This window comes from Saccostrea cucullata, unplaced genomic scaffold (assembly GCF_032062105.1).
Source record: "Saccostrea cucullata isolate Sc308-1 unplaced genomic scaffold, CSIRO_AGI_Scuc_v1 ctg183, whole genome shotgun sequence".
Classification (NCBI taxonomy): Eukaryota; Metazoa; Mollusca; class Bivalvia; order Ostreida; family Ostreidae; genus Saccostrea; species Saccostrea cuccullata.
In genome coordinates, this window is record NW_026929981.1 from 123,367 (window position 1) to 190,575 (window position 67,209).

Genomic DNA, 67,209 nt, shown 5'->3' on the forward strand with positions numbered 1-67,209 from the left:
TATATCATTTTATATTTTATATACTGTTCTCAAATCCATTTCTTGTGAATTTTTTTAAGACTGATCGCTGTTCGTTATCCTTATCTTTTTCATATAAAAAATATGTTTCCAAATTTTTGTTTTAAATGCAGTTTTTCTTTTATCTTTTTCTTTTCTTTCATTACTATCTTTAAGAATATACAAGGTTACAATCTAAGCTTATCAATGTCACTGAACTTGTTTCAGAGTAAGCATTTCATGTTATGTCATAACCCACCTAGATTACACATAAAAAATATATGTTGCTTTTTCGAATTTTCACGGTTTCATTCATTTCTTTCTGTATATTTTCCCCAAGAAAACTTGGAGTGCAATACCGCAGTATTACATCTCTGCTGCAGTAAAATGATATACAAGTGCATTAAAATTGCAGCCGCTGTATGTTTTGATAATTAGATAACGAACTGTGATTAATTAACTGTATGTTGTTTTACATCCCTTTTGAGAGTGTTTTACTCATAAAGAGATATCACCATATTCCGTTGGAGAGCTATTTTCGGCACGCAGGTCCGTTGGGCAGCGATTCTTTTTTATCGTACGAAGTACGAAGGACTACCGTCGCATGGGAGCTCGGTTTCCAGAGGCCTGTTCAGTAGAGCGAACGTTCGCGAGTGCTCGCCAAAATTACTATTGGAGGTAGAAGGAATTTTGGCGAGAGCTCGCGAACGGTCGCTCTGCTGAACAGGCCTCAGGTCTCATCCGAACGATCCTTAACTTTCACTTCTTCTGCCGTGTGCTTTGCAAAAGAACAATCATTACCCTTTCTGAATAGTCGTAGGTATGACATGGTGCAGCGAACGATCATCAAATACAGATAACCCGAGTAAGAAGCAAACATCATAAAACCCCCTACCATTAGGCTACCGCGACCGATGGGTGTGATCTTAAAATAATATTAAAAATATATTTTTTTTTTTAAAAAGGGAGAAAATCAGATTCAAATTTTATTTACATGAAGATGATTTGTAAGATTTTCGTCCATTAACTTTCTGGAAATATTTTGTCAGTCAAAACACTTTTCCCTGCTAAGTTTTAGAGCTTCTAACAAAATTATTGATAGTACCGAAAGTGGGACTTTCGGCTGAAGAGAAGCTCTGATTGTTAAACCATAATTCCTTTAGATCATAAGTGTAAAGACAAGCCTAAGGCAAGATTTATTAATATTACAAGTTCTTTCTAAATTGAATAGTTAAGTAAATTCGATGATTCTATTTAAGATGTTCCAATTTTTTTTTTTTTGAAAGCTTTGAATGAGAAAAAAAAAAGATTATTGAGATTTTTAGGTTAAAATTTTTTCTCCTTTTATCTATTGTTTTGTATTTTAGTTTTATTTTCTCTTCATACATGTAGAATGTTTTTGAAACCTAACTTGTATTTATGTACTTATATGAAAAGTTGAAGGAATTTTGCATGAATTTTTTTTATATGGTTTCGCTGCGCAACGTTGTGCAATGTGATGACTCTCTTGATTGATGAATAGTTAGAAATCTTTATTATCCCGGTTTGGAATTCTTTTGTTTAAAAACAAAGTTAGTCAGCGTTTTTTTCCTTCCTTTTTACTAATTGATTGTGGTTGTTTGAGAGATGGCGAAAATAATTGTGAGGAAATGTAATCACGTGAAACTCTTTACTTTTACATATACATTTCTTTTAGTTTTTTGATGAACTTTATTTTACATCGTTGATTATATATATAGTACTCCAAAATTAAGAGCGACAGTTGTCGGTCAGCCAAGGGTTCTGAACAATTCATTATGTAATACAAGCATTACTATTTTTAAAAATGCTTAAATAAGACGTATACTGTACAAAGCCGATACGAAAATGTTATGATGTGTAAATAGAAATTATTTTTTAAAAATGGTTCAATTTTTCATATTTTGGTTTTGTAGAATGACAAGAAGTTTTAACCATATCAATGACATATTACATGATTGATAAAGATGAATACTCATGCACTTAAAACAAGCAAGTGAAGTTTTTTAAAATTTAGATTAATTAAACTATTTTATGCAATGATATTTAGCACTGTTTGAGCAAAGACTTTTACATGAAAAGAGGGTTTCTTCCTGTGGCCTAAAACTCGACATTAAGATATATCTACGACGTTTTATCAATTAACAGTATTCATTTTCTTCAAATTCTGCCTCAGCTCGTATCCCACTGAATTCGGAATAAAATACACCACGTCTTATACTTCTGTTTCATATTGGTATATACTTCTAGAGAAAGACATTGCTGGCAGACTTAAAACTTAACTAAATGATAACTGAAATGACTTCAACTTTCCACTGTCAACTTCCTCTTATTGATAAAGCAATTTACCATTAACCATTACCATTAACACCTGCCAACAGGTTTTGTGTCTCTCAATTGATTTGACACACAAAACAAACAATATCTAAGAAGAGGTAGGCTACTGAAAAAGTAATTGATGTTTTAAGAATATCAACAATGTTGTGTAAGTAAAACTTTCGAAAATCCTCGATAAAGTGACTTTCTTTTCAAATACAGTCTATCATTATATTGAATGTTGACTGAGGTCTTTCATACTTATTGTTAGGCCATTATTATAACATAGAATTGACTACGTATTTTTTTTAGTTTACCCCATGATTAGAAGGGAAACGTTTGGTTTGACCGTCGACAAGTGCTTAGTTTAAGTATCAATTTTGACAATCGAGTTTGAGTCTGATAAAACTTTTTTTTTGAAAATCATTACTTAGAACAGTTGCAGAACTAGGTAGTACGTAATTAACTAAAGTCTTGACATTACATGAAATGCGAATTAAAAGTAAAATAAAATTTTATGACAATCTTAATGTCCTTTAAAATCTCGCATAATAACATAATCCATTCGTCCAGAAATTATCTCATCTTGACCACTTTCCAGGGCGTCTGTATTTGAAAAACAAATCTGGTTTCTTATAAATCATCACTTTGAAATCTTAACATAAATAATTGCATAAATAAAATATTATCGTGACATTTTGCAAGAAAAGTGTATAATAAATCACAGTACATTATTGATTTCATAAATACTTCATATAATGTTCACAAATGAGTTCATTAATTCACTTCAAACAGAATATATACACTAAACATGTTATTATTTCCTGCAAAGAATTTAATTAATATTGTGGCTGGAATACAATTTAAAAAAAGATATATATCTTTTCATCACGATAAATATTAAAATATAAGATTCCTTTATGCTATCACAATTTTGATACATACTTAGTTTTTTTTTTTAAACTTACCTTTTCAATCTGTTTATAACTGTATTTAATCCTAAATATGTTATATTGTTAATAACATGTATGCTGATATTGATGTATTATTCAGAAAAAGAGAACTGCACAAGGATGTGCCTACAGGACGATCAAATAATTATGTATATATTTTTAAATCCTATATAAATAAGTCTAATTTGCATATTCTTGATTTTCAACACATTTTACCTGCCACATCTTCCTTATAAAAGAAACAACGTCTCGTTTCAATGTCGGACATGCTTTAAAACACGTATGCATACATTTGCCAATTAATTTTTTCAATATAAACCACAATCTGAATTGTACCTGGTATAAATATGTAAAGCATTGTTATTGATGATTAGTACGAACGAATGATTAGTTTGGCATTTTTTAATTCTGATGAAGTTTTGCAGTATATCAAGTAGTTTCATGATAAATAATTAATATTCACTTTGGATCATGATGTTTTAAAATATTAGACTTACATTTGTCCCAAATATTCGACAGCTCTCTCTCTCTCTCTCTCTCTCTCTTCTCACGAAGAACAAAAGACTATTTTTACATGGCTAAAAGAATTATGATAACTTAAATGTTGATTATAAATCTTTAGAGCAGAAGCTCTGTCGTTGTTGTCTATGTAAAGTCACCAACAAATGGGGAGCTGAACTGTGTCTTAGTCTGATACTGATTTCACTGCAATTAAGTACTGATGCCCCAAAAATATCTTTCCATGAGATTAAATTCATGTCTCGCCTGTTTTTTAATCCTGGATACAATCTGAGGCCAAATTTTTAATATTTTTTTTGTTTTGGTCACCAGATTTCATTTTATGTATTATAATGTCTAGGAACGGTACATTCTTATTATCAAACCTTGATGTATATTGATGTATGACTCTTCATCAAAATAATTTGTTAATCTAAATTCTCCCATAGAACGTCTCTGCATTTACATAATTTTAAAAAGAAGAAAATAATAATGAATTTATAAATGCTCACTCCTGGAACGTTTGAGAAGTTCAGGGATCCAAGTTTTTGTAAAGTGGTAAACGTCGATTTGAGCATGCAACCCTCATTAGACACACGGTGTAAAAATTAAAATTCCCTAAATCTTATTGCATATCTAAAGGGTACGACCACAAATACCTTTGACTCCTGGGAAAATGAGAAAGGAGTTCTGAGAAATTCAATAAAAAATTCCATCGGCCCATGTGGTCCTAAGGATGAAATCGAAAAAACTGAAACCTTATTGCAAATCGCCATGACTTCGCGATATTCGTTACTGTTGAATAAGGGGAGTTAAAATAATGAAACATATGGAGATAACGAACGGTTTTCAAGATCAAAAATCCATTATACAATACAAAATAGGAGCAGAGCAAACATGGACCTCCAAACATCAGAAGTGGGATCAGGTGCCATGGAGGAGTGAGCTTCCTCTGTAGATCGGTCACACCCGCCGTGTTCTCCTTGTCATAATCGGGAAATAGCGGAGAAATTCGTCGTCAATTCAATGTATAAGTAATGGACTAACAATAAGTATGAAAAGTGTCAGTCAGCATTTGACGCAATGTTAAATTGTATTTGCTGACAAGGTAATTGTATCGACCATAGAACTTACTAAATAATGACTTTAAAAGTGACTGCTAAAATTATTGTTTCATCAAATTGTTAATAATTTACCTCAATTTAGATATTGTTCATACGTAGAACGTGATCTTGCGTATCAAATCAACAGAGATATATAATCTCCTTATGCAGGTAAATAACGTATATTGCTGCATAAGTCGGGGAAGCTGACGATAGAAAAATTAAAGTCATCATGTTTATCATAATGCTTGGTTGCATCAGCCAATTTTAATGTTTACCATTAAAGTCTTTTTCAAAAAGTAAAATATTAACCAAATATGAAATCAGATGTGTAAACAAGGACGTGCCTTGTTTTTGTTTACATACAGATATCATATTTATAACAAAATGAAGTTCAGCAAATCAATAGTAAGGATTTAAAATTCTTTTATTTGTATCGACATATAAGAATGGAAATTATCATTGTTAACTGACAAAACGTCGTCGACATATCAAAATGTCGAGTTGAAGGCCACAACAAGTCTTTTCTTCTTTTCACGCTCAGCATTTTGCACAAATTCTGGTCAATGATTACTGTGTTTGCTGAGAGTTAATTTTCTGTATAATATCATGACTTATATGTTGTAATAGCATTTCACACGAAAATCATCTTATTTCATTTAAAATATACATTTTTTAGTTTTAGAACATTGTTCAAATTTTAATTTTTTTGTTAATGCTTTTGCAAAAAGTTGTAAATTAATGAAAAATATTAAAAGAATAGAAAAATACCCGGGTAATAAAGGCAATTGGTTTGAAAAATGGGGCTTACTCGGAACCGTTTTTTTGACATAATAAAGGCATTGAAAAAGCCCCCTACTTTCAATTAGCCACCCAACATTCAATTTGCTTTCTATGATAAAGATGAAAGTGTGACAGAAGGCCGGAATTTGATAGCAAAACTATGATTATATAATCTCTCTCTGTAGAGTATGGGTCTGAACAATTATGATGATAAATCTTAAAGTTTTTACCCCAAGGCTATCATGATTAACAGGCAATCTAATCTATGCCAAGGTTGGTTTCAGCCTTTTATTACATTTTTTTTAAAAATTTATAATCATAATTTTTTTTTCTGACTGCACATAAATCCAGGAATTAAGAATAAGTTGCTTTAAAGTATATATTTTAGCCGAAAGAAAATCAAATTTTATTGCAAGTCAGTTCGGAAATTAAACTTAAACTCTTTTCACAACACCTCTGTTTAAGAGGAGTCGATGCGTTTCATATATATTATTCTCTGTATTAAACTGAAAAAATTAAGACAATTTTACATTATTAAAAGAAATCATTAAGTTGTGTCTGCTTTTGATTTGATTTTTATATGAATCGGAAAAGAAATGGTTTTTTTTTTTTACTTAAACCACTATACGTTTCATTTCTATTCATTGCGGCATTAAATGTCACATTTTTACTATACAATAAAAAGATTCGGATTGGTTAACATTTTTTTCTGAGAAAAGGAATATAATTTTCCGCTGCATTGTTTCGAAAACATTTGTAAGTAATTTGCCAATTAGATAATTGTTTTCAAAACAAACATTTTTTAGTATTCAGTCTGTAAAATGTGGGATAAAAAGTTCAATTGTAAAATGAATATATTAAATAAAGTGCGACTTATCGGAAGAAAACTATCACGCCTTTCTGTGTTTTAGTGATCGATCATTTGAATTGTTTGACATTTTCAACAAATGCATACTTGATTGCTAGAAAGATACACCCATTGATGATAAAAGGAATAAATCCACCAAATAAACCATTTCAGCTGGAAGACATTTTGCTCCACTTTCTACATGTTTTTGTAGTACCATTATGTTATAGAAAATATTTTTCTGTTTAGTGCAAGGCCCTAAGTAAAATTCATTTTCCCATTGAGCAAAGAGAAATTATGTTATTCAAAGATTATATCATTTATTATTTTATTTTAGTTATCTTTATTCTCTTCAAAAATAATCTTGGTTTAATTATCTTAAAATATTTAGATTAAAGGAGCATGCAGCCCAGAACATAAAGAATTTCTGTAGAGCGGACGTGACTCACGTTTATTTGTACTTCTCTTGTTTTATTTCAAGGTATTAGGATTACGTGATTACCTTTAAGTAAAAATTCCCTAAACATGATGTTTCACATTTTGTTCATCTGACCCTTAAGGTCTTTTTTCCCCTGAAATCTTGTTTAGTGGCAAACATGCTGTTAAGCTTACATGTACATGTTGTGGGAAGGTATCATCTTTACAAGATTTTTTTTAAATATTCGAGACTTTTTCTCTCGATTTAAATTTATTTTAAAGTTTAAAATGGTAAACGCACGTAGAAAAATCACTCTTATAATTATAATTTACAACGTATTCGCGTTGCATTGTAAGAGAATTCTCGTGATGTTTTTTAAAGAAATCTTTAAACGTCTTTGATTGGTTTTTCCATTTGTTCGCATAAAGTTTAAAAACAGGGTTTCATTTGCATTTTGAAGTCGCATTGGAAGCTTATAAGGACAGATATAGTCTAAATCAAATAAGGATATGTCATATATTTGTAAAATCAACGTACTAGTATTCAATACACGTGTTGAAGAATTTATTGCAAAGAAAACCGGGCCATTGCACACAAATATACTGCAAAACAGGAACATTGTATTTTTGAATGCACAAGGTTATGTATGTAGAGAGGGCACCATTTGTTCTAACTTGGGTGTATAAATGTATACACCTTTGGATGAGAAGCATTTTAATCAGCACCAGCTGCCGTAGGCTCAATTTCCTCCGAACATGACCCAGGAACACACCGGTGGGTAGTGACGTCATACATTGTTCCCGCTTTACATTTGTCCGCCACGTATTGTCCATAGATACAGACTGCGTATTGGTCACAGCTATTTTGACATTTTTGAACAGTTCCAACAAAACAGAAACCGCATTCTCCAGGCACAATGCAGCCTTCACCTATATCACAAGCTGTAAATGAGAAAAAGAGAAAAAGTTACCTTAGACATTTATTAAGATAAACACTTACATTGTGAGTTAAGTTTCAGGAAATGTAGTTCTAACTTGCAAGAACATAAGTTAAACAAAACGGGGTGTCAAGAATAGATACTGAAAGATACAATTATATAAATTAATGGGCTATCAAATTAAAAATGAATAAATAATGTAAACTAAGTAAGATGAATATTTCTATAACCTATCTTGCACAATCTCAGACTCATTTTTTCCAAACAAAAAAAAAACTATTTTTATTGTCAAAATTTAAGTGATTGATTAATACATTGTATATGTATATACATGTATTCGAGATGAATACAACATACCGTTTGATAGACGAATTTACTTACTTGCGTCAGCTGAAGGTTGTTGTGTATTCATGGCTCTTGGAATCAACAGAATAGGTATAGGTGGTGGGGTGGGCATATTGACAGGAACCACACCAGGCATAGGCCAGTCTTCCTCATAATCGCAATAGAAGGTCATGTACACCTGCCTACTGTCCTTTGTTGGACAACTATTACCAAGACTCCAGGTTTTGTATACAGCCTCTCCATAGTCATTTGCGTACAGCTTTGGGTACGATGAGGTGACGCGCAACATACCAGAACAGGGTTGCGATTCGCCCGTTTGGGATGTAGGGATTTTACAATATGGACGACAAATTCTACCACAGGAATCGTAAGCAGAAAGCATTACATCTGTGGCTCCATAGCCTGGGTTCTTAATTGCAACGAATGCTGTTGAACTAGAAATGGCTAATCGGTGATCGACAATTGCATATTCTTTGTACGTTCCAACATAGTTAATACCATTGGACTGAATAAATACTGCACCAGCTCCAAACTGGCCAGTGTTACAAGATGCGTAAGAAGCTGGTCGACCAGTATTGAGGGGTGTTCTCAAAGTAGCATATGCCTCTGGTTCATAAATGTCTGTCCTTGTTAATGGCCGCCCACCAATAACAGGAAAAGCGTTGTATCTTTCGTAATCTGGGGGACGCTTGTACACTACATCTACTGGAAGGTAGACCCACTGCCTCATGTCACTAATACCGTTTATATTGAAGGTATTTTGATAAGGTCGGTTAACAGGAATTACTGGACAGGTTTCTTGAGAAGAGGTAACTGGAGAAGGAGATGGTGGTAGCATGGAATTTTGAATTCTATTCTGGCTCATTCCATGTATCATTCTGTTGATATCTGTTCCTGTACCACGTATTCTAGGAATGTTTGTATTCATATGCTGGAAAGTTGTATGCTGTGGCTGAGACGGCATCTGAAAGACTTCAAATCCCATTGGCTTGGCTCTGTCTCTTCGAACAGACATAAGAACGTTGCGACCCAGATGAGAAATCACTGCTGGATGTGCATTTGGCATTGTGTTAGGCCCAACTCTATGTATGTTGATATTCATATTTGGAACTCTCAATCTACTTAACTCCACTAACCTCTGTTGGAAAACCCTTTGCTGTTGTTGCTGTTGCATTTGCATATTATTAGCAAACATTGCATGATGTTGTAGAGGAGGCATATGGGCTTGATCAACGGATACACATATCCACTCATTTTGTTGGTTAATACACTGAAGGTATGAAGAACCACAGTTACGATTAAATGCTGAGCATGATGGAGAATCTTCATATCTGTATATTCCGTTCACGATGTATTCACTAAAACTGTCAATGTTTCTAAAGGTACCAAGTCCCAACATGGAGGTCGGTAAATGCAAAGTATGGTTAACTACAGAAGGGTAGTCACGGGTTGGGTCGATGCCGTTTCTTCTCTGCTGTGCCCTAAATTTCTCCCAAATGTAATCGATATAAGCGTGATGGAGGAAGAACACAGGATCCATGGCTGCAGTGGTAAGTTCTCCCATTTGTCCGTCTACCCACATATGTACCTCGCCATGATGAAATTCAAGGTTGAACGGAGTGTAGGCATGAGGTTCGGTAATCTCACCGATTCTTTTTCGCGTCAGAATATTTTGAATTACTCGTCTGTTGAATAACTGTCCTGTGTTAGCCAAGTTTCGAATTAAAGGGCCTACAGGAGTTGACCAATCAGCAAATGGACCAGTGTTTACGAGTCCATTTCCATTTCCAAGGAAACGTGAACTCCAAATAACTGATGCAACAGGATTTGCCATTGGCTCATCAAGAGTTGAATCCCAGTATGGTAGCGTCACATCCGGGATCTTTTCTCGCATAGCGTTCTCAAACCTTTGTATAATCAATAGAAATACTATCTAAGAATCTTAATAGAAATACAATATAAGAATCGTAAGAAAAAGAATTTATTTAACAATAAATGGTTTTTTTTTTTGTATCTTAAGAATTAACTGTTCCAACTATTGCAGAAAACTGCATTATAAAAGTAACTGAGGTATGCAGTTTTTTCTGCAATTGTTGCAGATACATCGACGTATGTTTCGATGATTATATCGCCTTCACTTCGAGAAATCGTTTCATAAAGGTGGGTATTACAACTGATATAAGTAAGCGGTAAGGGATTAAGGGAAGTGTTTTTGAAATAATGAATTAAATATTAAGTGGATGTTAATATATTTGAGTTAAAGATAACACAGGAAAAATACTTTACATAATTAAGAAAACTCTGTGCCATCCCAGAAAGTTGGGTCCTCCATGGGCAGCTGTTTCCGTAATACCCTGATGTAAAGCAGCCAGCGCGTCATATTTATTTGGATAGATGCTCTATAAAAATATTGTAATTTGATTTAAATGTATCACATGATCTAAAATATTTTTATCCATCAAAATTGTTGATAATTAAAGGGAAATGCATAAAATAATCTTTTTTCTCTAATAAAAGAAAGTGATCTCTTCGATAAATTTACACCCCGACAGATTTTCTGATTGTTGAAATTATTTCATATTACTTTGCGGTAGAGAAGGCCACTGGCGCCCCTCAAAACACAGACGTTTTTAAGGTAATTATATTGAGTAATTCTTCTTTTTATAAAAAGAAATCAAGATCGTTTAAAATTCAAACCTCTGACTGAAGTTTGAATTGTGATTCATAATTTCAATCTGACAAAATGGTACAAAAAGAGACAAGTTTCCTTTCAAATTATTGACTTTTTCCAAAGATGCTTCAATTTGTATACTGGAATGGTCAATATGATAACAAACCTTATCTTCTTTCAACATCTGTATTGCCTTCAGAAATTTTTGTCGCTCCATGTCCGATAACATTCGAATTTCTGTCCTTATTTTTGCCGCTCTTGAATTCGTTAATGTTCTCCGGTTTGGAAACACCAGCAGACGGCTATACCACATATTTGTGTTAGACGTGACGTTGTAATTTAGCCATTTATGCATTCCATTTTGCTGCCACATATACTGGTGAACACAGATCCAGTTGATAGATTGTCCAACAGTATGTCGGATGCTGGTCTTTTGTGCATATCTAGTAAAGCAATCGTCAAGTCCTTGTGGAATTGCCATATTATGAATCATTCCACGGGCTACGGAAACCAAAGCGAGAATTGTAGATAACAGAAGTTGTAACTAAAAATTCAAAGAAAATGACAAATTAAAGAACCTTAATCAAACAACACGAACTTAAAATCCAGAATAACTTTATAAAACATCACAAACTTAAAACAAAAAATATCATCTTTAAGCTTATTTCTGTGTCATTGAGGCTCTGCAACTGTAGCTTTTTTGTTTCAAGAAATGAAATGAAATGAAAGTTTTGGGGGTTGAAACATAGACCTTTCATTTGTTACCTTCCATTTCTTCATTTTGTCGCTTAAGGTTTCCATAACTGTCCTCTTACGTTTGGAAAACGCTTATGAGCAGGTTCGAATTTGATCAGCGCCACCTATATAGTTTTATTGTCAACTGATGTGTCATGGTGGCTTTGAGACGGAAAAGGATCTTCGGTGGAAATCGTTAAAACCATGTCTAAGGAAACGCATCTATGTTGACACAAGTTTTAAGGCTGTTTTTAAAGTTGGTCATTGTACCTTTACCATGTTTAACAAGATTGCTTCTTCAAAAAACGTTCATTATAGCATTTCTTTCTCACCAGAAAGAGGCTTTTCTATACTTACAACACGTTAGGTTCAAAAAGACGAGCGTCAAAAACAAGCATTACAAGATGTTTGGAGAAGGTTGTCGATATTTTTTTTTAAATATATAAAACAATGAAAGGACTTGAGGTGAAAAACATTAATTAAAAACAAAAGACGTGAATATGTCTACATGTTATTGGACATTTTCTTTTCTTTGTTATTCTAAAATTTAATTTGGTGAATAATTTTTATGGGGGAAGATAGCTCTGAAGAAAGTTGTCTGCGAGGCGTTGTTTAAACAAGACAGGTGTTAAAGGTAGCACAATATAAAGTGAAAGCAAAAAATTCCAAGAAATCCAAGAAGGTGGGCGAATGGCCTCTTACAATTTTCATGGATATTCTTTTAATCTGAAAAAGCTTATTAGATAATTTGATTGTTAGGTTCTGAAATAGATGTTTTACATGTGTACTCATAACTTTTATTTTTCATTAAAGGATTACTTTAAAAAGCATGCCAAGACAATTATCACCATAAAGTATTTTAACAGTGATAGAATTTCAAAATAATGCCAAGAGAACATAAGTACTCCACATTCTACGTCTAATGACCATGCAACCTTGTCAGGTGATGTAAATGGAAAAAGGGGTGTGTCGCAACCCAAAAAATGCTACACTGGCCTCATTTTGGTACTACTAATTAGGTTTACAAATTTAGAATCTTTGGTGCATTTACTGTGTGGCTTAAGACCAACACACTGTTCTATTGATGTGTGTCGCTACCATAAATATGGTATTTTATTTCAGTGTCGTTACACGTGACATTATAGGATGAGTACTTGAACTACGAATATGCCAGAATACATGTAGAGTTATGCATATTACAGATCTCGACGGACTTATCTTGTCCACTGCGGGTATGATATAACGTTATTAACTGAAATGTATGTTGTGCACGTAAAGAGTTCTGAATACAAGAGAAATAAGAAAATAAAAATTATGGATAATGAATAGTATTCAAGATCAAAAGTTCATCCACACAATACAGATTAGGAGCAGAGCAAAGATAGACCTCCAAACATCAGAGAGATAAGGTGCCATGGAGAACAAAGCATCCCATGCCGACTGATCATACCCGCCGTGTGTCCCTTGTCGTAACAGGGAAAAAAAGGAAAATTCCGTAGACAAATTAATATGTAATAAATTGCCTTACAATAAGTTGAAAAAATTTCAGTCAGCACTTGACTTAAAATTAATGATAAGCTTATTTATTGACAAGCTCGTTGTACCGACAATAGAACTTGCAAAATGATGAATTTAGAAGAAACGTTCAGATCCTTGTTTCATCAACTTATTTTTCAATTGTTTGTTTCTTTTTAAAACTTGTTTATACGTAGAGCATGCTTTTGCGTATTGAATTTATTGAGAGACATAAGTTCTATATGCTGAAAAGACATATTGTTACAAAAGTGAGGTAAGTTGATGACTGAAAAGTTGTAATCTAGTTACTTCACATTTTGACGGGTACATGTATAAACTTTAAAGACGTCAAAACAACACCGTAGTAAAAGTGCTGAGAAAAGGCACTTATTAAACCTGTTATTCAATGAATACAGTATAGATAAATGTTCTGTCTAGTTTAGACACAAAATTATCCGTAATTTTTTAATTATTCTCGTTGTATATAAAAATCTTAGATAAAATAAAAAATATACATTTCTACGATACATCCGGATTAATACCTTTTCATCACTTTATTAAACCTAAATATTCTGACTGTATACGAGGTTAATGTTCGAATTCTTGTCCTATCAGAACTTGGTCTTCGATAAGAACACACGTACTTAGGAAGAAACATTTCATGTTTATTATGAAATTAATCTCTCCCTCACTTTGACTATCAGTCAAACAAGCAGAGTCCGAAGTTGAACCCTGTCAGGACAACAAATTTCCAAATTCCACGCTTATCTTGATTATAAAAGACCTAATATCACGTGTGCCATCACCATGTGTGATGTAACTTTCTCAGAGTATATATGTATCTCCGTTTTCGTGTAATTTTATATTGATATTGTATGTTTAACCATCAAAATCATGCTACCTCTACTTTTTGTATCTCTTTTACTCTTCGGTGTTTCGCAGGCCCAGGTTTTTGGTTTAGGGAAGTGTGCTCAGGTGAAAACACAGGAAACTCTCGATTTGAACAAGGTGAGACTAAATGTTTTCGATTCTATTTATTTTTAAATAAAAGTCTATTTGACCAAACTTTCCAAGGATGTCAAGAACTTGTAGTTAAGCAATTATGTCTTTTCATTCGAATCTTTTTTTCAATGTTTACAACTTTGTTTTATGAATCCTATTTTCGTTTGCAGTACCTGGGAACTTGGTATGAAATATATAAATTTAAGGCCAATTTTGAGGGAAATCAGAAATGTGTCTCAGCAAACTATCAACTCAAATCAGACGGGCATATTCGAGTCGATAATATAGGATATGAGTAAGTTGAAGTTATTTTTTAGATACAGCCATCGTAACTTAATCTCAAAAATTAGTAAGCGAATTTTATTCTGTCACAAAGTGCTTCAGGTGTCGTTTACTAGAACTAAAGTGTTAAACAATAGACCATTTCAAAAACAGGAACTCTAAATGATTATCAATATTGCTTACTTTATGTAACATTCAAAAGGTGTCGTGATGAAAACTTCTTACATAAAATAGAACTGTTTCCCTAATCAGAAATGGACAAAAGAAAGAAGCTGTTGGTGATGGATACATTCCAGACCCAAACTATCCATCGAGACTTGGTGTTAGATTTTCAAATTGTAAGCATTTGTATATAGACAAAGTCTATCAAAGTCCATTTTAATTTTCATTTTGTTTTGTACTTATTTTAAATAATTATTTAGATCTTTTACTTCCTCTATTGCATAAAAACATAGATTTTAAGTTTAGAAAATATTTTATGAAAGTAAAAGAGTATGAAAGAAAAATAATTACAAAATCGCAGTCTGAAATGCATGAAATGAAAATTTCAACGAGACAAGAGATAAAACATTTTCATTATACCTATACATCAGTAAAGTCTTTTATATTTTCTTTTCAGTGGCTCCATATGGAAGATACTGGGTCCTAGATACTGATTACACAACCCATACAATGATCTACTCCTGCAGCGATATTCTAGGAATTTTCCATATTTCATATGCCTGGATCTTAAGTCGTGAGAGAACACTGGATGAATCCGTGAAAAACAGACTTTTTGCCAAGGCCGAGTCCTTCGGCATCGACACATCAAAGTTCTTAAAAGAAGATCAAACTGGATGCTAAGAGTCATTAATTGTTAAGGTCCTTTTTTATTACTTTTTTTAATATATTTTGTTTACAAATAAATTTTTATAAAACAAAAACAGTTTTCATATTTGTCTGGTTTACAAAAATACAGCAATGGGTTTAATTAATCATGATGAAATGAAATATTGCATGAAGTACACAGTGACCCTGAAAGAATGGGTTTGTGCTAAATAAAGAGATGTCAAAATTTAACCTAGAAATCTAAAATTTGTTCATTCAGTAATGAAATTGACAATCTTGGGCTTGCCAAATCGAGGTACAAAAAAGACAATTACTTGTATGGAGATTCTGCTTACATTGCTGAAACTCCAAAGTCTTTAAGAAGGAAAAAATCATGCATCAACATACTTTAATTTGCTGTCTAAATTACATGTAAACCATAAGGATTAAAATTAGATTGCCTTTTTATGGTAAATTTATTTATTGGTTTGATATTTACTGAAGATTGACAGATTTTTTTTTTCATTTAACAGTACCTATTTAATAATAATAAACTTTTCCTATTTAAAACTGTAAGCATATTGTGTTGTATTTCATGGAACAAAACAGTTTTGGTGCAAAATTTAAAATACAGGAATGTATTTTTAAAACGTTATTATACGATTGCATTAAAGTGAATATTGTGTACAGATTCTTTACATTGCCTTATGCACATTGCGGGCCATCCAATATTTTTGCCAAAAAATATTATACTTTAGAAACCAGGGCTATCTTATATTTATTGATTTAATATTAATATCTGATGACTTTTTTTTTGATCAGGAATTTTTGTTAGATAGAAGGCCTCCCATCTGAAAGTAATATCATACACACATCCCTAATCTGAAATTTTCCTTAGGGGCCTGTTATACCATACTGTTATATTAAATTGATCAAAAGAAAAAATTAATTCGTCAAAATGTTAAGATTTTGGCAAAAGATGTAGAAGCTCTCAACAGATTCTGTTCAACGAAAGAAACACAACATTGTTTTTGTTTTTTAAAGATTTCAATATATGATTGCTGGATGTGCAGCATCCCTTTTATTTGATTAAAAAATAGAGACATAATTGGAGAAAAATTGAGAACACATTTTTTTCTATTGATTTTATTCATAATTAACACCGTCACAATGGAAATGATTTAGTTACCTTTTTAAAGATAAAACATTTGATGACATACTACTCTCAGTATTTGCTTGCTACAATATACATCGAATCAACTTTTGTGCACATTTAATCTAACATAACCTGATTCACCTAGTTAGTTATTTTTCTCCCTTCGTATTTTTTAATATCAATGAGTAAGACATTCTGTAGTCTTTTGTGTATTAAAAAATAATATTAGTTAAATTATTAAGACTTATACATGTATCTATAAAATGCATTTTAGGAATTTACATCAAAATCATAATTTGTAATCACATTAATTCACTTTCAAATTCATGTTCTTTCCCCTGGAAAAAAAGATAGATCCTAGTACTTCTTAAGATCCAAATGAGAAAAATATGGAAGAAATGTGACACATTTATTTATCCCACAACGTATGGGTTCTCTCTTTTATCATGTCAATACCCCTTATTATCAGAACACCTGTACCTGTCATATAGTCATATAATACATGTAAGTCATGTTTCAAGAAATTCCTGACAGTATTGGAGAAAAGTTTAAATAAATGATGCCATGGACATCGTCATTTTTTTAAGCGTGGATTGAATACATAATTGATAAACTTTCAGTTCAGTTTTGATATCCTATCATTCCATTTTACGTGCATTTTTTTTATTGATTCTTCTGATTTTTTTTCTATTTTGATTTCGCTAGTCTTTGGGTAATGACTTTATATCTTATTTCTAATTTTTAAGGGAACAAATTATGAAGATAGCAAGGTGATACAGTTTGTTATAATAATATACCAATGGTTTTTGAGCCCTGAAGGTAACCATCATGTGGACACACAAAAGATTTCTTTCAGCTGGTAGCCAAAAAGAAAAGTTTTAAGTTATAATGTACGAGTATTTACATTATGTACTTATATCATTTTAAAAGTATATACATGTAATACTATATAAATGTATATTTCTCAGGTTTAGGTACAAGTTTGGATATTAATATTGATGTTGTAAATTACAAAAAGAACTTTTTCTTGATCGTTCGGTATCGTTCTCAAAGAATGATTAAAAAGGATGTTAAGTTTCACTTTAGTTTAATGTTTTAAATACTGATGCTTTTATGACTTTTATTTACTCTAAACATAAATAAAATGAAAGCAATTCCTATTTGAATGGGATGTATAAAAAAAACAGTATTGGGTTTATCCGAAGACACAAGCACATGGCATGAATTGTCTCTAATTAAATCAATTATTGTAAAACAAAAATGCTATGATAGGTGACACGGTATTCATAAGGTTTTGGCTTAATGATGATGTGTCTTCAAAGTGAAGAATACACAAAGGTAGAAATCAGAAATGTCAAATTTCATCATAATGCTTACTGTAAAAGATAAACAGGTTGTAGAGTAGGGTTTCCCATACAGAAATCCCACACCAGATTCAGTTTTCCAAGGGAAAATCCTACTCTGTGAAATAGTTTTAGTGTGCGATGTCTCTCATAGCTAATTTTTCCTTAATAATAAATGAGTGTAGAGGTGAGAATTGTCATAAATATGTGTCTACATTATGTACGTACGTAGAATGAAAATGTTGAATTTTGAATTTCACTCTTTCATTAATTGTCGAACTGGTTTCTGAAAAAAAATAATGGTACAATGAAATCATGGCCAAATCATAAACTGTATCTTTGGAAACAAAAAAAGATTGTTATTTCAAAAATTAATGTTTTTTTAAGTTGTTTTTAAAACTAAATGGTAAGACTTTTCTTTTACATTAAATTATATCTATGGATTTTCGATTTTCGATTGCCTAATCATTTCAAGAATCACATGAAGAATGTGACGGGGGTTAACAGGGGTTAGTTATTCTTCATGGTACCGGATACCATCTCAGGTGTTTTAAGAGGTCTTTGTTTGCTTTGAACCAAATTTGCATAATTTCAATGGCCTCTGGCTACTTCAGCTTTGTTATCTTCACATGTCATGTGCATTTCATTATTTTTAAATGTAAGTGAAAACTATGGAGATAACGAACAGTATTTAAGCCCAAAAGTCCACTAAACAAAACAAAGTTGAGGCAGAGCAAACACAGACCTCCATAACATCAGAGGTGGGATCAGGTGCCAAAGAGGAGTGAGCTTTCCCGGACACACCCGCCGTGTGCTCCTTGTCATGATCGAAAAAATAAAACAAAAATATGTCGACAACTCTGTGTCCAAACAATAACCTAACAATTAATATGAAAAGCGTCAGTCAGCATTCGACGCCATAGAACTTACGGAATGATGACATTTAACGAGATTGCTGATTTTCATCAACTAGTTTGTTAATAATTTACTGTTTTAGAAATTGTACATACATAAAACATGCTCTTACGTGTCGAATCAACTGAGTTAAATAAACCTTGTTTAGGCGTGCAGGCGACAACTTTAGGTATACTGCTGCATAAGTAAGGGAAGTTAAAGTCATTCCGTTTATCATAAAGCTTGGTTATTAGATTACCAGAAACATCTTTTTCAAGTAAAATATCCAAATATGAAACAGATGTGTCAGACTTTATGGTATCTTTTATTTCAAGCTCACAGGGATATATCGTATTGATTTATGAAAGGAAATAACAATTGTTAATTGGAAAATACGTCGTCGATATATCTAAATGTAGAGTTAAAGGTCACAGCACGTGTTTTCTTCTTTTCAGGATTCAGATTTTGGACAAATCTTTGTTAATGATATATTTGTCATTGCTTTTGATGTAAAATATTGATCTTTTTTTAAATTGAGAATTTGTAAATGTTTCAGAAAATATTTTGCTCCATGTTTTCCCGTCCCATATTACACTGCTGAGGTTGAGGGGACAAACTTATGTCTAAGCTTGCGAAAGCGTGTTTCTCGCATTTTTTTTATTACGGCGTCCACCTTTTTTCCCTGTGAAAGACTTCTTGTTTCACGTACATGTAATCACAAAATATTATGTAGTATCTTTCAATACCATTTTAACTTTTTCACTTTTGTGAACAAAAAATATCCATAGCATAAAAGATACCGTATCAAAATATTTTATTCTTATTATTAATTGAAAGTCTCTTCCTTGAAATAAATTTAAACATCAGATACAAGTTATTATCGAAAACAAATCAGTAAATACATTATAAATGATACAGAACAATTTCAGTAACAAGAGAGACAACTCTATAAAATAGTAATGCAATAAAGAAATTATTAAAAAAAACAAGTTTTAATGATATGTCGGACAAAATGGATGTAGCTAATACATAATTTTGCATTTATATTTGTTATTCATAAAGATAATGTGGATTTATTTGTCTCTGGTTTTAAGAAATGATATACTCATGCAAAAGCTTTAGAGATGCAGCATTATAATTATTAAAGCTACATCTGTGGCAAAGTGTAATTTTTATAAACCTGAATTGTTTATTTGGATGTTAAATTCATTTTGCATTTTTTATAAATATTTAAAGAAATTGAAGATATACAAATTGGAAAAAATACTTTTGAATACGGTTTTTAAGTGTGTAAATTCAAATAAAATTAAAGAAATTTAAACAAATTGGTATTCCTTCTGAATATATTAACTGTGAAATTATCTTTTTAAGCATCTGAATACTAATCAGCAACTAATCATCAATTTGATATTCACATTAAATGTCAATTTATAGGTCTCTAACATTCAAACTCAAAACTCTACATCTCCTTAATAATCAATATATACATATATACATCTAATATTTCTCATTTATTATTGCAGACTTCGGGTTTCGCAAGATACTGTAAGATAAAAAAGCAAACAAACAAAACAAAAAACAAAAAAACAAACAACAACAAACAAAACAAAGAAAACATTAAATTATTTTAAATACAAAGTGTGACCGGCATTTATCAAGTAAAAGTGTGGGACGTCTTTCAATGTCAAGAAAATTCCACATGCACTTACCCTATTCAAAAAATACTTCAAAAAATTATACATAGTTTTTTTTTTTGAAAACAATATGAAAACAAGTTCAAACTATATTTTTATTTCCAATTTTTTGAGAACATAATTATGTTTGGAGTTTCTTATCAATTATATTGGAAAATGATAATTCCTGAAATACATTGTAAATACATGTATACGGTATTGTTAACATTTATAAAGTTCGGTGTCGGAATACCTGTCCATCTATCCAAGGATTTTTGAATATATTTAATTCTTATTTTAAAGCTTTGAAGTACTCTGTAAAAGATGATAAAAACTAACAGATTATAACACTTTCTGGACGAGATGGGTTCTTAATTTTAATTATTTCACTTTTTTATTATTATTATTACTATTATCAATTTTTGGGGTAACGACTAAAATGTTACTAGTAAATCCCTCAAAACGTCACCGTTGTATTCTCTATTTCTCCCTTCTTTCTTCCTTCCTTTCTTTCTTTTTTTCTTATGGTAAGGTTAAACGAAATTGGATATGTTTTAGGACACGATATGTAAAGATAGAGCTTTCCTCTCTCACTTAATCTCTCTCTCTCATTCTTAATAAACTTTTACACTGGATTTGAATAAGTTTTAAATAAAATTAGTTCTTTTCTGATTCTGTTTTTGTAACACATATTTATACAGAAATTTGAACATGTGTGAAAGTTTCAATTAAAAAAAATGACAGAAAGTAAATATCTTAAACTGTGCGCAGTGGGGCTTGAAATTTGTAGGGTTAATATAAAGGTTAATCTATTCCTCAAATAGCCATAGCTTTAAACTGCCCATAAAGCAAAATAAACGTTGTTGAAATACCCGGTAAGGCAAAGTCTCACATCTTCTCTTGTTTACACTGGGTATTACTCACGTGCATTGTCACGTTTTGTGAAGTGAGATCGTATTTATATAAATACCCCATATCATCCTTGCCCAGTCCAATTTATTATTACATGTACTAATGCACAGGCTTTCAAATCATTAACATGCTGCTGTTACTGTTTGTATCGGTGATTTTATTTGATATATCTTACGCTCAAGTCTATGGTTTTGGGAGATGTGCTAAGGTGAAAACCCAGGAAACATTTGATCTTTCTAGGGTGAGTATTATTTTAATTTGCCTTTTTTTTTTAAAGAGCAAGGTTCACCTTTGCCTTTTTTGGCCCTGTGAATTTCTGAAAAACTGAAACTGCTTAGTTTTAGTTAACAATGCATTGAATATAACTTAAATCTTTGGTGATTGCGTATCTATCAAAAATGAAATAATTTTCCGGCTAGTCAATGCATTGTGACGTCACTAAATGCGTCAATTTCCTCATATTCGGAAAAGTCTACAAATACAGCCAATTCCTAAAGCTATTTTTCGGTATTTGATATAGAGCGCAATCTCTGATCTTAAATATGCAACTAGTAAATGATAGAACTGATTCTAAGGATTAAAAGAAATGTTTTATTTTTTAGATCAGAGAGTGTGCTCATATTATTATGAAAATTAATATAAACTAATAAAATTTCTTTCTTCACTGAAAGTACTCAAATATACCTGTTTACCTTAAAATTCAAGAACATTGCAATTTCATAAAGTCAGTTCTCTAAGACCTGGACTTTTAGGAGAAAATTTTTAATAGGAGGTGAAACCACTAAGTCTATTTTATTTTAATGCTTGAAATGAAACATCAAGTGGTAATCAACCAGTTGGTATATCTACAGGGCCATTTTATGCATAATATGAACCGAGCTCTTTTTCAAAATTGATGACAAAGGCTGATAAAATAAAGGTCTTTTGCAGAGATATGTATTAAGCATAATTTTTTTGTCTTTTTCTTATGGAACATTATTTTTTTATTTGTAGTATCTTGGAAATTGGTATGAAATATATAAATTCAAAGCAAACTTTGAGGGAAATGCCAAATGTATATCGGCAAATTACCAGCTAAAATCCAATGGACATATCAGAGTCTATAATTCAGGAATTGAGTGAGTTTCTGTTCTTTCAGTATTCTTGCTATACTAAGAAAATTATAGACACGAATTCAAGGAAAATCATATACAATGTACAGAAATGTATTTTTGGTAAAATATTTGTGAAATATACATTCTTGGCTTTAAAATAATACAAATTGAAACAGAATATTCAAAACAACAAAATATTCATGCTTCTCGTTCAGAAATGGAAAAATCAGAGACGCCATTGGGGATGCGTACATACCTGACCAAACATATCCAGCAAGACTAGGCGTTAAATTCTCCAGCTGTAAGTTGCTGTTGAAGGATATTTAGAAATAATTTTTAAAGCTTAAATACAGATCAAAAAATAAATATTGTTTACCAAGTTATATTGCAGTCCTTGCACTTAAAAATTTATTGGATGGATATTTGTAGATATTTGCAGATTTCATTGATACTCGGAATACTTTTTGTCTTTCTTAAAGAAATCTTATCTAACATATAAATGAAAAATTGCGAGAAAAAAAAATAAGCGTCATCATTTAAAATATAAGTATATAAACAAATAATCTGGCACTTGAAAGTTTAAGTTTCATGCATGTGATTTTTACAGGGGCTCCATACGGAAGATACTGGATCCTAGACACTGACTATACAACCCATACATTGATTTATTCCTGCACGGACATTTTGGGGATCTTCCACTTCACATATGCCTGGATCTTGGGTCGTGAAAGGACAATGGATCAGGCCGTAGTAGACCGACTCTTCAACAAAGCTGCTTCATTTGGCATCGATACCTCAAATTTCTTAAAACAGGATCAAACTGGGTGCACAACGTCTTAAGTTTTAATTTCATATTTTGTTAGTTTTTGTTTATGTTTTAATTTTTTAAAATAAAAAATACAAAATTCAATGGATCTCATTTGTGCAACAGAATAAACGTTTGAAAAGAGAATGAAAAGGGTTGATGAGATTCCATTTTACGATATAATACCTTTTTTGTTATTTTATCGCCACTATATGTCATGTAAAGTTTGAATTTACTGAGTAAGGAGCACATAACTCGTAATCATGTAAATTCAAAGTTTACAATATGATACACTCCTGCATTCTCTACTAAAGAGTTTGATCTTACTTGATCTTAAAGAACTCCATAAAGACAATAATTACAGAAAGGGATATCATATCACAGTTACTCATTTTTATGCTAATTATTCGTCGAAGTACTTTATGACTCAAATGTTTTTCACTCTTCATATTTCTTGCTTTACATGTACTTGCTATTCTTGTGCAAAATAGTACAACTGTTACGGGTATCTTCATATTGAGCGTCAGGACTAAAAGTTTTGTACTTTACAAATTTAGTATTTTCCAAACTTGATAAATTAAAAAATTTAAAATACACTTTTCTTTGCATCGTCAAAATTTAAATGGAGATAAAGAATTAAAAGGTAATAATACGTAGTTCATAAATAACAGTAAAAAGAAAGACAACCCATTCAACTTTCTACTTAACTTTTTAACTAATTAGCTTTCTACTACTATTATTTCATATGAACAAGAAATATATTTGAGCATGGCCTACAAAAATCATTAAATAATGTACACATCTCGGTCATTTTTATCATGAAATATGAAGTTTGTGAACATTAACCATGCTAAAAAGTCTAATGAAACTATACAAATAGCCAACAGATCAAATATGAACCTCTGAAATACTAGAAAAGTAAACATTCATTGTCGTCTGCCACATGAACCGTGTTTCGTTTGTCATGATCGGGTGAACAGAAAAAAAACCCTTATTCAATGCGGTATGAAAATAACCTAACGTATTGTGTGATGTTCGTCCTTATCAATTTAATTGTATAGTTGTAACACGTCATTTGATTGGGTAAAAGATTTTATCCATTTTGTATCACATAACTTGTCTACGTCACAATGAGTTACGTCAAAAACGTATTATTTTACTCAGCTTGACGTTTCTTTTAAAATATCCTATATTTGAAGGATTTTTCTAATTGTCTACACTGAAATTAATATATAAGGAATGGAGCATATTTCAACTTATGTTATACGATATAACAATACGATATAACAAAACGCTTTTTTTATAAACTGCTTCGCAGTTTATTAAGTGTTAACTGCCCCAAGTTATATCGTATAACAAAAGTTGAAAAAAGCTTCATTCCTTAGATAAAACAGTAAATCGTATTTGCAAACTGAGACATGAGTCTACCATAGAAATACAAAATGTTGATTATAAAACTGATGTAGATACACTTGCATCATCAACCTTTTTATCAGTTTTTATCAGTAGTTTTCTCGTCTACAAATTGTTTGTACGATGGCCATGCTTTCGCGTATCGAATCAAGCTTGAGATATTATGGTATCATTACTGCATAATTAAGTGATGTTGAAGAAAAAATAGAAGTCATCATTTTTTTTTTAAAGAATTTAGTCGTTATGATTTTTTTTCTCCAGAAAAATAAAAAAGAAGGAGATATGTCAAACTCTGTTGTGTTTTATGATAAGAGTTCCTTAAAACAGCATAATCATTTAATCATTTAATGAATATTGTTATTTTTTTCCAAGGTAATTGTAAGAAAATAAGGAAGAGACAGATATGTTCTTTCCATTTGTTTATTAGGGGGTTATTGTTTTTCGCTAACATTAATACATAAACCATACATGTATTTTTGAAAAGAAGAGTACTAGTATATGAAAAAAATATAGTGTCTAGCTAACATAGTACTCCAGCTCTATTTTTGACATCATTGACAGAGGCTTTTTTAAGTTTCATAAACCCTCTGCTCACTCATGTTGCTTGAACTTCAATGATTTTCCAAAAGAAATGTATTTTATAAGTAAAAAAATACAAACAATTATAGCATAGCTTGCGGGGCAAAATTGGACAAAAAAGACACTTCAACTTGGCAAATTTATAAAGGAATAATAGACATTTATGTCATTAAGAGTTATCTCTCATATCAGAGTATCGATGAACCTTAAATAAAAATGAAACTCGTAAATTTACTTACCTTGTCATTAGTCATTTGCAAAATTACATCTTTAAAAACAATTTTATTGTGCACACAAGTACTCTGATGTTGATATTAGAAAAAGCTAGAGTATATATATGTCGTTCTTGGAGACAGCAATCTATTGGAATTCCTAAGGGTACTAATTGCGCCCTGTTATGAGTAGTCCTATTTTTTCATTTGAAGCAGAATTTGTTCAAAATCGTTTATGTAAAAGAAAAAGAAACATTTGCTGTGGCCTTCAACTCGACATTTATATCGATAATGTAATGTATAGTTATTTCCATTCTTATTCTTATCAATAAGTCATTGATGTGTTTACATGGCAGGGGATGCTGACTCCTGCATGGCACCTGATCCCACCTCTGATGTTTTAAAGGTCCGTGTTTGCTCCGCTCCTATTTTGAAATGTTAAATGGACTTTTAACTCGAATACTGTTCCTTATCTCCATATATTTTAAGTTATGTATTCAGATAAAGAAATGAACGTTTAGTTACAATAACTTAAATCTCTGTCCTAAAAATACTAAAATTAAAATATAGTAATCTAAAGTTTACGAAAGACAGCTGTAATAAATAAAAGATAAGTATTTTTGCTTTTATAAATAAAAGTTTCTACATCAATTAGTGAATTAAACTAAATAAATGTACTATATATCACAAATTACAACTGTTTGATTCTGCACATATGAACTTGCAGCTAGTTGTTTTGTGTAAGTGCTGCAAATTCCAATATATGTAATTATATGTAAATGATTGAGAGCAGAAAAATTAGAAATTGGTTGATTGAAGTTGTACTTTTGTATCTGCTTCTTTTAAGACCTGCTTCCGACGCCCATGACCCTGGTAATGATAAATAAAAACTTTTTTTACCGTACACTCAAATTCATAGTAATGTTTGTGCTTAATTAACATTTGTTTATTCATTTAACATAAAATATGTTAAGACACGTGTATACAATTAAGAGATTTTATATTATATCTTCTTATTAAGTCAACATCATATGATTATCCGTTAGGATATTCTTTCTTTCCACGTGATAGAAGGACATTAATTTATATAAACTACTTATCTACTTACTTGTATATAAGGTGATGTAAGTTTCATTTTGTACTGAGAGATGTTTTCGTACTTTTATAAAAACATTACTGTAATTTATTCTGTTGTAGCTTTCCAGGCTCAGATTTTAAGTTTGGAAATGATAACAATCCGGAAATTTTAGGTTAAAGAAAATTAGATTTAACTTTTTAACCTTTTTCTTTTCTAGCATCAAATTTTTTATCTACATGCTTTTTTATAATTGGAACAGCTTTTTGTCAAATAAATTTGCTGGGCGCAGATTGCATTTGTAGAATATCTTCTAGAAAAGAAATGTATACACAGCAATAAAAAACATACAATATTTTTTCTTTTAGTTCAAAATGATGGTTTACTTACCCGAAAAGTACAATATTTACTGAACTGAATGATATGCATATGGTAAATATCGTTCTTCTTGGTTCGCGTATAATGATATTAACCTATAAATAAACAGCATTGATTGTTTTATGATATATGATATAAAATCGTCGAAAGAACCTTTCCATCTCTTATTTTTCATTTATTGAGGACTTGATGTTCAAATGCTGAAATGGCTGAAAATGAATATAGTAAATTAATTTTGTTGAATTTTTTTACTTTCATTTTTTTTCTTTTTTCTTTGTTCGATGTATAAAAATTAATTGTTTCTTATATTTATGAATGTATTTTTGAAAAAAATATTGATATTTGTTGAATAAATTAACATATTACCTTTTTTGACAAATTATGGAAAAAGACGAAGTTAACAAAAAGAGATCGATCTTAAAACAAATTTACAAAAGATGCATATGTGATACTTTGGTGAATACAGTCTGATTAAAATCAAACCTTCACTAGCTCCTTCTTATTTTGTTTGTCGCGTGACGCACGCGACAAACAAAATAAAAAGGAGCTAGTGAACGTTTGAGACAAACAAAATAAAAAGGAGCTAGTGAAGGTTTGGTTTTAATCAGACTGTAGTGAATAGGACATAAAATAGGGAAATTCCAGGGATGGAATCAGGTGTGTAGTAGGAGTAAGCAACCCTTGTTGACAGTTCACGTCGATCAAATTCTTTATGTATCCCTTTAACCTACTTCTGATTTCTGAAATATTATCTGATCAGAAGAAATTTTATAAGCTGGAGAAATTTACATGACTTTTAACATTGTCCGTTTTGACTTAATACACATTTTTTACTGCTTCCTGAAGTAAGACATATACATTTGTTATATTAAATAAGATGTTATTCTGAAGGTTAAACTATCACATAAGAAGCATACAATAATAAGGAAAACCAACATGAAAGCCAGGTACGTAGAATCACTTTGAACGTTTGACTCCAGCCAGTAAAAAAAATGACATTTTCCTTTGAAAAATAAATTAAACTTTCACAAGTAAAAAATAATAAAAAAAATTTTGATGGACAATTTTCCTGAGAAGAAAAAAATCTATTTGCTCGACTTGTAGGGAGTCCAAACTTCTTTTGTAGCCACGTTTTGTTCAAACATTACCAAAATAACCAGAGTTGTATACATGTATAGTGTAACAACAAATTGAGAGGGGGTCAACTACCTTTTTATTGAATTTTTTCAACAGTTTAGGGTTATGGTTGGAAATATTTGGGGAGACCCCCTGCTTCTTTATGTCTGAAAACAAATCATTAAAAAGATTGAGTCCTTTATTGTTTTGCTAAGCATTGCACCTTACAGGCAATTGATTGGTCATTTAAAGGTCAAGAATAGTGACTGTTTCATCTTGTATATATTCATGCGCCAACAAAAGATAATTGTACAAAAAAGCAAATGGTTTATGTCATCCTCAGTGTGTTATGGATGTTGGGGTTATTTTTGAATTGTGGTTAGAATATATGTACATATAAACCATAAATTCATTATAATTGTAGATAATTCACTTAATGAATTTGTAACAGTCAGTCAAGCATAACAACTGAAGATTTATATTTTATATGTATACATGTATATAAAAGAACAAATGCTTGTGTTAATCATTGTCATGTTGTTTAACAATTTCTTATTTTGTAAAGTTTGAATAATAATTCCAACTAAGGTTTTTTTAAATACACTCTATTTAAACATTTATTAATAGAAAAAAATGATAAACTAGTAATCATCCAAGATTTTTTCGCTATGTATATCGTGCTTTTATGTTCAATCGAGAATACAATCGAGAATAAGTCAAAATTTTAAAAGTATATTACAGTAATTTTTTATATAAATCATTAATAACGCGTCGTATTTCTAAATGTGATTGCAGCCTTATATGTTTGAGAAAGATATTTTCTAATCAATATAAAGAAAAAAATGCACATTGTATTCTTTATTTCTTTTTTATTAAATATAAAAAAAAGTTTTAAATAAGGGGGGATATATCTAAATTTTTTTTATTAATTTATAATAGAGTTAAAGAGCATTCTTTTTTAAATAAAAAATATTTGTTTTTCCTATAAAATTTACACCTGTTCTCCTGATAAGAATTTGTTTATTTGATCTTATGGGTAATTTTAAAAAGATCTTAATTTTTAATATTTTTTTCTAAAATGAGTCGGAAAAATAACAAAAGGTTTTTTTAAAAAAAAATTAAATGAAATTGTCTGAAACAACGGTTAAACAATATGGAAAAATATTCAATGAAAAATAGACATCGGCAGTACATCTAGAAAGTATGTGTGATATGTAACAAAAATATACATGCATATAATAAAATTACGAAAATATGGAGTATTAGACATAATTCAAAACGTTGTCTCCAGAACATTAACGAGAAGCAACACATGAAAAAATACTTTGAGTGAGTTCATCGAAGATTGGCCATGGTAATGTATTCAAAGTCAAATTATAATAATTTCTGTTTAAAAGACTCTCAATGTTTTGTTTTGTTTGTTTGTTTTGTTTTTGGTTGTTTTTATTATTGTTTATCTTTTTTGATGAGAACAAATCGGGAATGAAATATGAAGAAAACAAAAGTAATGGAGCTTAAGCAAGCACGGGTCACTGAGAACATCAGAGGTAGGATTACACGGCATGAAGAAATAATCATCCTCTTTAGACCAGATACACCCGTTATGTGCAATCTGCTAAAGGTGCATAGACACAGATTTGAAGTTAATATTTTCTTAAATTTTCTGCATAATGTCATGACTTATATATTGCAATAGCATTTCACACGAAAATATATAAAAAATCTTTTTTCATCTAAAAGTTATTGAAACTTCAAATTTTTTGACGGGTTTGATTGACACATCCTTGCACTTTCACAAACTTTACGTTTATTCTTAATACTTAGGAAAAGTGGCAATGTTGTTGTGTATTACTAACAAATATTAAAACTATAATCCAGAAAATTCAGAGTAGAACTGTTCTAAAGCAAAACATACACACAGTATATTGTCAGTCCGTGTTGTTTTGGTGAGCAGACTTTAACAATAGAACACACCCGGTAAATCGTAAACCTTAAGAATAACAGAGCCCGTGCCCTGTTTACAAAAACTATGTGTGTTTCACGGGTGTGTTCAATTTGCGAAACTCTGTACACAACACTAAGCGCGGAATGACGATACTTGTAAAAGTGTTTTGCTTTCGAACATTTCTACTCCGAATATAATACCGCATATTTGAGTTCATCTCACAATATGCGCCGTTATCAAAGCTCTATCCTTTTATTGTATGTCATCATTCAATTCCTTTTGTGGCAAAAAAACTAATAAATGTGATAAGCCGGAATTTATTTATCCATCCATACAGTGTCGGTACTTAGTCACTAGGTTTACGGGTTATCTCCCCTTTTCTATGCATCAATGAAAGTGAAAGGTGGGTGATGAAAGTATCCGATTTATGTTTTTGTATTATGAAATATTTTATAATAATTTCCAGTTTTTAAAGTTAAGTTTCAGTCAAAGAAGTAAAACAGATTATCTTATTAACATTGATATTGCTCGATGGCAAGTATTTTATTGGATTGAAACAGATCGAGTTGCCACCCGTCCATCCGTTTAAACACTGGCACATGGTACAAGAGATTACAATGTGGTAATAATAACCAACTTCATCAGCAGATGTTGAATGAATAAAAACTAACTTAGTGAAATAATATATAGACAAAATGAGCTAATGTAAAAATAGGTATGAACTTCAACTTTATTCGGTCCATGTTATTCAAGGTCATTTGCCAATAAACATCCGTACACATGGTGGCCTATATTTAGTTACTTAGATTCCTTAGCCTATCTTTAGGGGATTTAAAAATGGGAATATCCATAATTATAATTCTTACAGTATGAGTATGCTTTTGTAACTTTGGGTTTGGTGCATTTATCAGTTTATTTAAAATATTGAGTGATTTTAAAAAAAAAAAATAAATAAATGTTCAAGGATAGGGTTACCCTAGCTGTACCATACCAGTCTACCTTTTGTCCTAAAAACAGGGAATAAATTAAAAAAAAAAATACAGATTGAGAAGTAATAAAAGTTTGACAAATCTTTAGAAATGTTATTTAGCTAGATTCACAAAGGGACAGAACTCTAATTAAAGTATATAAATTTCAATCAAGGCCATTCAACTTTAACAAGGGTCCAAAGAGAGGCATGAAAGGTATGCAATGGTGACAAAGGCAGTAATCAATTGTGAAATAAAATAGTTTGAAGTAAAATACATAACAAGTTTTGGTGCTTTTGAATGTAACATTATAATATTGCATTTTATGATATGAATGAAACATCAAGTAAGATGTGTATTTGTTTATACATATTAACAGTTGTACACATGCTATATGACAAAACTCAAGGTAAGTAAATATGAATGATGACTAAAAAGGTAAATAGATTTTGAGTAAAAAAAAAAATTCAGTTGGATGGAAGCATTACAATCAACAATTCAGGCTGTAAAATCTGGGAGGCATACCCGGTATAGGTAACATGCACCAGAGTTGAATTGTACATTGTCTGTCAAATCCACATAATAATAATAATACATTAGGACCAGCAGCATCCTCACCTATTCGATATCACTTCTCTTAAGGGGCTTGACAGGGAGGACAACTTCAGATTCAACAAGAACAATAACAATGTGGGCATAGTAATTTAGGACCTCAATGGTTCATTAGTAACAGTTGATATAAATAGGATTCCCCAAATTTTATTTTAATTAACTACATGTAATATCTAGCTAGGCTAGCTACTATTTTGCTGGTTAATATATATCAAAGGGTTCAGATTAAGTAAGATGGGGCGAAGGGCATGTTTCGCATTATATATTCTGTGTTGTCATTTTGGTCAATGGTGTAGTTAAAATTATACATAAAGGAAATAAAGGAAGGCCATGCTGTTCGTTCCTTGGAAGCCGTCTCCAGTGTACATGAGCATAATCATGAATTTCTCTAACAGCACCTCTACCTTAATTGTGAAGGTTTGATTATAACCCAATATAAACACATACATTTAAAGGGGCTGGGTGGTTGTGGCCATTTTTAGGCTATTTTGATCTTCTTTAGAAGAAGAGCTCAATAAAGATATAACTGATCAAATTTTAAAACTAAAATTTATGAAATTTTTCTTTGCCAAATGTTAGTTGACAGCTTAAGATATCATATCCCAAAATTTAAATTATATCTGGTGGTTAATAATTGTTGACCCCCTAGCCTCCTTGATGTCTTCTCACCCCTTAACTGCATAAAGGCCTTGTATCCTAGAAAGTTGTGTTTAGTAAATGAAAAGTTTTGTACCATCTTAAGTTAACATGAAAAATCAGGTAAACTTATTTTACTAATTTATTATATATAGATTATTTCACAAATGTTGATTATTTACACAGAGATTAATTTCAGCATGGGCTTTTATTTCCGGACAATGTTCTAAAAACATGGGTCTAGTCACTTGTTTAATATTTATACAAGAAGAGAACTTTGGGTATTGAAATACAATTCTACAAATAAAAGACTATAAAAAGAAGTTAAATAATAATAATTTATAGGCTAATTGAAGCACTGTGAAATAAATAAATTTTCAAGAGTATTTAATTAATTAAATTAATTATTAAGAGAAATTAACATAATTAACATTTATTCCTTTGAGTTATCTTTCTCATTGGGGAAAGTGAACTTTAAAATAGGAATTGCAACTTTTATTTCCTGAACTTTTACCAATTTTCCTCGATATTCATTTTGGCATTGGGAATGAGGGACAATTTACAGAGTTCTTCAGGTGCTACAGTCAAAGCATATGCAGGTTCATTTGAACACAGCTCACAGTGGTGAATGGTCATGATAAATAAATCGATAAATAAATAAAATAGAAAGGGTAATAATGAGACTTGTAAGGTATAAATTGGGGCTTTTTGTCAGTGTTGGTTTCTGCTGTGTCTCTAAGTTGTTAAGATTTGCTATTTCACACAGATAAAAGTTGCTTTAGTTAAAATTCTATATTCACAGTTTTTAAACTTGCAAAGGGTAAATTGTTTAGGTAACTAGTTTTCTTTATCACTAATAAACACTAAAGGCGAGATTACCTAACTACCTAACAGCGGGGGGGGTTAGACACATATTTTTCCACAGGCTAGGTTACAATTCAAACCATTTCCTACAATATTTTCTTTTTAATAGCATGTGCTTACTGTTGGAAATTAAGACACATATGCATGTCTCGGGGCATTTTCCCATTGAAAATATCAGTTCAAACCCAGGTGCATTTGCATGTAATATGATAGGTGTTTATCTCTCATCTGAGCAGTTACATATAGCATAATTATTTTATGTTACTTTACACATTTATCTCTATGGGATTAAAATGCATAAATCGGTGCATATATATATGTACATGCAGTTAACATCCATGCATATAGCTAGTGGGTACAAATACAGGTTAGCTAGGGGATACAAATACAAATCCACATGTGTGTAGGAGTTACAAGATTCATAGTACTAAGATTAGATAAACTTCTCCCGCATTTTAGGGTATTAGATGTAGGATAGGTTTCCACTGACTTAGCACATTAATTTTTATGCTCTTTATCATATATCCATTTTCTACAGCCTTAAAAAGATTATGAAGTCTATTATTTAAATAACCTATTCCATAGCATATTTTTGCGGGGGTGGGGGGGGGGGGCTTAAGGTGTAAAAAGATCATGCATTTTTGATAGAGCATCAGCTGGGAAGGGGTTTAGAATAAAGGATTTAGTCAAATGTGCCTTCAATGTCTGCTGCAGTCCAACTACATTTACAAATGAGCAGTAAATACAAAGTCCTCTATTGTGTGTCTTGGTTTGAAAGGTACTTATTATATACAAGATTTAATCAATTTTAAATGGTCGTTTGAAGAATTCGTTTTCATGATAAGTGGTACATGTATAACATCATTGACATTCCCTCAGAACTGGCAAGATACTTTACCAAATATCACAAAACATGTTCTGCAGTTTACATATTGGGCATGTGAACACCTTTAAAATTTTTGTCAACAATACAGGAATAGCATAATCATGCTGAAAGGGATAGGGGAAGGGGGGGGGGGGGGGTTAAAGAGTAAAGGTGCTCATTCATCTTGTTTCTAATCTCTGCATGAAAGTATTTTATCACCTAAAAAATAAATAAATAAGAAATAAAATTCAAATTTATAAACAAATAAATAAAAAGGGGGGAAGGGGAATCTAAATAAAACGTTTTTCCTACATAATTTTCTTACATTAGTCTAGGTAGTAGTTCTCTCTTGCCAGCTGGATATTAATAATGGAATCTGAGACCCAAAGCAATATACTAGTAACTTGGAAAGATATAAATTCAGGAGGGGGGGGGGGGTTAGGCCCAATTAATTTGAAGGGAGACCAGAATTATTTTAATGCAGGATAGTTCTACAGTGGGTTGGCAATGAGAGAGAGAGTGATGTTCATGATGGATGGGTTGCTGAGGGTTTTGAGTAGGCTAGGAGTCCATGGTGGGTGGTTAAATTGAAGTTGCCTACCCCCACCAGGTGGCGGTGGGCACCTACGGTGCCCATGTGGCGAAATCGTCACCTTCAATTTAACCATTGAACTGTTGATTTTGTTGACTTTTTGTGGTTGATGTTGATATATGTGATGGTTGATGTTGATATATGTAATGTTGACTTTGAAAATTATATCTTATACAATGCAAAGCTAAAGCAAAATAATATAATTAAAAGATAATTTGTGTTGAAATGTGTCCGTAGCACGATTGAGGTCAACCCAGCGTGCTACTTTTCCCGTCAGGGAGGGCACAACTTATGTTGATGTTGGGGGTATGCCATTTTGCCGGCTGCCCCACTGTTATGTAGACCACTGTGGACAATACCTGCCAACTCGAATAAAACATTAAACTTAAATACGTAGCATTTGTTTATTATATATATATAGGTCTTTGATAATACCGCATATTTGAGTTCATCTCACAATATGCGCCGTTATCAAAGCTCTATCCTTTTATTGTATGTCATCATTCAATTCCTTTTGTGGCAAAAAAACTAATAAATGTGATAAGCCGGAATTTATTTATCCATCCATACAGTGTCGGTACTTAGTCACTAGGTTTACGGGTTATCTCCCCTTTTCTATGCATCAATGAAAGTGAAAGGTGGGTGATGAAAGTATCCGATTTATGTTTTTGTATTATGAAATACCCTCCCACCTCAACCCTTGAGCTAGGTGTTAAGTATATACCCTTTCTCCTTTTGTTTGTTTAAATAACGTTTTTCATTGTTTTACATGGTTTGGCTATACCAAATTTATTAGAGTTATGCAAATGTTATTTAGAATCTTTTTCTGCTGTGGGTTTTTGTTTTTGTCTTTTCAGATATTAGAGATTTCGTTGAAGGAGACTAACGATGCTGATCAGAATTCCTGCTGTTTCCGTTTTCTGGGACCTTTGGAATGATCTCTGGCCGAATACCATGCATGACAAGGGTCAACTGGGCGAATTATCCATTCGAGGAGTTCGGGGAAAGACAGTAAACTTTACTTCACAGTGGTCGTTTTGTCGAAATCGTCACCTTCAATTTAACCATTGAACTGTTGATTTTGTTGACTTTTTGTGGTTGATGTTGATATATGTGATGGTTGATGTTGATATATGTGATGTTGACTTTGAAAATTATATCTTATACAATGCAAAGCTAAAGCAAAATAATATAATTAAAAGATAATTTGTGTTGAAATGTGTCCGTAGCACGATTGAGGTCAACCCAGCGTGCTACTTTTCCCGTCAGGGAGGGCACAACTTATGTTGATGTTGGGGGTATGCCATTTTGCCGGCTGCCCCACTGTTATGTAGACCACTGTGGACAATACCTGCCAACTCGAATAAAACATTAAACTTAAATACGTAGCATTTGTTTATTATATATATAGGTCTTTGATAAATATTTTTCTGGATTAAAGTTTTAATATTTTTCACTAATACGCAACAAGATTGCCACTTTTTTAAGTATTAAAAATAAAATTAAAATTTGTGAAGGTGCTAGGATGTGTCGATCAAACCCATCCAAAAAATTGAAGTTTCAATAACTTTTAGATGAAATAATATTTTTGATTTATTTTCGTGTAAATGATTTTACAATGTATAAGTCGGGTATTATACAGAAAACATTAACTTCAAATATGTGTCTATGCAGCTTTAAGGCTTCTGCGTGAAAATAACACAGTGTGAAATTTACAAACGACTGTAAGATAGGTTATATTTACTATTAACAAGGTCATTGTATTGACCATTGAATTCAGCATATTGTTGAATTTAAACGCGTCTATTGATATTCTTATTTCATCAACTTATTTGTCGATAGGTTGCCTCGTTTAGGAATTTGTTCATTAAGCATGCTCTTAAGTATCGAATCAACTGGAAGATATAACTGCATATGCAGGTAATATTGGCATATTTGTTAAGAGATATTTTTTGTTTATAAATTTTGGTTAAGTGCAAGAAAAGCATCAAATAAACTTCTTTCAAATTAATATGTGAAGAAAATTGGAGCAAGTTCAGACATTGCTCTAAGAAACATCATTTCACACATTCTCATTATGATAATCATTTTACAGATCATCTGCCACACAGAAAGAAAAAAAAAAATTAAAAGATCATCTAAAAGTTATAAACAGGCATTAACAATTTATAGACAAGTTTTGATATAAACTTTATGTCTGTCAAAATGTCAGTTTCATTGATCCACGTGCGTCAATCTTGGCAAAGCATGTAAGTGCACTAGAATAACCGACATTCTTGTAATATTCTTTCTGAAACTTTAAAAAAAACAGTCTAAATAGACATAAATGATCATTCGTTTGTTTACACATGTTACTTGTAAATGGTTTATTTTTACTTTTTTATTTCCAAGTTTAGAATCAACACATGTTTCTAATTAAAATAGAAAAAGGTTATACACTTTCAACTTTGTTTAATTTATCAAAAAAGTGAGACCAATTTTATTCATTCAACATTTTTAGAATAATGTGATGAATGATAAGAGTAAGATAATTCTTATAACTTTTATGTATAATCATAATATGAAGGAAAGTGTTCACGTTGTGAAGCATATATGCGTTCCACATACGAACATATTTTTTTTCTAAATAAACATGATTTTCCCAGCATTTTTTATCTATATATAGAGAAACAAACTATTCGACAATAGTCAGCAACAAAATTCATAAAAATTCAAATATCATTTTTTTTAACTTTATGAAATAATAGATGTTAATTTTGTCATATTATGTACCGTTCTTTAAGTATTTATCATTCATGAATGAAAAAGAAAATCACATTTTTTTCCAGAAATTTGTATAGTTTATAAAAATGATTTTACTTACCTGCCATAGACCTTTTCAGTATTCAATTATGCAAATTATTTATTAAACCTTATTTTTCCTCAATCTGTTTGTATTGTAAAGTAAATAAACATAGTGTAGAGGATTGTGTTTGGTGATATTTGATTTAAATAGATGACAATAGATAAGTAATTCATACTTAAAACTTACCAAACACTTTGAATAAACATAATTTTGTGAAATATTAATTCTGGTTGATAAAGTCGTCCTTTGTAATCATGCACAAAAGTAACCTTATATCATTTCCTATTAAAATGTATCATGCATGAATTCCGTTGTTCCTAGTACACATGTGTACGATTTAATACATAAAACCGGGAATATATTTCATTTTGACCATTAAGAAGATATTAACACGATTATATATTTTATTATTTATTCATTACTTTCAAACAATTAAGGACTTCTGAAACTACGTTTCAGCAAATAAAAAATTAGACAAACAAAGGATAATAATTTTCAAAGTGACATTTTGAGAAGATATGTAAAAAGTTCAACATTGGCTAGTTTCTGGTTTTATGACACTTTGTTAAAGTGCTTCATTCTCAGAAAAAATGATGTAGCTTGAGTCGTAACAAACAAGTTTTGTCCATTTTCAAAACTTTGCACTTTAAGTATTATGTAGGTTTCCTGCATAATAGGGCTTTGCTAGTTGTCCCGTTAATATACTGAAAATATATAAGAATATATTTATAGCCACAATAATTTATAAATTCCCATAGTTTTTTTTTCTCTGAAAAAGATATCTCCGAAAGGTGATTAGAATCATTTATATGTATGAGCTTAATGTGGTAATGTTTTATTAATCTTAAACTAATCTAATGTTTTCTCTCTTTACCAAACTGCAGAAATGATGGAAAATTAAAACACAATTAAAATAAAAATTAACATTACAAAAATAATAAGTCTTTAACCTGAAGCTTGAAGAACAGTACAATTTTTTTCTTAATCTTCTTTTAAAAGCCGCATATAACCAATTCAAATATAATATATAATGATGGGGTGTACTAGTACTTCAGTCTGTATATCTGTAATATACTTTGGAGAACTTATCTCTATCCGTAGACCTGTCGATGGACAGATATTTGGGGTTTCCCAAAAGCAAAAAGTGGACTTCATCATTAACATTTTTGATACTTATATGGGAGTCTGTTAGGTGTGCTCTTTGCTTACAATACTTCTAGTTAATTTTGAATATTTTTTTCCTAAAATGATTTTGAAAAATAACAACGGTATTTTTGGAAAAACCTAAATGAATTCGACTGAAACATCGGTTAAACAATAAGGAAAAATACTCAAAGAGATATAAAAAATATCAAATTTATTGGAGGTCATTATATCTATAAACCTAGCAAATTCTACAAATAAACACATCAAGCATATTTGTCACGTGATGTAAGATAACGTTGAAATACACTTTTAGACATGGAAATCTGACCTAAATATAACTTTCTTCAAGATATACATTATTGAAGGCATGTATATCACAAAAATAGTAATAATTCAGACAAAAGAGTCTTCTATGTTTGAAAGAAGGGGAAAAAACTTATTATAACATTTCAGATGCTCAGCAATTCAACAAGAATTGAAAATATAGAATTTCAATTTATGAAGATAATATCCCTGACCCTCTTGAAATGAGTTACTTGTTAAGTGACAATTATTTAAGGTCCATAAATCAATTGATGTTTTCCCTTTCCAATTCCAAATCTTGTCGATGTATTGTGTGATTTCCTCTCACGAGAGTTCAAATTATCGTAATATTATAGTTTATTTAACCTGTATACATGTATCATATTTCTTGACCGAATTGGTCACATGTCGAAATCTTATCTAAAGCAGTTATGTAAGAATAATCCACGTGTTTCTCTCTATAAAGGAATATGTCATGTTTTCAAGTCTTTGATATTATTATTGTCCTTCCAAAGCATTACAATGCTTCTGCACGTTGCTACTTTTAGCTGCTTTTTAGCTGCAGTCAGAACGCAGGTTTTTAGTCTTGGTAAATGTCCCACAGTTAAAACTCAAGAATCCTTCGACATAAATAAGGTAGGAATCAAATTTGTTATCTTAAAAAGTTTGAAAAATAAAATAAACACTTCATGTATAAATGGAAAGAGAGAAACATAAACCATAATTATTATTGGCAGTTATTTAATATATTACATGAAATATTTTCAAAACACAATATTGCATTAGAGATACTTCCACAATTTCTGCTGTCTAGCGTACTTATAAGATAATCTCTCATATTTATAGTCTTTAACTAATTAATTCTTTCCAGTATTTGGGAGACTGGTATGAAATATACAAATTCGAAGCAAGTTTTGAAGGAAAACAAAGATGCATACGTGCTAATTATCAGGCTAAACCGGATGGTCATATTAGAGTGCAGAACACTGGAATAGAGTCGGTACCATTGCTAATATTTTTTAAGAGTATCAAAATGATATAAATTGAAATTTTATTATTTAACCTTAACCAGCAATAAGTAAAAGGCTAGCAATATGTTGTACGTCATCTTTCCAGAGATGGTAAGACCATCACAGCTGTAGGAGATGGATTTGCACCTGATAAAGATTTTCCAGCAAAGCTTCAAGTTAAATTTTCAGAAAGTAAGTTAATTAATATCTAAAAAATAAAACGTTAGCAATGTCTTCACATTTTTTTTCTGTTTAACGTTTGGTTTGTGTTATAGAGTATATGAATATCCTAATATATTCTGTTCATTTCTGAAAAGCTACATTGGCTAAGATTTTTCAATACTATTTTCAGAGGCTCCATATGGTAAATACTGGGTGTTAGACACTGACTACGACAACTATACGTTGATCTATTCATGCACAGACCTAGCCGGGGTCAGCCATATAGAGTTTGCATGGATCCTAAGTCGCAAACGGACATTAGATGAACAATACAAAACAAAGCTATACGACCTCGCCACATCCTTCGGTATCAAGACATCGAACTTTCAAACAGAAGATCAGACTGGGTGTTCTTAAAATTAACTACATGTGTCTCTTTTCATCACTGTCTGTCTGTCCAACAAATATATGTATTCACTGACTTTTTGTAAATATTTTTAAGTTCTGTAAATAATAGCTTCATTAAAGTGTATGATTAATAACTTCCTAGCCGTCTGCGTCTATGGGTTCTATTTGTGGACCATGTTTGATGGCCCACACTGCAAATACTTGAAAGTAAACAGTGACTCATGAGACATCTTCAGGAACTACAAGAAGGAAATGTTGGTGGAAATTAATTTGTGATTTTATGGTAGCTAGCACTGCACTGTAAGAAACGCAGAAAAAGACAACCGAAAACTTGTTAAACGGATGTTACTGATTGATAAACAAGAGCATGCAACGTAATTCACTGACCTTTCTTTTTTTAAAAAAAATCTTTTTTGAGGCAGTTGCCTTAAACGATGCATTAAACAACTACGTGGCACTTTCTTTGATTAGAGGGTGTATTCATCAACGTAAACATAATACTTTGTGTAGCTCGATTAAATGGTTGATTTTCCTTATCAGGTGAAAGACCCTTGGTAAAAGAGTTATTTGTTAGTGTATTATATTATATTAAATGGGTTTGATATAAGTAATGACATAATCCATGTCTTTACTTTTTTTGAAGAAAATAGTCCTAAATTTTTAAGTTTATCGTGAAATATGCATCAAATATGCATGCTAATGAAACTTTTTAAAAAGAAATTTTAGAGAAATTGTCTCAACGACTGCAAAAACAATATAATACACGAAATTTTGTACTATTTATATTGGAAAAAATCTTAAAACAGTTCGCCCACTAATGTTTAGTACCAAGTCTATTAACTGGATTTTATTATCATTTTAATTTCCCTAGATTTAAAAAGATAATTGGTGTTTTATTGTGGTCATTTCTAGAAGCATACTGTTTTGAATTGATTTTTCTATTTACTTTTTTAATACAGTACATGTATATGTCTTTTTGTAAGTTTTGTAAATAAACCAGCAAGTATTATGAGTATAAAAGTTGACAGAAAAACATTCCCTTTGACTGGCATTTCAAAGTTCCGAGATTGCTCTACGACATATTGGGGTTAATTCCAGCTGCAGTCACTGTCCTTTGTTGATACTTCCATTCTTTTAAAAATTTTCACCCAAAGATATTAAATTCATTAGTGGAAACGATAAACTAAAGTCAATGTTTTGTATAGCATAGACAACTGCTTTTGCAATTTAATGGAAATCGTCAACATACTTACCTTCTCATTGATCATTTGCGAAATTATTTTGTCAAAAACCATTCTGATTATATCAAGTTGGAAAAGATGCAGTTTCTGTTAGGTAGCTCAGGGATACATGTATCAATTTTTGTAATCATATGAAACAGAATTGGTTCAAACACTTTTAAATAAGACAAAGAAAACATTTGTTGTGACTTTTAACTCGAAATATAATGCATGTATATCGACGAAGGTATTGTCATTAATAATAGTTACTTCCATTGATAAGTCGACTCTGTACATCCCAGTAAGTTTAAAAGCAAAATTTCAACAAAGACTGACACATCGTTTCATATTTTGATATTAAAACTAGAAAAAGACTTAATTAGTAACATAACAGCAAAGTTTTATGATAAACGTTATGACTAAAACTTTTCCTGTGTCAAGTACCCCAGCAACATTATACAGCAACATAAATATCCCCTTGTCATCTGCATTTAATGTTTATTACTGTCAAACGAGCGGATTCCCAAAAGCATGCTCTACGTATGAACAATTTCTGAAACAGAAACAGAAAAAGCTATTGACAAAGAAGTTTGATGACACAAAAATATCAACAGTCTTCATTATTTCGAAAGTATTTGGTCAATACAATAGCCTTTTCAGCAGATACAACCTATCACTGAGTCAATGCTGAGTGATTTTTTTCATACTTATTTATAGACAATTCTTTACCCACTGAATTAATTTTTTTTCTAGATTCGTTTGTTTCTCTTAATAAGGTCTACTTGGACCAGATGCCATAGAGAAGTAAGCATCTCCTATTGATCGGTCGTTTTCGTCATGTGTCGCTTGTCTTCGAAATGTTAATTTAAAACCAGATTGTTGTTGATATTCTTGAGACATCCATAGTCCGGCTCCTTCTAGATACTGTAATGTCCTAATTTCAAATTAAATGGGATTATCAAATCAATGCTGAAATGAAATAGAGTAATGTTGATAGAAGAAATGCCGTCGATAAAGCTAAAGGAAGAAACTTTTTAACGTTGATGTTTTTAAATAAATTTTAGGCTTCATATGAATACAGGTCAGAGCCACAATTAGTACTCATGAGAATTCCAAAAGATTTACCGAAGACAGGTTCTCCAAAAACTACAGAAAAATTACCAAAGAGAAAATCAAGTTTTTTTTTAATATCAACCTCGGAATACTGTGTGAAAAACGATAATGTATTTAAAGCATTTTTAACAGAGTAAGTTGACAGATGACTGACACTGCATAACAAGACATGCACATTCACACGCTTTATCATTTTATTGAACAATTGTCTATGATGTTAAATAGACGACCTGGTCTTAATCTCGTTTTTTTTTCTAAATTTCAAAAGCTTAAACTGATTTCGTACATTGAAATTCAATATTTTTTGTTCCAAAACCTAAAATTTCAAATTTCCAAACATGTATTATGTTTCTAATTTTTTTTATTTTTGCCTTAAATATTCAAAATTCAATCTTCCAAAAGCGATTTTGGTATTTTAAAATTTTTCGATTTTGATTTATTGTTCCTTCAGAAAATTCAAATTCTACAATCTTAAATTCAGAACCATATTTCGTATTTTGATATTTTGGAAACGACTTCAAGCTTATTAATTTCATCTTTCAAACGTTTTATAGTTTTTTTTAAATCTTAGAATTTTGAATCAAAACTGACACTTTTTATAGCCAAAAATTCTTTTTATATTATGAGTTTTAAAAATTTTACTTCAAATATCACAAATATCAAATTCCAAACTCGATTAGAATTTTGAAACTGTGTCAAAAAGTTTTAGGTCAAGCGAAAGAGCTTTTTAGAAACTTAGAATACTAATACAGACATTTTTTCAAAATTTTAAAATCAGATCCGGTTTGGATATTTGATACTTTGGATATTTGGACTGAAATTCTAAAAAATCAAAAGTGTTTGGGTTATTTGAAATTTGAATGTTTGAATCAAAGTCCAAATCTTCTAAAAATCTAAATCGTTTTAAATTGAAGTTTGTAGTAAATTTCAAAATACAAGAAAGGTAAAAAATATATAGTACTGAACTTAGATTGTTATGTTGTAAACTTCCTGAAAAAACGATAGGCTAAAAACTCAAAAATACCGAAATCTTTTCTTTTTTTTTATTTGATTTTTTAATCATTAGGGTAAAATGTAAAAAAAAATTTAAACATTTTAAAACGTGCTTGGAAATTTTTAAATAGAATTTAAATTTCATATTTACGAAATTAGTTTGAATTTTGGAATTTAGAAATTTGACCCAACGTATAAATATTCTTCAACTTTAAACCATTCTTAAAATTTGAATTCTTAAGTGTTACTCGGACCAATATTTTAAGTAGAAAAGAAAAATCATAAATGGCTCTAGTTTTAACAAAGTAATAACATATTTTCAGTTGTGTAAACAATTTTAAATCAATTGGATAAATTGTCTACATTCAGGACATGTTCATGTATGGAACTATTTGAGTCTAAGATCTTGCAGTGGTTTGTATTGAAATTAAATATTCCTTAATATTGTAACCCTGTTTACAATCCAACGTTTAAACAGATTTGTAAAGTTTAAAATTACATAACAGGAAAAACAATGATAAAAGATTTAATTGCAAATAAATAATGGCAACATTTTAATAGAATGTAACAACATATGCATATGACTTAGAAAACCAATCAAATATCTTTTGATTGACAATCACATAAAACATCACATTATTTACTCATCTTCACAACTTAAAGAGACTTTTTAATGATATCATGACTATTCATTAGATTTGAGGGCGTGGACTAGAATGAATGACTAAAACACATACTCACTACCTACAAAATTTTACAATTGAACACCTAAACTTCAAACGACATTTTCTACATGGACGTGGACAAACACAAGGTACAAAAATAAACACATTCAAATTAAAATCAGATGGGAAAAATGATATTTTTAAAAGGCTGTTTATGTTGCACAGCTAAATTGGTACCTCTGTTACCAAATCAATTTTTCTTAGCATATAGTTCTTAACCCCAAAAACATTACTTTCAAAAAATCAGAAAACTGCTTTCATATTTCTATTCATAAACCTAGAAAAATTTGTGTCTTGGTAATCTAAAACACAGAGAAGATTAAATTTGGGGGCGAAACGGTACGAGCTACTCTGCAGCCAAACTGTCCTCCCTGACGTAACCTGCGTCATCATTTCAACGTCATAAACATGAAGAGGACAAGCGGATTATTGCTCCACAACCCTAACTGTTGAGAATCTGTTCCATTTTCGCATTCGACCCTCTGGTACAAGAGATTCCCTTTTACCCAAGACCCAAATTGGCACAACCGATGAGAGAGACTAAACCAAGAGAATTATTTTTATTTTTTCAACCAAACAGCCCATTATTTCTTTGTGTAAACCTCGTCCACCAAGGTACTTGTTGCACAGGCCCTGATGCAACTCCATTATTTGGCCTGTTGCTCATAATTAAAGGTAAACAAGTCCTTGTTGACCAGTTACATCTTATGTACGGTGAACCACAGTGATTTGTACCCGGAACGCATTCGGGTCTCCTCTGACATCTATATATTCTCCGTGTAAATATATCATTAATTCCATCAACCACTAGAAGTCTCCCAAGACCCATGGAAACAAGAGGTTGATGACCTTGATCGCCTACTATTCTTGGATAGTCTCGGCCAGGATTTATTCCGTTTTGCCTTTGTCTTTGTCGAAATTCTTCCCATAAACAATCAACGAAAGCGTGGTGAGCAAAAAATGCCGGGTCATACGATGAAGATTCTATGCGACTCATTTGCTCTCCAATCCATACGTGAACATGATTGTGTAATAGTTCTAAGTTATAGCGATCCTCAGCACTTGGATTGGAAATTTCCCACATCCATCGGCGGCTTAATACATTGTCCACATCAGTTTTCGTCATTAACCTACGGTCAGCTCCGATGTCACGGCGGAGGGGTCCATACGGAGTGGAAAATCGCCGGAAGGGACCTGTTACCACAGCTCCATTTCCGTTTCCTAAAAAAAGCGGGGACCACATGATAGATCTTCGTGGATCTGGAAGCTCAGCGTCCAGTGTGTTATCCCAGTATGGAACTGTTACGTTTGGTACCTTTTCACGAAGGGCGTTTTCGAACCTAAAAGGAGATTTATGTTTATAAAAGTTTTCTGACAGATTTATTTATAATAATCTCTTTTAGTCACCTAAAACAGCAAAATTATGGTACAAGACAATTTTATGACACATTACTCGCCTACATGGGCCAATAGTATATATATTTTTTGAAAGTCGTTATATAAGATAGGACTCATTTTCTAACATCACAATACCATTATAATCATAGGACATGATAAGTGCGTTCATTGAACAGTTCTCTTTGCTGTCTTTGTCCAAGTTGAGGCAAGCAATGTTATGAATCGGTAAAGTAAATGACTGAGTGATAAATGTCCGCCTCATACATGTATAACGACACCTTTAATCTTGGACAGTGAGATATTGGTGGATAACCAAGTAAATTACGTGTAAAGTACATGTTCACCCCCTCCCTCTTAAAAAATTACGATATATGATTTTTTCCATAAGCATCCTTTATTACTATTATTGTAAACCTAGTCACCAAAGATCCATCATTTATGAGAGAATCATACAAAAGTGTTCTCTTTGGCTAAGATCCTGCCATAAAAGAGCTATAAATGAACCCTGGAAATGACTAGGAATGACGAACCAGTTTTTATCTGATCTATCAAAAACAAAACATTACGTATCTCGAATGTACAAATCCTGTGTTGGGTCAAAAATAAAGGTCATATTCTGAATGTTTTCATTATTTTATCAGTTCATGTCTCAAATTTATTCAATTTATTCAATTAATTATTTATAAATACAGGTTTTAACTTATTGTGAAGTAAAATGAAAAAGGGGAGTGTAAATTGAAAATATGGATTCATGAAGATATACGTTTCGCTTTAGGATTGATATTTGGTTTTCTGATGTGCCATTTTGTTGACCAATCAAACCAGAACTTACAAAATTCAAATCATGACAGAGTTTCAATAGAGAAAACAAGAAATCTCAAAAAAACAAAAAAACAGATCTACATGTATTAATTACTATTGTACTTTCAGTTTCAACAATATACACAGTATTGTTGTCTGTAAATACTTACAGCGTGAGATAAATTCTGTGCCATCCCAAAAATCCCGGACCGCCATGCGCACCGGAAGCTGTGTTCCGATGATGAAGCGAAGCAATGGCGTCGAATTTATTTGGCAATACAGTCTGTGAAATATAACGAAAGAAAGAAAAACCATTACTTAACTTTATGATAATACAAAGCACCATAAGGCCAGCATTTTTTTATTTTTAGGTTTACAAACCCGCCGCTCAAGTTTTTGCATTTTCAGAAAAAAAATAAAATTGAGAAAAACAGAATTTTTTCTTTCCGATGTCAAATTTGAGTCGGGATCGAGGTTTCAAATTTACGAACTCGTACTTCCGGTTTTAAATTTGTGTCAAGTCCATAGCAGCACCTTGATTTAATGTAAATATTTATCGGTAGGAGTGCCATTCAAAACGTTTCACCCGTTCAGAGAACAATAAAATGCTGACGACTTTGTTGCAAAGTGACATGTTGGTGAGATAATTATGTATCCGTATTCAAAAGTAACTGTGTCTGTAATTGTAAATTATTTTCCTCCCACAGGTTTAAAACTGCCCATGGTAGCTATTGTCAGAGACATTGTTTATGTTTCTGTCATAGCTTACAGTCTTAGCATCATTCTTCAGAAAAGGGTCGCATAAAGGCGCTCTTCATCATTTATGCATCAGATGTAATGAATAAAACTATATTGGGAGAAGTTAAATCCATTTGAGGAAGAAATAAACAATAGCCTAAAGAAATGAAATATTTCAACTATTTAAAAACAAGAATATACAAATATATACAGGCATATAGTATCGTTTATGGCGGCCAGAAAAATTATTTTACACTTAATTGAAAAAATTCCACCCTACTCCTCAATAAAACTCCCTGTCTGTTTTATGAAAGGAATTATTACTTTTATAGGTCTAGAGTAAATTAATATTTTGGATTAATTTCTACCTAACACACACATTAAAAACAAAAATGAAGATATATTAAAAGAGATTAAAAAAATTGATTTTTTGTTTTAAAAAATCTGTATTTTGTCCAACATCAAAAGATTTATATCACTGCCCCCAACTGGTAGATGATGAAATAAACAATTAAAGGTTGTATTTTCCCCTTTGTAACCCTTATGTGTCCAAAGGCAAGAAGCCTGTTAGGAGAGCATAAAAAAGAAGAAAAATTAATGTAAAAAGTCGATAACTTTTCCAAAATTTATATTTTTTTCATTTCCTCCTCCTACGGGACTTTTTCATTCTGATGTTCGTAAACCTAAAAATAAAAAAATGCTGGCCTAATGTTTTTAATTTTCATATGATAAAGGCGCATTGCATTCATTTAAAGGCCGTTAACAGCATTAAAAATGTTGTGCAAAGTGTGAAAATGAGTGAATGAGGTTCATGTGTACCCTGTCGTTTTTAAGAAGTAGAATGGCTTGGTGATAGTTCCTGCGCTCTTCATCTGACAGTAATCTGTACTCTTTGCGCACGCGTAGTTCGTTTCCCCTTGGAAGGTAGAAGAGGCCATTCATCCATTGCACAAACCGGGAATTGGCGTTAGTCGGTGTCCTGATTTGCAGACGACTTATGGGGAATATCGCCATAAAAAGGATGAGCACGTGCAATAGAGACATAAGTGACGGCATGATCTGAAATATAATTAATATATTGTTAATTAAACAGTTTCAGGATATGTACATAACGATGGAAAACAGCATGAAATAAAACTAGAGTTTAATTCAAACTAGGAAGTAAAAAATTTGCATTTAAATTTTGCATAGAATGTATTCCTTTAGTGTTGCAATTAAACATTGATGAAATGAACAGCTACAGATATATGAAAGTAATAGATAGACGAACGGAGGTATAAACATAATATTTTTATGCTTTGACACGCTTTTCGTCTTATGATGAGCACTTCATTAACCAAGCCACTAGAGAACGATAAAAATATGAACTTGACACATCTGACATATACATTGTACTGCGTCCAAAATCTCTGCTTATACATGGTTTACGACTCAACATTGCGCTAATACCTGTCACTACCTGGCTGTATCTATAGTACGTTTTGAACGAATTAGGTTAAACTGGATGATCAAAAGTAGCCGTATTTTTTTTTCTTGTGTTTGCGTTTTGGGCAAAACGAAGAAACAAATTCTTAAGAAAAACTTCGTATATAACTTCTGTGAAATCTTCGCAATATTTTCTTTTGGTGGCGAGTACCACGAATCCTTGTTCTTCACGGAATGATATATGTTTTAATTAAAAGAACAGTCTAATGGTTTTTCTTCTACCACTATATTCAGTTCCTCCCACGAACCAATATATCTTCATTAAACAACGAAAATATAAGAAAACGAAATTCAAAAGTTTAAAAGTATTAATTTTGTGTCAGCAAAATTGTATAGTCAGCAATTTTTTTTCTTCGAGTTCGTGATTAGAATTTCAGAAATGGGTCCAAGAGAAATGTTGATATATGCAAAGTTGTAAGTTAAGAATACAATACCTTTATTAATTTTTTTTTAATTTTCAGCTTTTTTTTTTTTAGCAGACTCAAATATTTATTTTTCAAACAAGAACATCAAACGTCTACAGCAACTTGAAAAATTGTTAGCCCATTTATATCTGCAGACATAATTACATGTTCCTAAGGAATTTATATCTAAAAGTATAGGTGAATGAACTCTTATGCAGATTTTTCATACATTCAGGTCAGGGAGAAAATACATGTGTCAGGTTCTAGCTTGTAATGAGAAGATTCTACCACAAATAACGACTTAAACGATGTACCGGTATGGTACATGTACAACCAGAGAGCAGATTTATATTACAGTCTCACAAGTAACAATAGTCCAAGAAACACTATTCAGAACTATGCATTTTGTTTGAACAGAAATGGTGTGCCATATTGAATTTTATAAATAATGTGTTGGTAGTAAGTACAAAGTCTATACCCCCCAAAAGTTACCCCACAAAAGTTTTTATAAAGATTTTAAACATGACCTTTCTCTCAAATACATTTTATGTATGGATAAGATGTCTGCAACTTGCAAATTTATTTCTTTCATATTTTTTTTGTTTGTTTGCTGATTTTGCATTTTTTTTCTTTTCTTTGCTTGACTGATTTAAAAACTTCTTTAAGAAATAAAGTCACGTAATGGCCATGGTACATTACTGTCTTTTAAAATCACAATGGGTAAAGAATCGTGTTTTACTGGTTTAGTTTTGCCGTATGACTAATGACAGTGGGAATCTACGGTGCCTAGATACCTTAGTGGTTAAGGTCCCTGACAGAAAGACGGACAGAAAGGACACATGGCCTTGACCCAAAAAGTCATCCGTAAAATTCTCCTTAATGGTAACCTTATCACTACCTGCTAACTGATATTTTAATGTTGTTAAAATAATTATAAACCTCGTTTTTTCTCGGTTTTGAACAAGGGACCCACTTTGCTTCAGGAATGGAGACCAATTTAATTCTGAGTAAAATCTTTAATTCGACATTAACTTCTTCAATACTTCATCTTCAGATATTCAAAAACTAAAACGTTAGAAATAGTTCTACGGTAAATAAAAGATTACATGACAATGGCCTTTGCGGTAAAAACTATATTACCATATCGTGGAGGAGCAGGTGCGCGTTCTAGGTTTGACCTAATCTTTGTTGATGACTATTTGACCATAATATGGCCAAAACTGTCACGATATTGCTAAGAGACCTCAACAATTTATACTAATATACCATTATACATAATCATTATTGGTAAAATCGTCAGATATATGTTTGAGTAATTATTTCCCCCACAAAGTGTTTTTGTAATCAAATACTTCTGTGTCTAGTCAGGCTAAGTATTATTTTTTAGCTATATAGCGAAAACCTAGAATCAAGATGTGCTTAGTGTTAAGGCAACTTTTTCGTTTTTCCTACTTACATTACAAATCGTAATTTTTTTTGGTTGTAAAATTATGCTGTAATTTTCAATTTTCAATCTATCATACACTAGGAATGTATACGAGTTATCACAAAATAATATGAATTATATTTTTTTCATATAAATATAGTGAAAACAAATATAATTGAAGCTTACACATTTTGTTCTTTTTTTCTGAAATACTTATTTTTAATGCATAAATACCGCAGCTTGTAGATGATTTAGATACAACAAATTACTTGACGAGTCTTCATGATCTATTGGTATCTGTAACACATCTCTCAATCATTATTCATATGACTACAATCAATGTCATAATTGTGTGTTTTGTCACAGTTTTGCTCTTTAAAAAAGCTTTAACATTAATTTTTATTCCATTTACGACATTCATTTTTCTAGTGGATCAACTGGGAATAATTCATTATGAAGAAAAATTTTTGTCAATCATGTCACTATCGAACTCATTATTTATGTGTTTTACAACATTGTAAATAATAAGCAAAAACTTTGATACTTAATGTGAGAGGAAAACAGATTCACGGGTCAATCAAATTAGTTTAATTTTATGGCTTGTTTTGATTTCCTCTTGGTACATGTACATATTCTGGATTTCGAGTTTTACTGCCTAATATACAAATTACTGGGATATGTGACACAGACACTTGTTTCATATGTGCAGAACACATCCTACTTGTACTTATTTTAACCGCAATATACCTAACACAATTTCAGACACCCCGATTTCAAACTCGTATGAGTTCATTACCGTCCTCCCCGGCAAGGAAGACGGTATACATGTACAGATTTGAATTATCTTGCAGTCTTCAGCTTGTATCTTTCCTCTAATTTGATTGTGGAAGATGTGTGATGTAAAAAAAAAATTAAATTACAGTATGCTGTTCAAGGGAAGGAAGATTATTTTTGGTGATTGAATAAATATTCGTACGACTTATCAATTTTTCAAGCTTTCGATCTTAAAAAATATCGACAAAACGAACAAAAGAAAATTACGGTAAATGAAATTGACTCTTACCAACTGTTATCAAGCTTTTGTATATATTCATGGTTAATGGGATATTTTCGGTATATATTTTTGTAAGCAAGCATTAAAATTTGTGTCTGTTCTTCTTTCGCTTCTATAAATGGTGGTTCTAATTGTCCGTAAAAGACAATAGAAGATGTACAAAGCCAAGAACTCCAGTACGTACTCAATGATAATACAGCTTGATAAAGTAGGTGTTTATCAGTTAACTGTTTTAGTTTGTTACTAACGATTTCTTTCTTTTCCAGATCTCTTTTATCGACTCCCTTTATAGTAATGTATTTTCAACGATATCATTTACAAAGGAAGAAATGAAAATAGTTGCTTTCCTAGCAATAGATTTCTGTAACATAACTCATTATTCTTTTTCGAGACAATATATGGGCTTTAACGAATTTTTATTTTATGACCTCCATTCTTGATCTTTCTTACTATCGAGTTTTTTTTTCTTGCATACTTGATACAATTTTCTCTTCATACAGTCAGTTTGTGACACGTTTTTAAAGGATTTTTTTAGTTACAGAATACCTTTTTACAGAGAATATTGAATACTGAATTCCATATACTAAGCCCAGAGTGACCCCAAGGGTTGATATCATATTTGTTATCATGGATTTGTTAATAATGCAAAAACTCTATTTAACATATATTTAATTTATTATGCCAGTTCACATGTATACACACCAAAGATGTTTCGTAATTCATGTTTATGAACTTTTTCGTTGAAATCTTATCGAGTTATTTTTTTTTAACAGATGATCATTGAGTAGTGAAAACTTGTTCGTGCTAGTACCTCTGCGAAATGGGACACTGCTTTATACGGTGTTTTCCGCAGGACTGGTCTCCAATTCCCACACCGGGATTTGCCTGCATTGTGCATGGTTGGGGTATAGTTCTGTTATATGTGCAGGGCGACAAAATGTTCCTTCACAGGTCACTAACACGTGAAATATGTTGGAACTATTTACATCTAATAATAACTGTCAGAAATGCATAAAATTAAGAAGGAAATGTCTACCGTAGCAATACTTTTTGAACTATCCTATGATGGCACTTATAGGAAATTGCTGTCATGGCAATATTGTGGATTTTTTCTACACCATAAGGACGTAGAAATTGTCTAACGCAGCATTAAATGGGAAATGTTTACCTTGGCAGTGTTTTGGGGTCTTACTATGGCAGTATTATGGGAAAAAATACCATAGCAACATTTTTGAAGAAAAAAAATCTACCATAACAAAGTTAAAAGTGACTATCATAACATTAGGCGGGACGCCGTAACAATCCTATAGTCGTGGGGGAACTGTCTTATTCTCACTATGTACCGTAGAAAAAACATGGGAAATTTCGCCCTATGTCTATACCATGGCATTAAGTGGACAATGTCTTTAGTGGCAATATTGCGGGGAAATGTCAACCATAGACAAAAACGACAAAGTTTTCTGTAGGAGGACAGAATAAAAGATTTAAATTGATACACGTACAAACTCACAGTTTTGACACTTTTCATAGCTGGGGCACAAAAGGTTAGTAACTTCCTGTGCATAAATTTTCACAATCGTGTCTCTCCTATCACTTGCGCTTAATGCATTACAATCTTCGGGCAACTCTGTGTATGCTTACTTCATCACTTCAAAGTCACTTGTCAGAGCTTGCAAAATTTTACAAACATTAATTTTCTTCACGAGATGTCCGACACGGAAAAAGAGACGATTGCACTTGATTGTTCAAGCATTCTGCACACAAAAAATGTCATCCATGGCCATAATTTTCAAAAAGGAGGTGTACATCCCAAATGCAGAGTTTATTGCTGTCACAAAATTCTTTTTAATGAAGATTAAATTTCGTATTTATAGAAAGCCATTTGAAAGAATGTAAATCATGAGAGATGGGAAAGATGGGAAAGAATTTTGTATTTTTTATTCTTCAAACTTTTTCAAAAAATTGTCCACATTCTGTTTGAGATTAAAGAAAACCTATATCGAGTCAGTCAAATCTTCTACAAAACTTGTATTTGACGTAAAATAACATTTTCTGATTCAGTGAAACATCCAGTGAAAAGTAACTTTATACTGAGTAATCTGGTCGCTTTTATAAGACAATTACTTTATTCCTTTTTCCTTAATTATTCATCAATTAGTAATGAAAAGAAAGTACCTGCTTTTAAGTCAATTTCCCCCTTAAATCCTGTACTATCCAGATAGAACGAAGTACACACAAAGTATGAAATTAATCATAATATGCTCACATGTCTAAAACAATGCTCTTTCTAAACAACAAAAAGACAATGGAAAATGATCTGCGGTTGTCATTGTATTTTTTTGTTTATATTTCTCTCATTTATTTAAGCCCAGTCTACGTAACACGGTTGATTATAGGTGATAAAAATGGTATAAAACTTTACAAGCATAACGCTTTTAGTTCTCGGGGGTTTGGAATGCAACAATGCCTTACACTTGTCGTTTCGTTAATTTATCTGTCATATTTTCGCTGTTTTAGATCATCGTCAGACATTGACGAGTGAAGGAATTTTACAGAACATGTTCATGGCACTTATATCTTGGTGCGGACTTTGATATTTGTACTTGTTCCTTGCATTTCCTCAATATAGAGAAATAAGTTCCTATTTTGTCAATGTCCCCCCGTGGAAAGTGTATTTCAATGAGTCATTTGGACAGTCACTGAACTTTAATTGCCCACAGTGCGGAATTTTTACGTTTAAGTTCAAAGTGAAACAAAAATTAAGATATGTGTTATTTTTCTATTTCGGCGGTGGTCCCTTTTCTCAAGAAATGTTGTTGGTTATGCTCCTAATGAATTCATAAACCCATTTCAAGACAACTCAGTCGGGATTTATCGCTTCATATCTACGAAGCCTAAACTTTGCTTGATTTATATTACTCTTATTTATTCGAATTGTTCATTATTTTATATAACTAGTGGTAGGAAAACATAAGCATCACGATAGTCACACTTTTCTTCCATAAAACAGTGTCGTTTTGTTCGTGACTATTGTCATGCAATGCATGACAAGGTCTGGAGGCTATTTTAACATGTTTTGATGCAACCGTTAATAGACCAACAGCCTCATGTGTCAATTTCAACACATGTAAAACATTTCGAAAGACATATAATTTTGCAAGAAATTAATTACCCAAATAGTGATTAATGTGGACCATTCCAGTTTATTGAAGTTGGAAAATTTAAAGAATATGGCAAATTATATATAAAAATTAATGCAAGTTTTTGTATGTACAGACATTAATTAATAACAAGGTAATTGGAAAAAAAACAAGAGCGATACAATCGACATTTATTCCATTTTTTTTTTCAATGATAATCTTCAAGGTTTGTCTAAAGAGATGGCAAAGAAATGGTGATGAATGTGTGCAGCGTTTTATGATTAGGAATCGTCCAAGCGATTTAAGTGTGTCCGTGTACAAGTCGCCGATAAATCCCTCACAACCGATCTTTGACACCTTTATTACCTCCTAGAGCAGAAGAACGGAGGTATTGTGCAGTATGGGTTATAAAAATGCAATATTGCCGAACAATGTGTATTGTAGAGAAGAGAGGGTCAAGCTAAACTTTGCACGATTAATATTACGCAATGGTGTATAGACTCTGAGGAATTCCTTAGGTTTTAGTATCTTTATAAATCTATAAAACAACTGACAGGTCCATAATACCAAAAATTCCACAGATGTCAGTATAAAATTATTTTTGAATAATTACTGATTAATTTTCTTTTCTCACTGGTATCGTATATCGAAGGTAGATATTTTAATCTATATTTATCATATGGATCTATGTATTCATGGATTGAAATACAGTAAAACTCAGTTATAATGAAGTCATTGGGACCTGTGAAATTACTTCGCTATATCCATAATTCGTAATATTCATATAAGGAATTCGTCAAATTCATATAGTAGGAATATAGATAATTTATATCCGTAAAAAATAAATGAGTTTTACTGTAATTTTTGACATTGAAATTTTAATGAGTTCATTTATATAACATAGTTAAATATTATAAAGTATGAATACATTTTTGTCAAAAAGAAAAAGGAAAATTAATAAATTTTAAAAATTAAAAAGATCACATAATTAATAGAATCCAAGAAAACTTTCACAGATGAACATTAAATCTACATTCTCCATAATCATAAGGCCTTCTGTTAGATTTATTTTATCTATGATAAATTACTTAACAGGTATATTATACTCTTTTCATTTCCCCATATCGAGTGTAATAAAGTATGCATAAAGACCAAATGTCCTCGATACAAATAACAAGAATTAAGACGGAAGATTGTAAACATCCTTTGTTTTAATAAATAAAAAACATATCTCAAGTTTAAACCATGAGATGTTAACCTTTTTGTCTTGTTTTTCTCTGAAGCTGTCGACATAATTCTAAACTGACTTCCTCTGGGACATTAAAACAAAACGTCACGTAGACAAAAAAAGAAAACCATTGTTTTAAAAATGTCTCCAAAAGTCCGACTTTATATGCATTTTTTAAGGGTGTTATGACTTAAAAAATTACCAAACTGATGGTCATTGATATGACTCAGCAAATATGATTTTACCGGTGATTTAGAAATTCGGGGGAATTTTAGGTCTTATTTATATCTTAGTCCAATTGTTCTTGTCGACCAAAAATGTTGTCGAACACACAAAAGAAATGTCGATAGCTTAGAAAGCACGTGTTTTGTCCAGATTTATGATTAATAGTGTCTCTGTTTCGCAATCTAGACAACCAACAATAATGGTTTGTCCCGCATTGAATGCACCGGCATCTTTTGGTCATCTAAGATGACGTCATGCATCATTGCCCACTAAGTGACTTTCTAAAGATCAATGATCCGCCTCTTTAATTGTTGTAAGCTGATAACATTGCACATTTTGACTCTAATTTTGTAATTTTTAAATAGAGTGAAAACTATTCATTTACATAAAGATTGTATTGTAATTTAAGAAATTTATTGGAGATAGTTTGGGAGGTATTTCTTGATATTGTAAAAGTTAATCCCATTCTTATTTAATTTCTATCGATGTTTAACATTGAATCATTTGAATAAATTATAATTAATCATTAACTGATAATATCTGATTGTACAGCATATTTAAGATGCTCCACAAATTGCAGATGTATACTAAAAGGTAAAAAATAAAAGGTTTAGTTTTGTCTGAAATGAAAACCAGGAACAATAAATCCGAATCAGGCATGTAAACCACTCTGATCTAGGACCTAAAGTTTAGCACCAGATGACACACTTATCTTCTTGATGAATTATAATTTAATGTTTAAAGCAAGAAAAATGAAAAGTAAAACATTAAACTATTATTGATCGAGTTTACTACATGACTATTATTATTTTTAATATGTTGTTTGATAAATGCTTTTTCAAAAGACAAGACAGTTCAGTGGTATACATTGCCTGTAAATCATTGTTGGGGTAAAGACTTTTTTCGAAAACATAAAGAGCAATTGATAATTATCAGGTGATTTACTTGTTAACATTTTGTCAAATTTTTTCTTCAAAGGTTAACCTTCAAAATTAATTGCATAATTATTTTGAAATCATGGCATAGCATAAACAAAATTGAAATTCACAAAAAATCCAAAGTTTAAAAATACATGAAAATAAATTCTTCATTTGAAACAAAAAAGGTGTCATTGTTATTCAACATATGATAGGATTTGCTGTGTCAAAAAGAAGAGCCATCTCGCAATATTTGACAGTCTATGAATGCTAAAAAACACACTATGCTAATGACAAAAAAATCAAAATACCAACCTTTCAGTTGTATAAATATTTATCTCCTTAACGTAATTCCTCATAAAATTTTCTACTACAGACTTTTGTGCAAAAAACTTTGGGTATTGAAGGAGCTTGTAATATTCCTTATAATATCATGCCGACACTGGTCTTAGAGAGTCTACCTCCACACTGGTAAGGCCCGCGAACGACAGAATCTCGTCTGCCTAGTGCGTTACAGGTAAAGCTAGCATTCACCTGGAATCCACCAGATCGCATTTGTCATCACACCTGTCAAATAAATACGAAAGAAGACATGTTTTGTCTTAATTTATAGTTCTTCAAACCCCGATCACTGATTTCAGTGGTCAGATCTATAACATCCTATCAATTTTGCAAAATCACCATTATCATCCCTTTGAACCGAATTTTTGCATGTCGCAGTGATAAATTTTTGAACATTGGCTATTCACGTTTTATTTCATATCAATTGATATTGAACTGACTTTTAAATAAAAAATATTAAAATAAACAATTTTTTTTTTTAATTCTAATAACAAAGTTTTTGCTAATTAATTACTTGACAGAACGCTTAAATTTTCATAAAGAAAAGAAGACAAAATTATTTTCAATGTGTTTAAAATTATTTCTTAGATTTTCATTTTCATTTCCTTTGATCATATATTTTTTTTTTCAGTAAAACACTTTCACTATATAACAAATTTCTCTTAAAAAAACAACAACAGCAAACAAAACTCCTTCAAAAGTTATAAATAATTTTAAAATTAGTTTAAAGTTTAACTAGGTTAAAAAACAAGGCTAGGGACATGAAGTAAAATATATATTTTGTACCCTAAGACAGGTCTTGTCACAAAGAATACACGATGAAAAATGAATGTCCTTGACCTAAGCATTCAAATATTATGGTCAAGGTTGAGCTTTTGCGACGAACAGAAGGACAAATAGACGTACATATAAAAAAAAAACTATACGTTCCAATAGCTATTTTAGCTAATAGATATTTTATAAAACTTGATAAGGAAACGTGCTACAAAAAAGTGAGTGCATGGATTGATTTAGAAAATTATCTTTTTATGTTTGTTTATAAATGAAGCAAATATCTAATTCTTCAATTTTCATTTATAAAAATAAGATTTCTTTGTAAAACCCCGATGACCTCGTGTGGCAGATTATGGCAAAGGTTAAAGTCTCTCAAATGAAAGTCAAACTTCTAGGTCAAGTGTTTAAAATTGTTGGTACACATAGAAGGAATGACTGTCCAATTAAAATATACTTGTGGATACGAAATACCAGGCTACAACCTTTCAAACGTGGTGGTTATTTTTTAAGAGGGTCAAACGTCAAGGTCAAATGGTCGAAATATATTGTAACCAGGGGAAGGATGTAATACAAGGAATGCACCTGTGAAATAAGAAAGTCCCTATAATTCTAACCATTCAAAAATTGCAGCCAAGGTTCAAGTTGATTTAGGCCAAGGCCAATGTCAAATGGTAAAAAAAAATATATGATTATATATATACCCAAGAAAGGCATTGTCACAAGAAATACACATGTGAAACATGAAAAACTTAGAACCCCTTTTTTCAAAAGTTATAACCAAGGTTAAAGTTGGGTAAGTTTTTGGCAAGAGTGGGTCAAAGTCAAAAGGCCAAATATTTTTATTACCAACTACAAAATGTCTTTTAGATTTAATAAACTTTTATGAATTTGAATAAATGTTTTCTTGTACAGCTGTTGTAGCTATTTTTCTTTTTCTTTATTTAAATTTGCAACGTGTATGTATGGAAAACAATTACTTAAGTACTACTTTTGCAACCACCAAAATATATATTTGGCTTTTTTATTACAAATATTCATTCTGAGTCTATATATTAAGAATTGATGTATGATGTTTGCACACAACTTGTTTGCAAAATAGAAATTTATCCGTTTAATATTCCCACGTACGCACCTAACAATTAACAAATACAAATGCACCTGCGCTCTATTTTGTATAAATATATATATTTGGTAACATGAAACGGTGTTTTCAATGTTTTGTATTTCGATTAGCTAGAATTTCTTTCTAATTTTAACCAACAATATACCACGGAACTAAATTTACATTCCCTCAAAATAATGGTGTATACTGGAATATCAAGGAATGCATGTATCAACACGTGTAAGTTGCAATTTGACCATGCTCCCTCAAAGTTCAGCAAGTAACATGCAAAATTCCTGGAAACAAAACATTTAAAATCAAAATGCAACGGCGCACTAGGAAACAAAATAATCTTGTCAATTACTTGTTTTACAATGTCAGTACCTGGTCCAATAGTTAGTGTATACTCGAGGAACAATCGGACATTGTCTGATCAAGATTTTGATCCCTCGTAACGTCTGTTGTTGAATAATTTATTAAAGAAAGAAATCACTCAAGGATCTTTTTCACTTCCCAAAAAGTCATAAGAATCTCAAGCATCTATTTGATATCAACTTCAGGATACTTGTGCTTACAATCAGAGTGTTTTTAACAAAGTAGTTAATGAGCATTTGCTGTGGACAAGTCACACCACCTACATATTAATAGGCAGGCAGATTGTTCCAAAGTTTAAAGTAGGAAAGCATGGAAAAATCATAAAAAAGGACATAACATTAAGGATAGATGATATAATAGTTGCTTTGAATGAAACTTAATAACAAGGGAAAGTTTTAGGGAAAAGTGGATTATTATTTAAATTGTTCTCCTTAGACTTTGTGAATGAAAAACCTACCATATTTCCCCCCAAAAGCAAATAACCAGAGTAATCATGGTAAAATTGTTTAATATTTATTAATTTACCCTTTTTTCGCCTCAAAAATTTTTCTAAAGAAGCACAAAGTGAACTGACATTTCATTTACTTAATAACCTGTCGTATTTTTTTGCATAAAAGTAATGATACCCGGAAAATATGAACTAATACTTTAATAATATAACAAATGTCCACAAATCACACTCAGTAAAAGTGAACAAATAAAAATAATTTCAGAATATGTTTGTTTGGTGCTTCTAGCGTAATATAAACTTTATAAACTTAAGAATTTTATAATCTAGGAAAAGCAAAACGGTGAAAATCAAAAAAATTGAATAGGATGACTTTTTTTTGCAATTTTACTTTTCCTCATAAAATCACTTTGCTTGGCATATTTTTTAAATGTTTATATTAAACATAAGCACCATGCTAACATCTGTAAACCTTTACGGAGTGTGATGTGTCAATTTTTATAATTCTATTGAAGTATTGAAGTATTTATTAATATTTTCCAAGTGTCATTTCTTTTATGCAAGAAAAAACAAAATTAAGGTTATTGAGTAAATATAATATCAGTTCACTTTATTCTCTTTTCGAAAAATATTTTTGAAGACAAAATTTTAAACGAATGAAGGTTAAGCAATTTTACCATGATTAATCTAGTGTGTGCTTTTGGGGGATAATAAGGAAGGTATTTCATCCTCCAAGTCTAAAGAAAAAATTCAGAGAATTATCTATTTGACTAAAATTGTAACATGCTATCTCGTAAGTCTCTTTCAAAGGAAGTCATACAAATTGATAGAAGACATGGTCTCCGAAGACTACAGATACGATATCAATGAAGAACTCCAGCTTTCTTTTTATAACTACACATGTAGTTCAGAGAACGATTGTTTAGAATCAGAGTGATTTTGTTGATGGCCAATCACAAGATAAAAATGTCTGAAATTGCTTAAAAAATAAATTTCTAACGTACATAGAAATCGTAAGTTTTCTTTTGGAATATATGCAAGTTTTGGACTATACCTTATTTTTTAATCATTATTACAAAATTTCACTAACGTACCTTTGCAGACAGTTAACGTATTAGAACAAAAATATATATGAGATATATTGCGGATTTTTTTTAAATTGTCTGTGTCATTTATCCTCAATGAAGCTCATGGGAACTGCTTTAAACTTACAGCAATTTTCTATTCGCCAACATACTGGTATTCGAAAAAAATTGTCTTGAGTTAAGTAACCACCATCAATTTGTTTATGGTCTCCCACAATAACAAGACTAATGGTTTACATAATTTTCTTGTTAAACATTTATGGTGGTATTGCGATAGGGAAGGGTGTGTACAAGTATTGTATAAATTTTGCATAAGGTAACTCATCTTAAAAGATGAGTGGATTATCGTCAACTAAAAAATATTGTACAAGTAGTCTTCTTTGATTTAAAGAATATATATACTTTCTAATTTATAAAGAAATGCCTGTCTCTAAAATTTTACTTTTACTCATGTCTGAGTTTTCGACCTAGGAATTGCTCTACTATTTTACAGATTCCGCACTAGAATTCTTCCCCAAATGGTGTGCAGAGAATAAAATGTCATAGCTATCTAAAAAGTACACTCATATCGAATGAATTCACATGATTACTGAGCATCTTCTTTCACATTAAAAGTAACAAACGAGACCTCTCAATCTTTTTAAACGATAACCTATGGCGTATTCGAAATGCTTTTTATTTCCTTTTGGTAGTTATTTTTACATATAGAGATTTAAATAAATGAATTTCAAAGATGAATTTCCGCTTTTTCTGTCACGTGCTTTAATATACTCGTTGTACTTTAAAGAAACGCCTAGCAAATGGAAAGAACTTTCTATCTTTTTATCTCAGAAAGAGATTTCACGAACTTTATTAATCGGTTAATCATGATTTAAGGCGGAAGTAGACACTTCATTTTTTTTTTACTCGCGTAATCCTTGCAATTCATACCTAGGAATGTCCAAAATAATCATTAATAACATTTCTTACATAAAGTCCGAGTCATTTCAATACGCTATGTGTTTTAGATAATAGAATTATGTACTATTTCGAGCAATGTCTGACAATTATTTGGCAGTTGATTAAAATTTTCATTATAATATATTAAAAGTGCAATTAAGCACCGAGGAAAATGAAATGCAGTGCGCAGCTAGAATAAATAATTTTTTTTAATCAATACCTCCTGAGTGTAACAAAGACTCTTTGAATTCGGTCTGGTTCATTACAGTAAGGTAAAGAGATGGTTAATTAATTAATTAAAATTTTAATTTCTTATGATTTTGATGCGTGCACCGTGGTGTATATGATTAAGTTCTTGTCACATTATAAGTACAATCTAAGCAGAATCATTGCGTTACACTTCTGTCTTGGTGCAGTACAGATTTCTCTAATTTTCAATAGAAAAAGTACTTTGAAAAATAGGTATTTACATAGTAAATTTGACATATGAAACCTGTAAATGTGCATGGACATAACAAAGTTTTTAACAATTTTCAGATTATGTACGTAAAACAAGTACCGGTAGAAGCGAACTTGGCAAAAATTCTTCTGCTTCCTTTATGCTATACTTGTAGCACAGTTTATTTTATGAGAAGGGTATTTTCATTTTTTTTTTTCAGTCAAATACTAGTATAATTTGTTTTACTTGAATACATCTTGATGGAAAGATGCGTGGTTCCATTCTCAGGTAGATCCTCCTTCATCGGCTGTTTCAGCGCTGTCCAGAGGTGCGCCGACTGGGGTTATTCGGTCCCAGTCTGGAACCACTTGGCTCTCAACACTGCTGTTCTATTTTACTGTCTTTTCCACTACTGTTTATTGTATTTCTACTTCTTTGCTCTTCTTCTCCACTACTATATGGGCGCTGATTCTGTCTCCCTGCACTGACTCCCTCTCAATCTCCTTCTCGCTGCTCCCGTTATGACAATGACTCTCAGTGCCCTCCACACAGACTGTCCCACGAATCCTCTACAACCCATTTCCACTGCAAAAAACGATCTTTCATCCATTCTGCTGACAATCCTTCAGAAAGTCATGGTACTTTAGATTTTTCCTTTCGTACGCATCCTCCAACCTATCTTCCCATGGCACTGTTAATTCCAAAATAATTGTTTGTGTTCTATCCACTGATTAAATGACTATATCCTGCTCTCGTTTGTATCTATTATTTCAGATGGAAATACTAATCTTTCCTTGAGGTCTGCCCGCATCTGCGCGCCAAACTGTTGATGTTCCCTGCAGTCCACTTTCTTTAACACTTACTTTATAACCTTTTCACCTTCTTTCAAAAAGTTGAAAAATCGGAGGCCCTCTGCGGTCTTCTCTGGCTTTTTGGTACTTTTCTCCAAGGTGTCAGCTATACTGGCTAGGGTTCTTTCATGTCTCAAAGGGTATCTCCCATCTTTCAAAGCCTCTGAACAAGCTGATAATATGTGCTTGAAGTTTGCCGGTTTACCACAGAAGACACACTTTGGATCATCTGTCACCCACCCCCCGCCCATGTTACCAGATTAGTTGGGCCGGGAAGAACAATATAAACCGATTTCAGTTTAAACTAAAGTCTGAATGGTCCCATCTTCCAAATATCATTCCATCCCAACTTTACTTGACATGCATTTTCCCAGTTCAACCGGCTACCTTGTTTTTTTCATTCCAACTGCTTTTACAGTTCTTGAATCTTTCTCCAATGCATGTACTTCTCTCTGCACCGAACTGCGCTTCTCTTCTCCTGAAGCTTTTCCCCATCTTGCTGTTGCTGTGACACCAAGCCCTTGCCTTCCTATTGCCAGTTTTTCCATAATGTCACCGTGTCTCAATTGGGATTCTGCTTCTTCAATAGTTTTCTGTACTGACCACTTTCTCCTCGTGTCCTTATATCTACTTTTGCTGTCCAGGCCTTGAAATTATCCTTTTTTCTGTTGAAAAATATGAAGCAAGGATCCACTGTATTTTAAAAATGTTTTTTTAGGACACGATATTTGTATCTTTTAGGGAAGTACTAGTATTTGGACTTCAGTTATAAAAGAGTCGTCTTACAAATGTCACATGAGTTATGAATTACTAGTATGTGGTTTGGTTGATAAAGTAACTTTCTCTGACACATGAGATTTTTTGGCCTTGGTTAAACCCCCACCGAACTCACCGAAAAGTTGTTGCCTAAAATATTTTCTGTTATAAGTTATCTTAGTCTTACTTACATATCATTTGATGAAACATATAGATATAACGAACAGTATTGAATATCAAAAGTCCATAAAACAATACAAAATAGGAGCAGAGCAAACACGGACCTTCAAAACATCAGCTGTTTGATCAAGTGCCATTGACGAGTGAGCATCCGCTGCCGACCTGTCACATCCACCGTGTGCTCCTTGTCATGATCGGAAAATAACGGGAAAATCCGTCGATATCAGAACTTTTCTCTTAATACTACACAATGGCAAACGCGATGACGTCGACTTTTCTTTTTTTTTTTCAGTACATGTATATACATGTAGTAATATTCCGTTTTCGTTTTCATCTGCGATTTACTAGTATGTTAATGTTTTCCAATTCATTTAATACTCAAGAGCTTGCTGTTGGTACGATTAATTTCCTTTTGACTGAGACTGGCTACTGGTGGATAAGTTGATGCTAAAGAAATTTCAACAATTGCGTATAAAGGCAGTTTTTCGTATTTCATGATCATGGTCGTTAATGGCAAATAGAACTATGTACAATTGGGTTGAAATTGAATTGATGTGTTTCATACTAAATACTATACTAGATTTTTGAGTTTCACTAAATTATGGAATGCTCCGTCTACTTGATGTATACTTAAGGTTTGCGGTGGGTAAAACTGGTCAACAGGGAATTCTTACTCCCTCTAGGCCTCTGACTCCACCTCTGGAATTTCCAGGTTCCTTATTTCATACAGTCTATCATTGTTATCTTCGTCTTTTTATTGACTCTAAATAAAACAGAGTGAAAAAAAATGTAAAAGTGGAATATGTTACGGTGTTTTTAATTTCCTTATATTCGCGATTTAAGAATTTTAACTTTTAACTTTAAACAATTGTGATTATTATTTCACTTCATTTCTACCTAAAACAGGCATGGCACTTGAATACATGTATTTATAAACGTTTCTCCGTGAAATTAAAGCCACCGTAAAAGGTGACTTTCTAACAAAATGTGAAATTTTAGACACGTGCAATTAAAGACGTCTACAATAACTTGGATAAAATTAGTCTGGAAATATATTATGCAACAAAGGACAACATAAAATCAACTTTGTAATAACTTTTAAACAAAATTGACAGAATTAAAATTATGCAGGGGAATGACATGTACAAATCCTATTTTGAACGATTTATCACAGTAGAATGTATTTAAATGATAGAAATTTTATCACTCTTTAATTACAACTTACTTGACATAAGTCAACTTTTGATTTTGAATTGACTTTCATGTCAATCAAGGATCTTATTGCTTATTACCACTATGAGGAATTTCAAATATTTCACATTACTTGGATAGTATAGTAGAAATATGCCATCATTGTGATACCAACCTGAACGTGCAAAATCTTTTGAAAAGGCAGACGAAGTAATATGAACGCAGGCAAAGGTTACGAAATTTTACAAAAAACATCGGTTTACATAAAAGAATGCTCTCAGAATTGCTTTCCTTTACATAACCAAGAAATATCACTATTTAGTGTTAGAAATTTTATGTTTTATTTTTCTTGATGACTAAATTTTGTAGTAATATGGTAAAATTAAACAATACAAAATAGGAGCAGAGCAAACATGAACCTCCATAATAGGTGGGAACAGGTGTCATGGAGGAGAGAAGGTGTCATGGAGGAGAGAGCGTCCCCTGTAGTCCAATAACACCCGCCCGGTGCTCCTTGTCATGAATGGAAAGTAACGGAAAAATCATTCGACAATTCAGTGCGTTAATAATGATGAAAAACGTCAGTCATCATTTGACTAAATGATACTTATAAATTGTATTTCCTGACAAAGTCATTGTATCGATCATGGAATGATGACTTTAAATGAGACTACTGATATTCTTGTTTCATCAACTTCTTTGACACTAATTTACCTAGTTTTAGAAATTGTACATACATGTAGCATGCTCTTGCTAAAAAATATAAGTGAGAGAAGGTGACGATTGAAAAGTTAAAGTCATCACGTTTATCATAGAGCTTGGATGTTAGAATACCAGTAAAGTCTTTTTCAAGTAAAATATTCAAATATGAAACAGATGTGTCAGACTGTGATATCATTCATCTCAAGCTAACTGGGATATATAGTATCAAAATTAGAATTGAAATAACTATTGTGAATAAACAATATATCGTCAATATATCTACATATCGAGTTAACGGCCACAGCAAGTGTCTTCTTCTTTTCACGTATAAGATTCTGGACAAATTCTACTTCGTATGAATACAAATATATCTATGCTAAAAAGCAACACCAACAATTAAAGCATTATTATCAGTGCATGCTCAGTGTTGTTTGTACAGCTGAGTTTACAAATCGAACACACTCAGTAAATCATAAACATTTAAAATTAAATTTTATTTTGTTATGAATAATGTTTTTGTCATTTGATTTTTTTTTTTTTTTTTTTTTTTGATGTTAATTAAACTCATTAAACTGAGATATTTAAACTATGTCCGGTCTCTCGAAGGATGAGTACCATATTTGTCCTACTCTACTCCTAAAACGTTCAATTAAGTGTGAAAATTTTCGAATAAAAATACCTTGCACAGTATTCAAATATCTATAAATGTGGTTGGTAATTGACAGATACGTGATGATTTATTAATAAACCGAGAGTTTTTATTAATTGTTTAATTGATTTTTTGGCCAGAATAATTGATTGGGTGGTGGGTCGTTTTGGGACTGACATAAGTGAACCACTTCCTGTGAAATGTCACCAAGAACGCACTGAAAAAGAAAGTCCTACGCCCTAGAATAATTCTGTACTACATGTATATTTATAATTT

General features: G+C 31.5%; 6 protein-coding genes across 6 annotated transcripts in view; 3 read left to right on the top strand and 3 right to left on the bottom strand.

Moving 5' to 3' along the window:
• The window catches only part of LOC134282656 (uncharacterized), a 15,003-nt gene extending 11,585 nt beyond the window's left edge, over positions 1 to 3,418 (bottom strand). Inside the window, exon 1 of the mRNA XM_062765057.1 lies at positions 3,300 to 3,418. The gene's annotated coding sequence lies outside the window, so the exon portion shown is untranslated. The remainder of the gene's footprint in view (positions 1 to 3,299) is intronic.
• Positions 3,419 to 7,488: 4,070 nt separating this feature from the next.
• On the bottom strand, positions 7,489 to 11,708 carry LOC134282625 (uncharacterized). The gene is made up of 5 exons (XM_062765022.1): positions 11,652 to 11,708; positions 11,053 to 11,430; positions 10,502 to 10,614; positions 8,252 to 10,122; positions 7,489 to 7,874 (listed from the first exon to the last, which is right to left on the bottom strand). Exons 1-5 carry the CDS (start codon positions 11,685 to 11,687, stop codon positions 7,648 to 7,650), a joined length of 2,625 nt encoding a protein of 874 aa, XP_062621006.1. The 5' UTR covers positions 11,688 to 11,708; the 3' UTR covers positions 7,489 to 7,647.
• Positions 11,709 to 13,990: 2,282 nt separating this feature from the next.
• LOC134282627 (apolipoprotein D-like) lies at positions 13,991 to 15,268 on the top strand. Its single transcript, XM_062765024.1, has 4 exons — positions 13,991 to 14,144; positions 14,309 to 14,433; positions 14,673 to 14,758; positions 15,040 to 15,268. The coding sequence occupies exons 1-4, from the start codon at positions 14,031 to 14,033 to the stop codon at positions 15,261 to 15,263; spliced, it is 549 nt and encodes a 182-aa protein (XP_062621008.1). The 5' UTR covers positions 13,991 to 14,030; the 3' UTR covers positions 15,264 to 15,268.
• A 6,019-nt stretch (positions 15,269 to 21,287) lies between these two features.
• On the top strand, positions 21,288 to 23,139 carry LOC134282697 (apolipoprotein D-like). Its single transcript, XM_062765104.1, has 4 exons — positions 21,288 to 21,446; positions 22,199 to 22,323; positions 22,515 to 22,600; positions 22,907 to 23,139. The coding sequence occupies exons 1-4, from the start codon at positions 21,333 to 21,335 to the stop codon at positions 23,137 to 23,139; spliced, it is 558 nt and encodes a 185-aa protein (XP_062621088.1). The 5' UTR covers positions 21,288 to 21,332.
• Positions 23,140 to 39,116: 15,977 nt separating this feature from the next.
• LOC134282626 (apolipoprotein D-like) lies at positions 39,117 to 40,665 on the top strand. The gene is made up of 4 exons (XM_062765023.1): positions 39,117 to 39,289; positions 39,525 to 39,649; positions 39,770 to 39,855; positions 40,016 to 40,665. The coding sequence occupies exons 1-4, from the start codon at positions 39,176 to 39,178 to the stop codon at positions 40,240 to 40,242; spliced, it is 552 nt and encodes a 183-aa protein (XP_062621007.1). The 5' UTR covers positions 39,117 to 39,175; the 3' UTR covers positions 40,243 to 40,665.
• A 3,404-nt stretch (positions 40,666 to 44,069) lies between these two features.
• Positions 44,070 to 57,667, bottom strand: LOC134282665 (putative tyrosinase-like protein tyr-1). The gene is made up of 4 exons (XM_062765069.1): positions 57,416 to 57,667; positions 48,041 to 48,280; positions 46,654 to 46,766; positions 44,070 to 45,624 (listed from the first exon to the last, which is right to left on the bottom strand). Exons 2-4 carry the CDS (start codon positions 48,275 to 48,277, stop codon positions 44,853 to 44,855), a joined length of 1,122 nt encoding a protein of 373 aa, XP_062621053.1. The 5' UTR covers positions 48,278 to 48,280; positions 57,416 to 57,667; the 3' UTR covers positions 44,070 to 44,852.
• Positions 57,668 to 67,209: the final 9,542 nt, after the last annotated feature.

What these genes read in the sequence shown, in the direction of transcription:
- LOC134282625 (XM_062765022.1), bottom strand. Translation starts at nt 11,687, where the DNA reads ATGGAAACCTTAAGCGACAAAATGAAGAAATGGAAG. An exon ending in CACAGAGTTTTCTTAATTAT is followed by an intron (nt 10,123 to 10,501) that starts GTAAAGTATTTT and finishes GATTATACAAAG; the next exon opens with GTTTGAGAACGCTATGCGAG. An exon ending in ACAACCTTCAGCTGACGCAA is followed by an intron (nt 7,875 to 8,251) that starts GTAAGTAAATTC and finishes TCTCATTTACAG; the next exon opens with CTTGTGATATAGGTGAAGGC.
- LOC134282627 (XM_062765024.1), top strand. Translation starts at nt 14,031, where the DNA reads ATGCTACCTCTACTTTTTGTATCTCTTTTACTCTTCGGTGTTTCGCAG. An exon ending in AAACTCTCGATTTGAACAAG is followed by an intron (nt 14,145 to 14,308) that starts GTGAGACTAAAT and finishes TTTCGTTTGCAG; the next exon opens with TACCTGGGAACTTGGTATGA. An exon ending in GTCGATAATATAGGATATGA is followed by an intron (nt 14,434 to 14,672) that starts GTAAGTTGAAGT and finishes TTCCCTAATCAG; the next exon opens with AAATGGACAAAAGAAAGAAG.
- LOC134282697 (XM_062765104.1), top strand. Translation starts at nt 21,333, where the DNA reads ATGCTGCTGTTACTGTTTGTATCGGTGATTTTATTTGATATATCTTAC. An exon ending in AAACATTTGATCTTTCTAGG is followed by an intron (nt 21,447 to 22,198) that starts GTGAGTATTATT and finishes TTTTATTTGTAG; the next exon opens with TATCTTGGAAATTGGTATGA. An exon ending in AGGCGTTAAATTCTCCAGCT is followed by an intron (nt 22,601 to 22,906) that starts GTAAGTTGCTGT and finishes TGATTTTTACAG; the next exon opens with GGGCTCCATACGGAAGATAC.
- LOC134282626 (XM_062765023.1), top strand. Translation starts at nt 39,176, where the DNA reads ATGCTTCTGCACGTTGCTACTTTTAGCTGCTTTTTAGCTGCAGTCAGA. An exon ending in AATCCTTCGACATAAATAAG is followed by an intron (nt 39,290 to 39,524) that starts GTAGGAATCAAA and finishes AATTCTTTCCAG; the next exon opens with TATTTGGGAGACTGGTATGA. An exon ending in GTGCAGAACACTGGAATAGA is followed by an intron (nt 39,650 to 39,769) that starts GTCGGTACCATT and finishes TCATCTTTCCAG; the next exon opens with AGATGGTAAGACCATCACAG.
- LOC134282665 (XM_062765069.1), bottom strand. Translation starts at nt 48,277, where the DNA reads ATGCCGTCACTTATGTCTCTATTGCACGTGCTCATCCTTTTTATGGCG. An exon ending in TACTTCTTAAAAACGACAGG is followed by an intron (nt 46,767 to 48,040) that starts GTACACATGAAC and finishes TATATTTCACAG; the next exon opens with ACTGTATTGCCAAATAAATT. An exon ending in CACAGAATTTATCTCACGCT is followed by an intron (nt 45,625 to 46,653) that starts GTAAGTATTTAC and finishes ATCTCCTTTTAG; the next exon opens with GTTCGAAAACGCCCTTCGTG.